A 72089-nucleotide genomic window follows, 5' to 3' on the forward strand; every position below is an offset into this window, starting at 1 on the left:
GGGTATAACCCCCCTTTGACGCTCAGGTGTATACTGGATAAAATGGGATTCAATCTTACTTTACACTGGATACAGCGGCAAACTATGGTTTAGCCCCTCCCTTGATTATATCCTAGATCCGCGGTTATATACAGGGTGTTTCAAAACAACGCCGACAACGTTTTTGGGAGATGATTCCTGACACCAAGATAAGACAAAAGGTATAGAGCAACCTGGGTGCACAAATGCTTTCTTTCGGAGTTATAGGCTGCCAAAACCACGAGAAAACGAAGTTTAAAGGCCCATAGCTCCAAAACTATGGGACCTACCGCAGTCGGGTCAACACTTCACTTAGGAACCAATGTGTGCCCTATCCAAATATCCATGTTTAGGAATCCTGCGGTACTTCCACAACAATTTTTACAGAGGTAGTTTGAGAGTACTTCGAATTATATTGTCGTAGCAAAACTCGCTCTATAAAAATTGCTTCGTGAGTGCCTTAGGATTCTGCAACATGCAATTTGGATAGGGCACATAGTAGTTTCTAAGTGAAGTCTTGACCCGACTACGGTAGGTCCCATAGTTTTGGAATTATGGACATTCTTCAAAATTCATTTTTCTCATGTTTTCGGCAGCCTATAACTCCGAAAGAAAGCATTTGTGCACCCAGGATGGTACATACTTTTTGTCTTATCTTGGTGTCAGGAAGATATATATACGAGGACAAGTCAATAGTTATCTACAGTTTATTTACATGAAGCTAGGGTTATACTATGCACATCATTTTTCTACGTAATCTCCCTCCATATCAATGCACTTGGCCCAACGGTCAACAAGCTTACGTATTCCTTCCAAATAAAATGTTTTCGGTTGGTCGTGAAACCACTTTTGCACCGCATTTTGCACGTCTAAATCTGAGGCAAATCGGCTACAACGCAAAGAAAATGTTCCAATCAGATGCTACCTCATCGATAGTGATTCGCCAGAACCATCTCTCGAGCTTTCTGAATGTTGTCATCTGTAGTGGAGGTTGATGGCCGTCATGCGTTACACTTGTTCGACCACTTGTAAACTTCTCTAGCCACAAAAACAGAGTTTTACGTGATAGTGCACTTCTCCAATATTGCGCTGATAGTCTGCGATGAATGTCTGACCCTTTCACACCCTCCGACCAGAGAAATTGGATCATTGCTCTTTGTTCCTTTTTGGTGCAAACTTCTAATGAAGCAACCATAATATATCTGCAACAGAAATAAGTAAAATGGAGAAATTAAGATCACACTTTCACAGCATTACCACAACAGTATAACAATAAAATATATGAGGACAGAAGACAAAGTGCGCAATGTAAGAAAAGTTATAACAAAAGTGTAGATATTTTTGACTCTCCCTGGTGTGTATATATATATTCAGATCCAAACAAATACCGAAAGATCAATGTAAAATGCCACTCACACTTCTTACATATTTTCCAGTTATGTTTTGAAAGGGACGGTAGCAAAGAAATTCTAATAATAAAATACGCTACACCTAATATCATTTATTTTTTTTTCTGGGGGAGGATATGAATCTAAACACTTGTTAGCGGTTATGCTAAGTTAATACAGTAGAATTTTAACTGTCATCGATTTGTTTTATCTTGTAATGCAGTTTATTGTTTTACTTTTACCCTGACATGTATTTTATGGTCATATTTTCTTTCTTAGGTTCATTTTCTTCCGTTTTAACGTAAATTTTCCTTTTCTCTTTTACATCTGTTTATAGTCAGTAAAATATCAATAACACCTGGCGATTAAATGGTACACCAGACTTCATAGGAGAGGGGGAAAAATCTTTAGACCGGAGATTGTGGAATGTTAAATAAATAAACTAACACACTTTTTTATGATCATCGGTATGGTACCACCGTAACTTAGTGGTAATAGAATAATAGATTTTAATGACTCAGATGAAACATAAGCCGGCTGAAAAGTCGTGAAAAAAACTATGGGCAACAATGTTTAAAGGAAGTTATTCTCTCGTAAAACAGTAAATGTACACTCTCACTCACTTTCAGGCTAAACACTTTCTATTATGAAGGATTGTTCATTTAGCTCGTTACAGAGCTAAAACTTGTAACTATAACCATAATTTATGTTGTTTTACTTCTACTACAAACAGTTCACCTAATTGCTTGATATCGGCTTATTTTCTTCCTGTTTACTTTATAGTCTAATCCTGAAGAATACCTAATTTTATATACTCTTGACAACAGCAAAGATCCTGATGTTACAGGCGGCGTTTTCTTCTTACTTTTACGTGGGAGAGATACAGTACGCTACTTGGAAACCAGGATTTACACAACTGTGATACGTTTTGTTTTTCAAATCATGTTTACATAGACATGAAAACATTGAGAATAAAGTAATGAATGAGACTTTTTTTTAATATGGTCATGTTTTACTTGCATTTGTCAGAATAGTTAGTTTTAGTTAACTTTAAGAGGACAGCATATCGCGGTATAACTATTTTTTTACCTGTTTATTTATTTATTACATAGACTTCAAAACGAGGAAATAAATCAGCATAATAACAAAGCTTAAACTGCTAAGATGTACGGATAAGAAATGTACACATTGCAAAAAAAAAAAAAAAAAAAAAAAAAGACAAACAACTGAATGTGCTAAAGATATGGGTATGGGGAATAGTGTAAAATAGTCTGATGGGAGAAGGGAAAACCATATAGTGTTTCCAGAATATACAACTACTGTTCAGCAATGTTATAAATGATTATATATTTCGAAATACACACTTAAAATTAACATCACACTAGCAACTAACAAGCCCTTTTTGCTGATCTATTGGCTAGGGCGCGTGCCTTTGGTGTATGTGGTTGCGGGTCCGATTCCCGGTGGGAGGTTCTTGAAATTTGAACACATTACGGTGGTTTGAATTTCACTTTAAATTGTAAGTTGGCGTCTCATATTGCCCCCGTTGAAAAGGGACGCTGAACTCAACTCAACCAGCCAAATCCAAGCATAGAGGGAATGCGGCAGTGTATTAGATGAAATAGTCAGAAAATTTCAGGAAGAGATGGTAGAATGAAGTGAAAGTTACTAAAAATTCAACACAAATATGCGTTTCACATACTAGAGCTGTACGCACTCTTATTATGTTTTTACGCCACATGCTTGGATGTCCATCCAGTTACAAGACAATTCACCAAAGTTAAGAATTGATTCGTACCAAACAAACCTAATAAGTTTCTGGAATGGAGGAAATAAAAAAAAGTATGTGACATACTAAAGCAAAAAAAGAAAATGTCAAAACGTTTTGCGTCTGTAAACTTTATATGAAACAATTATGCACGTAATAACTGAACAATGGCATGTTTTTCAGTTCACATCATTTTGGTCAGTCCATATACTTTATTGATGATAGATGATTCTCTTCGGAACCACTTTAGCCTATATCAATCAGCTTTCTTCATGCTTTATGTAATCTGTGGACCAGCAGCTGAGCAATTTGTAACATCATGTTTCTCTCAAAGCTTGCAATACTGTTTCGTGAAAGCAATGTATATTGTGTAGTCCGTTTTGCAGCATCTTGAACGTGCAGTAACTTAACCTAGATTTGATTGAATAACCCTACAAAAGTACCGAGTTGAGAAGACTGCGTTTCATATAGCATTGGTTATAACACTTGCAGTTATCCTATACATTATGTACTGTTGTCGACAACATCATATGTAGTGGGTTTTCTCGGCGTTTCCCTGCTTCCTCTCAAATTATGATCATACCAATCCGTCTTTCTCAGTCTGAAGAACATAATCTTGGGACGTAAAACTAGAAAATGCATTTCATTTCATTTCGTCACCAACATTTCTGGTTGATTGCTTAAGTGCATTGCAAATAGTTCAATTTATATAAAACTTTCATCATGAAGTAGATTCGCCGAGCCTTAAGTCCTTGTTGCGACATAACTTTGATATTTATATCAATTGGCAGCTACAATCTTGGAAAAAAGTAAAACCTTCAATAAGTCTTAAAAAGAAAAGAATACTTCTCAGACTTTTAAAACTGTTTTATATTTGAAAAGCATTATTTATGTAGTAGCAAATCCCCCGAACAAGTTCCAAAGTATGGAAATACAGCGACTAGTTGTTAGATCACGAAAATGAATTGTCGAAGTTCACCTGAATACATCTATTTTAAGCAACAAACAAAATCACAGTATTGTAATATTTTCAATTTGTCAGATATTTGTCTCTATATAGCAAACACAAACACTTTTTTTTACAGATTATAAGAAACACACTTCCAGTGGATGATTTATTCATGATGCTGTAAACTATGAGATTGATGCGTAACTGCAGAAGAGAATTATTTTAAATAAGACGAAAGCAGAATTTAAACTCGACATTTTTACATATATTCATCTGATTCACCTTATTTTTCATAAACCTGATAGTAGCGTACAGAAGTTCGTCAAGGGGAGGGGGTTCAAGTCTCCAAGCTTACTTTTAAGTGCTTGTATATATATATATATATTATCTGGATATGATAGACACTATCTTGTTCAAGAAGTGTTCAAATCCCGAGTCCCCCTTGTGTACACCACCGAACCAGGTAATATTAAACAATGTACGCTATATCCTGGTTACAATGAACTGGATAATGTTCAGTTCTGGCAATCAAACTATTGGTGAATGGATATATTTAGCATGAGATTAAATGAATTGATTCAGTGGTGGAGATAGGTATTTGAAAGCATAAGCATCGAAGGAGCATGGGCACAATTCAATCAAAATTCTCCTACGGTAGGGAAACCATGTTAGACATGGGGTTGGTGGACATGGATGTTGGCTTTGGAAAGGTCAGGATTTCCTGAGCACAGTGCTGATATCAGAAATCGGGTTCCGGCGTCTAGGCCTCAGAAATGAAGTTATGATTTTTTGGGGTTTGGGTTCGTTCTATTCAACTATTAAACTTGGAGTTATTAGACGTAGGTGGTGGCGTTGGAAGTGTTCAGGTCGTCTGAGCACAGCGATAATGTCAGAAATTGGGCCCTGGTCTTGTAGACCCGGAAATGGGATCCTGCAGTTTCAGGGGTGGATCCTTTCTCTTTCTCTTTTAAACATGAAGTTTTTGCATGCGGGTTGTGTCATAGCGAAGGTTCCGGTGCCCTGAGCACAGTTGTGATGTCAGAAATCGGGCTCTACCCCGGATGCACCAGAAATGGAGTCCCGAAATTTCGTATTTGGCTCCCTTTTATATACAAACAAATCATGAAGTTGTTGGACACGGGTGGTGCCGCTGGAGAGGTCCGGGTTCCCTGCGCACAGCGATGTTGTCAGAAATCAGGTCGGGGCCTCGAGGGGCAATAAATGAGATCTAGATTATTATTATTATTATTATTATTATTATTATTATTATTATTATTATTATTATTATTATTATTATTATTATTTAAGGCTGAAGTTCCTGATACTCGTCTATTAACCCTTAACTCCCGACGTCAGAATTTTCACGTAAACCCGGACGTTGATTCCCACGGAATCCGTATTGTAGTATATCTATCTATCTATCTATTTATCTATCTATCTATCTATCTATATCTATATCTATCTATATATATATATATATATATATATATATATATATATATATATATATATATATATATATATATATATATATATATATATAAATACTATGTTTAAAATTGTATTTATTTTTAATGCATAATATGTATATTATGTATATTATAATGCATTATTACATAATTGAGTTAAAAGAAAACAAATTATATACACTCCATAAACAAATCAACCAGGTTAGCAATTTGACAATATTACATTGGTCTCATTTTTCATAACAACAGAGATTATTTATTGTTTCTAACACAAAATGTTGTTTTTTTATTGGTAGAAAAGGATATAAGGATACACTGAAACCACATCTTTAACAAACACCATAGTTTACAAACCTGCAGGACACAAACATCAACAATGTTTTTGCACTGTACTCCTTGTCTGTTTCGTCCGCAAGAAAATTCACCAGTAGACTTTACATTTATAAGATGAACTGTCACTGTCATTGTCTGATATCTCCGACTTGCTTTCAAGGTCACTTTGACTGACGACCCTTTCGTCATCTACATCCGAAAACAACACATAAGACAAATCCCTACCCACATCGTTCATTATCCCTATGACTTTCCCTGTAATTTTGGATCAGAAGCCTTGATCTGCCTTAACTCCGATAGCAGAGACGTTTTCAAAGTGGATTATAACGAAAAAAAATCAATTTCGACAGATATCTCAATTCAAATTCACCTTCAAATTCAGTTGGAAACAGTAAATCAGGTATGACACAGAAATGTTACATAATGCCCGATATGGAGTCCCACGGACTCCGCACAAACACTCGAGCAGCTCTGAAATAAACTTTCAGCACTTCCGCCGCAGAGCAGCGTTCAAACTCAACTGACTAGAAGGTACTGAGAAGGGCGTGGAGGTAAACAAAAAATAAAAGTACATATATGTAGTTATTGCATTACTCGCGGAGTCCGTTGGACTCTACGTCGGGGGTTAAGGGTTAAACATTGAGTTGTTGGACGCGGGTGGTGTTGGAAAGGTCCGGGTCCCTTGAGCTGAAAGGCAATATTTGTAATCATGCCCGAGACAAAAGGCGCCAGAAATGATGTCCCGAAGATTTTTGCTTGGTGCAATGACAGCTAACGTCAATTGTGGACAAATCAATTCGACGTAGCAAATATGGGTAGTAGGGTCGAAATGAGCGAGTGAACACCTAACCACGAGAGCACTTGCTAAATCATTTATCAATTCTAAGATATTACTTGTGCTCCTTATCAATCGTGTTACTTCGTATCATGTGCAAACGCCCCAACAATAATAATAAAAGGGTCATTGTCTTTATTTTACCAAAAAAGGCCTTTGTCTTTTTTTTTCGCTCCGTACCCTGCAGTAGAATCAACAGCCAGCTCGTTTGACTTGCGACGATATATCCAACTATGTTGGATGATCGATCATGTACACAAAACAATTAATGGTCTAGCCTGAGGTCCTCAAAGGAACCGAACTAATCAAGGTGGCGAAACATCATATTAATGTAATGATTGCATGATCGATGTCGGAGTTTGATATCTTGGCACATATAATAATATCATGATGTGGGTATAGTCCTTGCACACTGTCATAATTACACTAACTACTCGACCACTATATCAATTGCAGCCATGACGATCTCCGAATTAAACAAACAAACAAACAAGCAAACAAAAACTTCCGTGGTTTGTTTTGACCAGAGTATCGCGAGTGCAGGATGTCCTTTACCAGAATGAAGTTGGGTTGATCGATTTACGGCGCAGTAATCGGTATTAATCTGACCCATGTACTTTTTCTAATCCATGGGAGCATCGCGGTCCTTATTATCATCAGCGTCAGCATTGATTACAGTCTCTAGATACGAGATTACATTGTCCAGTTGATTGGAGCCACTGTAATGAGACAGTGGTCGTCTTTAGTGAGACACGGGAAGGTTGTGGCAATATCGGCAACTGGGAAAGGCGTGTAGCCAAGTTCATTCTTCTGCGTTAAATTTAACGGGGTCAAGATCTCAAGAAATAATTTGCTTAACCCTTCCTTTTCATGTAATCCAGTAGGCGTTGGACCATAGATTGATTGTCTTGTTCGTGTTGTTCGTCTGAAAAAAAAAAAAAAATATTGAGCACTGCGCAAGCAATTTCGAGCGCCTCATGTGTCAGCGATACGGTGAGAACTGGGACAGGAAAGTAGCGAAACGTTGCTTTCCACCAACAAACAACTGTTCAATAATGAATTGTACCTTAGGGCAGTTGACTGTTCTAAGGCCAGTCTTGACTCGTTGGTTTGCTCAGTTGACTATTGGGCAAGATAAGATGCCTTGTTATGTGGAATATAAAAATGGATGCCAGTTACCTCTACATTTGTACTTGAATCTCAAAAGCCACGGTCTGCTATCAGTATATCACCCGTTTGCATGAAAGACATTTTTTTTCAGGAGACTAGTGTTGACAATTGAGACACCACCATGGGACCCCATTTCTGTAACTTCTAGACCAGATCCCAGTTTCTGACATTAACCTTTGCTCAGAAAACTATAACATTTCCAATGCCACCACCGCGTCCAACAACTCAATGTTTAATAGACAAATATAATGGACCTGCCGTAAACTTCGGGAGTCCATTTCTCAGGCCTCGGGTTCCATTTATGACATCGCCGATGTGCTAAAAGGACCCAGTCCTTCCAACGGCACCACCCACGCCCAAGAACTCAATTTTGAATAGTCGAATAGAAGTAACCCGAGCCCAAAATTTCAGAACCCCATTTGTGGGCCCTCATGGCCCAGGCCCGATTTGTGACATCACCACTGTGCTCAAACGACCCGGACCTTTCAAACGCCGATATCCGCATCCACCAACTCCATGTCTAACATGGTTTCCTTGATATAGCAGAATTGATTCTATGCTCTTACTCTCAAATTCAAATATATATTTTTCAGAAGATTAGGCAGAAAATGAATTCTTGTCTACGTAGAGATAAGATCAAACATGTGTTTAAAGTGTTAGAGGGTCATTAGGCAGAAAATGAATTACGTAGGACAGGAATACACCGTACCCTGTATATTATGAGAGGATTTGCGTTTGAATATTTTCCCTTTAAATGATTAAACACATTGCATATTTTATTTTGAAATACTCTGGTTAATTATATAATTGTTAAAAAAAGCATTTAATTGATTTTCAATTTAACAAAAGCAGATGATTTCGCACTGGCCATATTTCATATAATCTACATATATTACGTGTCGTATTTATTTCGTGTGGTGGAATTCGAAGCTAAATTGTTACCAACAGCGCAGTTACTAAAGTAAAACCCTGTTGCCATAGAAGCTTCAGTCGTGGAAAGAAGTTTGTACATCCTTCGAATGTTTACGATTCTTCCGCTGTAAAGATACTCAACCAAGTTCGATTCACAATCATAGATAGGAAGCCATAAAATACGAAGCTGGAGGATGTAAGCCGTATCCATAAGCAAAATGGTCGAAACCGTATATCTTTTAAAAATAAAATTTAAAAAAAGAAAGAAAGAAAGAAAAAAAAACTTTTTAAAGGGGAGGAAAAGCTTATGGTTTGATTTCAAGTGTAAGATAAAGGAAGGGAGAAAATCAGAAAAGGAATATCCATATATTTTATAATATAATGTACTCCTTGCATAGGACAAGTGACTTTAAAACATTATCTTACAACTTGGTTTATTGGGAAAATACATATTAAAGTGCACGTAAATATTTAACTCGACATGTTAAGGATAGCTGTGGGTAAGAGAAATAGAAAAGTTTCTTATTTGTTGATAAATTCATGACATAGAAGTTTGAATTTGATCCTGTGGGAAAGGGTATATTTATAATTATATTTTGCATGAATATTAGAAGAAACATTTTTACGAATAAATAAATTGTAATTCTTACCCATACTCGACAGAAAGCTTTATATATAATTTTATATATAAAAAAGTATTAATACAACTATATATCAACTAGCAACTTCAATCAACTACAACTAAAAATAAAATAAATTATAATAAATACAAATAAACATAATCGTAACATGACTGAATGAGCGTTGTGAAAGAAGAAAAAAAAATAACTCTTGATGATGAATATGCAACCTAGGACTTCAATATTTGTAAACATTTAAGTAACGTCGGTATATTAGGTGTTTAATAAGCACGTTAGGATCTACGTATATTATGTCCTCATTGCGATTGTAATTAATAGGTCTATAAATATGTAAGCTATGATGCTACTTCTATATAGGTTTAGTATTGCTCTTAAGAAAGAAAAAAAAATGGTTCCCACACTATTGGTCATCAAATTCGGAGTTCTGACTTAGTTTTACTTTATTTTATTTTTGAAGAAAAGGCTAATAGGTGTTAGAAGAAGAATTATATAAATATATTTAATATAAATGCTACACTTTAAGTAAGTAGAGTGTGCACTTATAGTAAAAAAAAAATGTCAAAACCAATCAATAGTTTTTTTTTTTTTTGCGCAATCGGAACATACTTAGCAATAGTGATCGCAAGGAATCGTGAAGGTTGGCCTATATCTATCAATTTCAGCATCCAATATAACGCGAAGGTGTGTGTTCTGGTCGCCAACCTCCTTTCATATAATTTGTCAATGTCGTCTTTCGCGCTTTATGAAGAACATCTTCTGAGGGCACAAGTGTTGCCAGGTTGCCACGAAGTTTCTTTTGGTTATTTTTGTTGTCGATATTTTATATTTCTGCTATTATCATTGTTAGCGTTTAATTTGAATAACTGTTAATGCTCTTGTTATAGTTCCTCAAGTGTTGTTTGTTTCTTGCACGCTCGTCATGTTTTCTAAGTTTGGCAACATTGTTGGTGCACTTACGCTGTTCCACGGTTTCTTAAGTGTGCTTTAGGAAGTCAGCTCCACGAATCATACCGAATTATTCCAATGCATCGCACGTGAGAAAAAGTCGTGCTATGATTGATGTAGACTTCACGATTGTCACGGTACTATAGTACTATTATGACTATACCAGCTTTCAGAAGCAATTTTGCCTTATATATTTATAGCACGCCATAATTTTCTAAAGTCAAGCTGAAAAAAAATATATATATATTGTAATTTTATCTTTTCACACACATAGGCGTCGGAACTTGCGGACGCAGACTCTTTTCGCTCCTCTAATATCCTTGTTGAGGGGGCTTATTTCCCCTCCAATATTTCGGTGTCGTTTTCTTGTTCTTATTTCTACAAAATATTTTGTTTCTGGATGATTTTCTTTCTCTTCCCCCTTTTTTTAAATACATATAATCTATTAAATATCATAAATTTTGAGAAATTAGCGGAAATTATGATGTGATAAAAAATTGCCGTAACTGACTTCTGAGCCAATACATTATATATGTTGTCGCTTATGCTCACTGTAAGCATTAAAATAAGTAGTAAATGTTTTGGTATTACTCGGCTTACGAGCAGTTATTGCACAACCTCTGTGTAGTTGTTTCAATACGAAGATAGCTCTTGTATCCGCTTTCAAACAAACTTCATATTTTTTTTTATTTTCTTTCCTTATCTCTTGTTTTTTCACAGCCGTAATCAAAAGCAATTATGAACGTCTGATTAATTGGAGGGAAGTAATATTTTTTTCTTGAGGTATAATGAAGACTGACACATTAATGATAAATGTCTTTGCACAGGAGCTACCAGTGTAGCGAGTGAAATTAGATTATTATTTTTAACATATTATTTTGAACATGAATCACAATACGAGAGACTGATCTATGTTTAAAATAGAACATTTTCTTTCCTAGAAGGCAGACGATAGTGTCTTTGTTTCGACAATGCAAATGAATTCAAAATTTTATTTTCTTCCTCCGAAATGCCAAATTAAAGAACAAAATACACTTGTTCTACCTTGACATTGCAAAATGAACAGCTCCAGATGGATTGAACTATTGGGTGATATATATATATATATATATATATATATATATATATATATATATATATATATATATATATATATATATATATATTTGTAATGAAAAAATGGCATGTTTCTTTTTTGTTTTAAATAATGTTAGTTTATCGTACATACGTGACACTTCCCTTTGGAGTCAAAGAGCATATTTTGATGAAAATGTAAAACAAATATTGAAAATAACCTAACGCAGGTTATGACGTGGTTATTTAATGTATCTTGTAGGGGACCCAGTGTTCTGTGATAAGGTAATATTTCATCATGGTTTATACATCCTTCTTGCAAGTGTACTACGTTAAAGTGTCAGTGTGTAGATTATCGTTAAATAGTATGTTATGTTCTTTATGACCTCGATTTTGCACAACGATACAAAAAAAAATGTATAAATCCTTAGACCTTTCAGAGGTGGTGGTCACATTGTGTCCATTTTTATGCTAATATTTCGGATAGAATCTGTAACTTATGGCAATTCAAGTTATTTGCATTTGATTGTGTTAACTGGCTTCAATAATGTTCAAAAAGCTAACGTATTTCTACTGGTTCCCGAATTATAAACTGTATTACATAGTTTATTCATGTGAAGTTGGCAGCTAGCAATGCTTGTATTTTACGTTCTCTTTCATATCTGTTGGTTACAATAGTGTATAGTAAATGTAAGTATAATTCGGCTAGTATGTCGTAAATTCATAAATGTCAAACTCTAGGTTTTCTACAATTTAGAATTTATACATTTTAGGACTTCCGCGTTATAGAACTAGTGCAGTAGGGGTATGGAATTTAGGACTAAGGGATATTTACATCGCAGCGTGTGCAGCTACTTTTGAGAAATTATGTCGTTTACACGGAGCGCACCAATTTGAATCTTTTTAGGATTTCTACTTTTTTGAACTCATACGTGTTGCATTCACTAGCTTTAGTTTTGAAATTGGTCATCACCGGACAGAACTGAAATAGTTCATTAGCAATGCACAATGTTGTTAACGGTAAAACATGCATTAGTAATACTATAATAATAATAATAATAATAATAATAATAATAATAATAATAATAATAATTATTATTATTATTATTATTATTATTATTATTATTATTATTATTATTATTATTATTATTATTATTATTATATACTCTGCGGTTATGCATTACTTATATAAACTAAGTTATTTCGTTTTAAAACTAAATCATGAGAGTTTTTTTTAAAATGTTATTTTTCCATGTACAGGTAGTCATTAAAAAATAAATTCCATCAGTAAATAAGCACTTGCTTCCAAAAGATATAATCAAAGCCTCACAAAGAAGGAATGGGATACCTTTTTCATAGATCAAATTTATTTATCAATCGACTGTGCTATCAGAAATACGCAGTAGTAGTTGAAGTTTTTGATTTTTACGTCCCACGCTTATGCCGGTTAGGCTAACGTAGACAGTGGTGATGAGAAACGAGTGAAATGGTTGAATGAAGAAAGTGGGAGGAAACGGGAGAACCACGAAGAACCAGTGACCCCAAACACCAGAGGTGATCAGAAACACGCATTTATTTATCAGCAAAATACAAATTTCGTCTTCTAATATAATTCATAACACACTCTGCAAGCCATTTAAATGCAATACCAAGAAGGAGACAATATAGAAGCGTCAAAGCTGAGGTGCGACGCCTGACAACGAGACAAAGCGGAGCGAAGTTTGTGAGGAGCAGAAAATAGCCTGTGGGTCCGCCATAAGCGGTTATAACTGTTCCAACATTTAAAGACATCGAGAGGATAAGCCCTTGAATGTCCCCTGAGGTATGAACAAGGCATCCGTTTTCGACACGATAGCTCATCAACTGTAGATGACAGAGTTTTTAGGTTTGAGAGGTCGTTGAGCAACTTTTGGTCAGCCGTGTTCAATCGACAGGGATCGGGAAAACGTGCCGACTAAGGAATGAAAGAAACATTGTGCCCAGTAGGAAAGTGTAGGATTATGAAGACGATCATTATTCTGCTAGAATGTAATCCCAGGCAGAATCTAAACTAAAGGAACCACAAAAATAGGTTCGTGTCAACTGACGTGAAAAATGTAAAAAAAAAAAAAAATAATAAAATAAAATAAAATAAAATAAAATAAAATCAACTGAGGTAAGTGAAATTTGGTGTACGACATAGCTACAGGGAACAAAACTTGGATTTATCCTCACCCGAAACTGAACAGCAATTCACTGTGTATCGAAATGAGTAGAATCCATCGACAGTTATCCTGCATATTTACTTGGAGACAATGTTCAGATAGTCTATTTCTATTAGAGAATACGCACATTGCTCTGTAATAGAAGTGAGGGAAAATAATTTCCCTTGCAAGGAGAACAAAGACAGTGAGGATCTAAGTTAAGTCTCTGGAAGGCAGTTCAGCTTTTTTGTGACCAGAACTGTACCAACGTTCTAAACAAAACACGTAAGCGATATGGAACACTAGATGTTGCTCGCAACTTCGTTTACTTGCATTTGACAATTTGATGCCGATAATCCTTTTTGAGTATTTAATTTATGCATTTCAGAAATAGGGTCAGATTGCAACAATAACAAAATTATGCAAAATAATAATAATAATAATAATAATAATAATAATAATAATAATAATAATAATAATAATAATAATAATAATAATAATAATAATAATAATATACTTAAGTATACAACTCAGATTATAAGCGAATAAAGTCAGGAACCGAACATTTTTGATATTTTCTAAGTGTCCCCGTGTTATTTCTTTATCTTGGAGAATATTCTAACTAAAGTTATCTAAATGAAAAGTCATATAATTACAATTTGAATAACTTAAAGTTTTAATTTAATTGGGGATGGAGTTTTATGTGTCTAGGTGAAAGTCTAGAAGAAGAAAATTTTACAGAGGGGGAAGCTTTAGATATATTTTTTTCTGTTTTACCAATGGCGGGCAAGTTGCAAAAAAATGAACTAGTTTTTCAATTTTGTCATTCTTAATACAATCAAGGAAGATGTATATATATATATATATATATATATATATATATATATATATATATATATATATATATATATATATATATATATATATATATATATATATATATTGTCCATCTGAACGTTTGCTTGCTAGTTGTACCATAACTTTGCTATTTATGATAATTGATATGTACCACTCGGCAGAAAGTTAAATCTTCAACGAATGTACTGAATCTACATCTACTATACCATTTACTAAACCCATTTTAAAGCTGGAAGGCGTTACTTGTAACTTAATTTTATCTATTCTTTTCAAGATATAGACGCCAAAAGTTAATTATCTTCCACGATGCCATGCACAGTAAAACATCCATACGTGACACGTAAGTTTTTATCATAACTCTTTCTCCAATGACTCGGAAAATAAGCAGAAAATTGAATAACGTATTTTTCATCTTAAATTATTCTACTGCCGTTCCTACTTTATGTATATATCAATTTTATATTTTAGAAATAATTTCATAAACCAAACGCATATTTCATTACTAATATAACTCTCTTCTTAGATAGTCACTCGTAACCACATTAACTAGTTTACATAAATTTCGTTACAGAATGCAAAGATTGTAAACTTGATATTTCACGAACAAGTTGCTACAATAGGAAGCATTCATAGAAAGGTTCTCGCAACCTTAGTTCACTTGATCCATCAAATTATCACAAGACCCACGGGCGCAAACACGCTTTCCAATGTAGTTCAAGTTTGCTCCAAAGTATTACACTATGGAAAGTAGTCGTTACAAGAGATACTAGAAACATTATGACAATGGGATGGGGAGTAAAGGAGATCCCTCAGAAGCCTTTCCCACCTCGCTAAATATCCAAAGCAAAGTTGTGCGAGAAGTTGCACTGGAATTGGAATGGATGCGGTCAGCCTGTATGTATGCCTGAGTGTACCCGCATAACTTCAATTGTGCTTCTCAAGAAGCAACTAAAATAGGGCACTCAAGCTTTCACTGGAATTCCAGAGAAACTCTACTGTCTTGTTCAAAAGTTGCGGATAAATTTTCACACGCTTGCAAGGCTTTCTTTTCTTTTCTAGCCAATTGTTCAAGTAGTTTCTTCAGTGTGTTGAGCTAAAGCTTGTGGCAAGATAAATGCGGGAAGAGTACACATCGAAAGACGAACACCAGAAACATAGTTTCAAGAGAATAAGTTACAGGAAACAAAGCAACTCCATAGGATACACAAAAATATCAAGAAGCAAGAAGATACAATTGCACGAAAAGAACAACGAAACAACAGATAATGGCTTGAGTCTGTGAGTAACATCCTTAATAAAGGGATGAGCAAGAAGTCCAAACTTCCCTTTTTTTCTTCACAAAGGGTTAAAATAGGAATAGAAAAGTCTGAAATTATTATTTATTGTAATCACATGCAATATAAACTTTTAATTGTAAGCTAGAAAAAAAATGTTAGGCGAAAATGAACTGAATTGGTAATTCCAACTTAACAAAATTAATTCAATGAATTTTAAGAGAGACAAATCAGCTGTACAGAACCATGCTTTTTAATCACTGATTTCTGATAGCACATTGCAAGATGGGAGCATGGTAGCTCAGTAGTAAAGCGCTCACCTGAGCTTTTAGTAGACAATGTCGTGTTTTCGGGTTTTCTCGTGGTTCTCTCGTTGCCTCCCACAAGCCCATTTCACGAAGTATATCATAATCATTCACGTTAATCATTCAACCGTTTACTTTATCCTAAATAGCACGGACTCGGGGCGTTAAACTAAATATTTCACTTATCGTTTCATAGTGCTTTACAAAGAGATATGAATTATATGAAATTACGATAACTTATATGTGATTAATTGTAAATGGGTCATATTTTTTGTGTATAAATCTGGATATTACATCGGGTTTCTTGGAGACATTGAAGATAGCTAATCCGAGCTTGACTGAATGCGAATCTGAATAAGCATGAGCTTTACTGAGATTAGTGAATGCGAGTCGCATTGACGATAGTGAGTTTGAGCCAGCACGAACTCAAGCGAGTCGCGATTAGTGCATGACCATATTCAATATAACTACAAAAATGTCCATTATTCTCTTGCGATACGCATTCTCGAAGGCAGCATCACATGTAAACCTACTCAATGGACTTGGTCTTCAACCTACCCGTTTGCTACTGGACTTCATTGATACATGTCTTCTTATTGTAGTTTATTTTATGCATTTTTAAGTAATAACTGATTAAAATGTTCCAAGTACCTTTTTATATCAACCCTCCAAAAATTTATGAGATACCATGAAAAATGACTTTTTTTTAGTCACATGTCATACATATGAGAATTTGCGCAAAATTTCGTGTCCCGGCTCAAAAATAGTGGTCTATGGACGATCCTTTGAATGCTGTTGGCTGTTATTTTGTATATTCGCGTTCCAAGGTGCAATTATATGTTTTATTGTGTTTTACTTTGTTCTTTATTTTTTTTATATATATAATGTATGCTACAAATCAAGATCCACTGTGAACAGTAAAACATGGAGGAATGAGAGTAAAGACAATAACTAAAAACATCTCCAATTAATTAAAAACAAATGTTACCAATGAAAATTTGCTTAATATATTTGAAAGTCTGTGCCAGCATACTGTACATAAAGAAATAGTGCCATTAAACGAAGTTAGGTAGCCAATGATTTCTAATCAGGTCACCAAAACAGTGTCATAACATAGAAAATTATGAGTGAGGTAGAGATGGCGAAAAGTAATCGGAGACAAATCATACATTAGCTACTAAAAATTACAAGTGTTCTGTATCATTGGCAACGAACGATGACATTATGATCAAAGATAGAAGCGAATCATGTGTTTGCTGCAAATTTGAACAAGACTAGAGTATGATCCTAAGCATTTTTTTCACGCAGTATGGCATAGTGTTATCCCTTTGATCCGAAGATGGAGTAGCAAATAAACAATACATGCATCACACCTACCAGCAATGAATTTCTAATACAAAGCACTGAAACAAGGCTTTGGTTTTGTCTTCTGGATTACTGATGAAATATTGTTGAATATTATTGATTGATGACCTAGATTATGGAGATAATATTACATGCTCTTACTACGCTAATGCAACTTGAAAAGCGAAAGGGAAAAAGCAAATGGAAAATGCGAGATGCTGTCTCAAACAGTGCTGTACAGTCATCCACAGAAATATATCCCGCCCCCTTGACTGTTATAACTACATTGGGTCATATCCAATACATTTACGTATGTCACAAACGTCTGAGCAGATGCAATCCAACTTACATGTAGCAATTGTAACCCCCGAAGACAGCATATAGACCTGGGTAGCACTGAAACAGGCTTTTTGCTATAGAGTTGATGATGCACGAAAAAGGAGTCTCCATTTTAGGATAAATACCTGATGTTTGGAGTGTGTTGCCCAACGTGCATCATATGCTAATGACAATTATGTGTGCATATAATGCACTGTTTCTCTACGTACTGCATGTAAAAATAAATAGATAAACACTCTTCATACAAATGTTAGAAAATGATTAAAATAAACTAAAAATGTCAAATCTGGAACAAATAAAGGAAACATATGTGTAAATCTTTGTCTCCAACCATTGACCTACTCCAAATTGTCATCATTATCGTATCTCCTTCACGAGTATGGATTAACATTGAAATTGAAACATATAAGAAAATATCAACTAGTAAAACCTGGGCCTTCTGGGTAGAAATTCAACCGCTTATATACTGCAATCAGGTACTTGATAATGCACCCCTCAAAAAAAAATATATTAGCTAGTTAAATCCTAGCATAAAAATCCTGCCAAACCCAGTATGAAGAGAGGAACATTAGTTGGATTAATTTATTGTCTTCATCAAATGTTATTTTTATAATTGCTATTGTCATGCTATTATTGTTTAATTATTATTATTATTATTATTATTATTATTAGTAGTAGTAGTAGTAGTAGTATTAACAATCATTCCAACCAGAATTTAATTTTACAGATTCAATCTGTTTTACCTCAATTATTGTGACGCAGACTTAAATATGCCTTTATCAATTGCTGGAGATGTAACGTCCAAGTATTCGCCGCAAACTAAGTCGTAATCGATTATAAGCAAAACTTATTGTGGAACAAGAAATCACTTTACTCAAAGTCAAAAGCAGATTTGAGGTAGCGTAATAATTCATCGAGTGTACTGGGTGAGTAATATGTTAATCATGCATTCGTATGTCAAACCCTGAAATAGGCAGAGTTCGTTTCCAATTGCGTGATCCTAACTTAACCTGGAGAACAAGAGCATGTCTATTTTTCTTTCAAATTCGAATAAGAAACAATATTATACGAACTGTAGACGTAATATGTTGTTGATATAGATAATTAATTATGTTCACTGTTCTATTATGATCCTCTCGAGGCTAGGAGACCAGGGTCCTACTCTCAGTAGAAACTCATGTGGTTCGGATCTCAATTAGATAGTTGTGGGTTCAAATATTATGTAGGTTCGCTGTTGAAAGGAACACTACATTTTAATTAACTAACTATTATCGTCTGATTCGTAACGTAAAATAACTCCGTAATATTTCAACAAATAAAATACATAATTTGTTTCATGTAATATATTTTGATACGGCAGGATCTTTACTTTTGTGCAAATGACTGACTGAAGAAATGTTTACAATGTTCGTTTTTTTTTTTTTTTTTTTTTTTAAATCACCGTATATGATACCGATCCACATGTCGGGAAAGATTTTTAACTCGAATTAAAACTCCTGTTGGTTCTTGTAATATATATGAGTGCATTATTGTACCTGGAATTCCATTTAGGCACATTTTTTTTATTAATTTAATCGTGAGGATCGCGATGACTAATGGGAATCACCCACTCTGGATTGCGAGGTCCCTTGTTCGATCCCAGCTTCTGCTAATATACATAAGCTAAGAGAATTAGTTGGCGTAAAATGAAATGTCCTAGCACAAGAATTCAAATACCTCATTTTAACAAATTAATGCGTATCGGAGTAGCATGAAACGTAACGATTGCTAAGCATTTCAACAGTTCAAATTATATATTGGAAAATAGAATATATAATTTTCGTCTTACACCTTTACAATCGAGCTTACTTTTGTAGTTGTTCTCCTTGTTACGGAAAACTGTCAGATGTAATTGTTCTTGACATTAAAGAACCTAAAACAAAGGTACCTTTCAGTGATCACCTAACAGAGGTTATTGCGTTTTTTTTTCTTTTTTTTTTTTTTTAGCTTAGCGTCCTACATTTATGCGCCGAGTCTAAAGAAGACAGTGATGTTGAGATGAGCAATAATGGTGAAATGACGAATTTGGGAACGAACTGGACAGACCCAACAAATCCCAGACATACGATGTTTGTTCACTTCAAAGTTCACTTAGCGACAACATGAATCGAACCGGAGACACCACATACCAGAAATGACCACTTTACGACTGAGCTACAACAATTTATTTTTCCATGTACTTTTCCAACGGGTACTTTGCAACGGTTTCGATTTGCTATCAACCGGAATAGATGCAAAACTAGCTTAGTGACCACATGTAAACAAGTTGATGTGTTTTTAAAGTAGACGACAGCCTTCTAGGTGGTTTACATGAATTTTGCTAAGAAACTGCTGTATTTATAACCAATAAAACTTTGTCTTCTTAAAGTAATCTTGTTTCGAGGAATACAACATCGCTCATAAAATATATTAGGTTATATGAGACGTAGATCTACAGCTTAACGTGGAACACGACCAACATAAGGTCCCACTGGGAATCGAACCCAGGTCAAAGGTGAGAACGCTAACCACTTAGTTCGAATCCCGGCGGGAGCTCATGTGGTTCGGATTCCACATTAATCAGTAGGTCCACGTCTCATATAGCCTCGCTGCTGAACGGGACGTTAAACTCAAAATTAACTCAACTCAGCTAACCACTTAGTCACGAGGGAGCTAGCGTTGATTTTTATAAAAAAGGCACGATGCAAGTAACATTGAAAACCTGCACTGATGTAGTGAATTGAGTAACTTATATTTCTCATAAATAAATAAATAAGCTCTTCCAAGTCGTTGACAGTAAAAATAAAAAGAAATGCCCATACACAAGGTTGTAGCGCAATCCTTTTTAACTTCATTTTCATCGATCTCGTTCTAATATATATAATATATTCTAATATTATAGTATACTGTACATTAGAATAGCTAATCTATCCTACTATTGAAATAAACCATTTCCACATGCATATACAGGTTAAAATAAATCAATAACGCAGAGAAAAACAAAATGATCACACTATTCTAAATAACTTGAACATTGGCTCGGACTCGGAATATCCTTAAACGTGGTGGCGAAAGAAATAATAGGTCTACAATGTGCGTTCACACACGCTATAGATAATCTACACCTAGAACTCGAGTATAGTGGCAATAAGCTGCACATCCCGCTTACTTCTGTTCTCCATTTGAGGAGAGTATATATAGTACGCCGTGCATACATGAAGTCGTGAATCTTGTTCTTCGATCTTAACTGGAAACTTTGGAAAACCGTATGTTCAGCATGATAACACGCCTGTCCATACTTCCAGAGCAATTTAGTATGTTCTACTCAGTATACGCCTCCTACCGTGGCCTACTAGGTCTTCAGTCCTAAGTCATCACGTAGGACATAATTAGAGGAGTCTGACCACTAGCCGGTCTCCGACAATTCTCATGACCCAGCTACACCGAAGTGTGTAGTGAGCGGAGGTTTCCATACCCAGACATGTATTCAACATCGGCTTGACAAGCCACGTCCTGGAAACAGTTTGTTCGTCTGTTTGCTGCCGCTATACATGTTGTTAATGCGACTAATGTGCACTTTTGGACAATGTTCAAGATGAACCATAGGCACTGTGGTTGGAACACTGTAATTTGACATGACTTAACATAACCATATCACTATACATCAATTTTCAGCCGGATCTATGAATTCCTACTGTATGTTCTTAATAGATTTGCACGAATCAAATAATCAGATTTAAGCTATCTAGATTTTCGAATTTATGAACTGAGGAATGCATACAAATGTTCATCACTAATAGCAATGTGCATTATTCCCAACTTATAGCTGCATTGAGGGAAAAGAAGAACGAACTATTTGTTAGCATTATTATAATTATTATGATCTGATCTCTGAAATACTATGTACTGTTTTTTCAAACATTTGAAGATTTATATCACAATTGTTTAGCTATGAGTCAGCAACATCAGCGACAAACATTGATTTGCTGGCATGCATATCCTTGAGTAGTAAACACAACTTTAATATATATGTGCGTTTCATCATAGTCTTTTGTAGTTATAAATTTAAAAATGTAAATGTGTTCCAATTCTTTGGAAAACTTGAAACATTAGTAAGGAGACTAACAGACACCTTTAGTTGACCATAACATGTTTGGTAGTTTAAAGTAACTAAATCTCATATACTACAAAACAGGTTGCTAAAAATAAAAAAGAGACATGTACAAGAATATAGCGTACAACAAGGAACACACGCAAAATTAACAGTTAACTATTATTATTATTATTATTATTATTATTATTATTATTATTATTATTATTATTATTATTATTATTATTATTATTATTATTATTTCTTTTTTGACTAACGAAATAATAGCCATAAAATGTACGGTGTCGTAGACGACAAATAAAAGACAACACGGTTTTATGCACTGGCGTCTCTGGCATGTAAAATTGGGGGGAGGACACCAAAGAAAGTGATTTAAATGGTACTCTCTAGCCCAACCTATTTATTATCTTCGATTCCGTTTGTTACCTTTCTGCTTATCTTAACGGACCCCCTAAGTTATATCAAGAACTCTGTTATACTAATCCTTTCACAGCCTTAATGTTATATTCCAAACAAATTTAATTATTATTATTATTCGTAAGTTACTCTGTCGTTAGTAAATGAATTAAATTGGAATAAAATATTGAATATTTTGTTCTTCAAAATATTGGGGGGACGCTTCCCCTTCGACAGAGATGCCCATGGTTTTATGAAGCAACTGACACACCGAAGAGGCGTGCTATTTCACGTATCAGATATAAAATCCACTTCGTTGTTTTGGGAGTTATTTTTACGCCAATGTCTCTGGCAAATTATACAATTGAAGTGAGGTGTGTCCAGGCTCGGATTTAGGACGTTGCAAGTGCGAAGAAGAATCGTTTACAAAATTAATGAGAATCACAATCCAGTATGCACGATATGTTACTTACAGTGATTTCTACATCTCTACCCGATTGCATTTCTTCTTCTTCTCTCTCTTTAATTAAATACGGAACATTAGTACTTATGATAATTGTGGCGAAGAGTCTGTTTACGTCTTCAGAGAAGAGATCCGCAATATTTAACGCTGGTTCCACAAAACTATATGAGCAGCGTCAGTGGTGTGTGAGGCTGTACACGTGGCGACCTGATATATGATTTCCGTTAGGTTGGTTTTGTTAGATTAGGATTAGGATTTAAATTTATGGGCTTTCGGCATTTACGGCCATGTAAGCCCGTCACGTAAGAGGGATGACGTCTCTTAAAAATCACACTATCCGGGGAAAGAGAAGGAATAAAGGAATGGGAAAGGAAGGAGGAGTCATGGGATCTGTATGTTCGGTACCATCCCTACATTTGTTTGACGTGAATGAGGAATTAGTTTCACTAGAGTTTAGCATCCCTCTCAGAACTAATATTGCTTAAGGCGTGGACCTATATTTTCAGGTGGAACCCGAAGCATCATAAGACGTTCAAAATAGACTCTTCCACTAGGAATCATACCCGGAACCTCTAGCTAAACAGATCTACGAGCTATACACTAGAGTAACGGGAAGGGCATAATTTTGGTAACGAAATTTCCAGAGGAGGCAGAGCTATTCCAATTGAAAATATTTTCTTTCGATGCAATGCATTCTTTCTGGACACTTTTTTTTTTTTTTTTTTTTTTTTTAGACAAGGCAGCCTCAACACTTATCCCATGTACATCTTTAATGTTGGCAGGTGAAATAAACTGGCAGCATTCTCTCTGAGTACATGTACAAAATAACTGGAAGAAAAGTCATATATATATATACAATATATATATATATATATATATATATATATATATATATATATATATATTGAATTCCAACTCAAAATTGTGTGCATTTCGAAACATTTGCGAATATCAAGTGATCAAAACTGGCACTTGCTCCCTACTTTCGCCGTAAATATGTTTATGAGTGCAGTCATCGCATCGAAGTTGAATCGTTCCGCTATATTGCATACAACTTTACAACGCCACGAATTTTAATAACGTTTGTCAATATTCGTGAGGAGACCGATGCTAGGCTTGATCACGTCTCGGCCTCGTCACTAATCACAAGTGTATGTCCCGACCTCGGTCTCGTCTTGAACAAGGCTCGAAAAGTTATATCTCGGTCTCTTCTTGACTTATAAACGCAAATTTTGATAGCGGTCTCGTCCAGAAGTTTCGGGACGATACCGAGACTAGTTTCAGTCTCAGTACCAACACTGTTCTTATGAAAGAGATCCCCCTTGGTTCAATTCCAGGCTAAGTGAGTTTTTGATGGGCGACATTCTTTCAGTAAGTTTCCTTGAAGTTCTCTACCATTTTCTCCCACGTTCCTATCCCACCCTGATTACTCACTTGCATTAAGCGTCTGCCATCTTTAGTCTAAAGGAAATAATCACTTTTTAAGCAATTGATCTGAACGAGAACTACTTATTAGGACACATAACAAGCTTCCCGTTTTAATGAATAGTTAACATTGAGCTGTAATACCCTCTGCAAGCCGAAATGAATCATCTTATACATCTACGTATCCATACCTGTATTGACACAATGATCAAAATAAAACAATAAGTTAGAAGAAAAAGTTAGGCGTGCAAAAGTTCAATGATTTTCTAAATTATTTCCTGCCAAAAAATAAAATAAAACTTTTGCAACTTCTTGTCTTTAATTCGTTTTTTCTTTCTCTCTCCCCATTCTTTAAAAGGTAAAGGAGGTGCTTTTCATATTCCTAAGTGAATAATCTATTTTCCAGAAAACAGAAGAAAAAAGAAAGTGAAAATAGAAAAGGAAACGAAAGTTTGTTTTATGTGCAAACTGAGAAAAAGAAAACTTAAAAAAAATGAAAGAATGTGAAGAAGCGACAAAGACAATCACAGTAAGCAAATTTACTTTAGTGGCTACAAACAAAATGTTCGCAGTTTTCTTTGTGAAGTATTTCTAGTTGTACTTTCTCTTTTTTTTCTACTAAAATAATATTTTAATGCAATGATTTTTATTCATGAGACTCCCAATTTTGATGTTAGGTTCCCACTAGGTCTGTTTTATGGAAATAAATACATGTTGCTTTCTACAAGATAGATAAGTAAAACAATGTTTCATGTGCATTGAAAAAAGTCATTGTGCGTTATTCATCAGCGTAGTATAAAGCGGTACTGCTAGAATTACTCAAATAAGCTGTTTTCCAGTAATATATTATATATATTCCATAAACTAAACTTTATTTCTGTGTTTTGTGTGCTTAGGTATAACGTATCACATTTTACTGTACTACCTTAACAGTTTGGTTACAAGTGGGCTTTCTTCACTTCAAGTATTCTGTATATGGAAATTACGCAAGATAGTTGAATTTCACATGATGTAGCAATGCATCTTTTCATAATATAAATTTCCTTATGTACAGCACACTCACATTATTCATGGATACAATATGATCTAATCCCCTAAATCATGTATATACAACACCTACATACTCAAATTCACAACTGAAATATATATACATCTATATGAATTCGATACACTTATAATTGAAGAAGATTTCAAATTAACGAAAAAAAAGTCTAGGAACGAAATTTGGATAAATAAATGGAAAAATAAGTGAAGTCAACTTTTTTTTGTGGAAAATTGACAGTTCAAACATCAATCTTCAAACTTTATATTACTACGTTTCGAAATATCTACCATGTCCACCATCATCATCGCAGCATATCTATCATGTCACATGTATCACATCGCATCACATCACATTACATTGCTTTACGTTACATTGCGTTACTTTACTTTACATTACATTGCATTACATCAAATCAAATGACATCACAACACATCACATGATATGATATGATATGATATTATATGATATGACATGATATGACATTACATTGCATTACATTACATTACATCTACCATGTTTATCACATTTCTACAATGCTATTAGCGTTTAACGCAAAACATTTGTGCAAAGATGAGACACAATATCAAACTAAAACCCCATTGATCTAAACAAGATAATAGCGGTGAATCTTAAAGTATCATACTTTTATTTTCTTTAAGTAGAGATAAACCTTTCTTTCTAAACCTAAAACTTTACATATATCAGTTGGTAGATCACTTCGAACTGAATAAAGTATGCTTAAGGGTTAATTAAAAAGAAACGAATTGTACAGCGCAAAAAAAGTTCATTGCTAATCTGACGAGGTCTCTGATGGAATTAATAGCTTACTTATTTAGTATTGTACGTGAAATATATGCACTATTCAGTCTTATAGCTACTGTTGTTTTATTTATTCTAGCTGTGATGCGCATATTTCTTAGCAAGTTGTTTTAAAAATGATTATGCAGCATTAGAAATGTATATACTGTAGATACATCAAGACAAACTAAATGTATAATATAAGGCCTACTGTATCTTTTTAAACAACTGCTAAAAGTTTGGAACAGAAAATACCTCAATGTGAACACATTTTCAAAATAAAAAAAAAAAAGGTTGTTTAATGATTTTGAAAAGACATATCGGATCAAATTGTACAATGAGAAAGAGTCTGTTGAAAAAGTACTAAATCACATCAATGCATTCAGAACTTTTGAAATGAAATAGTTACACTAGCTCTTGCCTGTGATATTTATAATATATTGCTTTCGTGGGAAACTTTATTTTTATTGTCTTCGTCTCAAACCTACCAACAAACAATCACAATAAAATGAGATGTGGTGGTGTAGTCAATACCACTAACCGAATAGTCCGGATTTGAACTTCGGTGGGGGTGGTTCATTTCCCCGATTTATTCTCGTTCCAAAGCGGCTCGTAGATTCAATCAATCCCTGTGAAAAAGATACATCGGGTAATATGGCGGGAAATGACGCCCAGAGATTCAATGTCGAATATATAAATCATTTACTGCATGTACCAAAGACAAGAAAGCATGGATTGTTAAATGGTGTCGTCCTACTTGTGACAGTCCTATTAGCCGAAGGAACTGTTAACTGTCCTATGAGCGACCGATTCGATCTATTAACTGCCCTATGAGTCACCGATTCGTTCATACCAAGATAATGGAATATGATAAGATTCTCTCTTCTTTAACCTGTTTCATGCTAATGTGATTTTGAACCTAACAAAATGTAGTATGAAAAATTTCGCTCCACCTGAATTTAATACTTGAGCACAATCTTTACATTACATTAACTATCTTTTTTTTTCCTTTTTTCTTAATATTATAACGGACTAAATATTTAGAGTAGCTCCGCGTCCGGCTATGATTCTAATAATATTAAAAATTTCATGTTAAAATGATATGGAGCATAAGTTTAGCTTGAATATGCTTATGGCATAAGAAAGCAATCAGAAAGTGGTAGGGGCGCCCGAAGAAAATTTTCTAGGGGGGCATCTCCATGGTTGCTATACCACGTCTGGTATTTCTGGTATTTAATATACGTGGTTTGTTCTACTACGTATACATTTTCGTGAGTTAGGGGCGTCACCCCTGCTTTCCTTCGGGCTTCTATGGAAAGAAGGTATTCACCCAGGGGCGTCATTTAGGGGGGAAGGGAGGGGCAATTGCTTCCCCCCTGAGTTTAAGATCTATATAATTTGTATCAATAGAATAGTAGAAAGTCAGTGAAAACCGCGAAATTTTACTTATATGAAAGGGTCTTGCCCCCCCCCAAGCAAAATCTGAAATGACGATCCTGTATTCACCACTTGAGGGTATCAAATAAATCTAAAAGTACGGCGTATCCGAAGAAATTATTACACAAGTTGCATATCTCTCGCAGGACTTAACAGTTCATCTGGTATAGAGGATTATATCAGATTGCTATACGACAAGCTTTTATATATAAGTCAAAACAAGGGAGGAAGGCAAATTAAGCAATTAGTTTACGTTTCGGTATATTACAAGGGGAAAGGTAATTTAAAGAGTTTATTTACCTTTTGGATTGTTTAGAGTGAACTGCATTGCAATTGGTGACAGGGTGGAAAAAATCATGATTTTTTTTAAATATATTTTTTGTTGATTTGTTTTTATTTAAATCGATCTTTTTTTATTTAAATCAAATATTTCTCCTCCTTTAATACAAGTCACGAACTGAAGAAAACGAAGCATTAGGAATTAAGATTAAATGTTAATTATGCAATTTAAGTGAAAATATTGGCGTTCAATTTTGAATTAATCCCCAATCGTGAACCTATTTTAATCCCAAACAATGTTCCTTAAACACTCACGAAAAAGTACGGCAACGCTTACCAACATGACACTTTTTTCACAAAAGTTACTGATATTCAGCAGGGGAGTATTTTTTTTTATTTGGTCTAGGAATTAATTCGTGCGGTTGGTACGCACACATTGAAGCTGTAGTACAAACACAAAATACATAAATACCTTAAGAAAAATATTGTCCATCGCTAGCCACCACTTTCGCCCATCTGTCAGGCAATGTACGGATTCCGTGGCGAAAGAAGTCCTCATCTTTGGAAGCGATCCAGTCAGAGACCCATGTTTCGATATCTTCTGAAGAAGTAAACCGCTGTCCAATCAAATCGTTGTTCATGCAATCGAACAAGTAGTAGTCCGAAGGAGCAACGTCTGGTGAATACGGCGGGTGGGGTAAACTTCCCATCCGACATTTTCTAAATACGTTTTGACCGGTTTTGCGACATGTGGGCGAGCGTTATCATGTTGAACAATAAGTTTATCATGTCTGTTCTCCCATTCTGGTCGTGTTCTGGCCAGAGCTTGCTTCAAACGCATTAATTGTCGTCGATAACGTTCTCCATTCATAGTTTCACCCGGTTGCAGCAGCTCATAGTACACCACACCTTTCATATCCCACCATATGCACAGCATAACCTTTGCACAGTGAATATCTCGTTTTGGTTGTGATGGACCTGGTTCACCTGGTTTCACCCAGGCCTTTTTTCGTTTAGGGTTCTCGTAATGGATCAACTTCTCATCACCTGTAATAATTCGATGCAGAAACCCCTTTCTGCTCTGTCGTTGAAGCAGCAATTCGCAAATGTTTTTTCGTCTTTCAACGTCTCTGTCTTTCATTTCATGTGGAACCCAATGTGACATCTTTTGAATCATTCCCATGGCTTTCAAGCGTTTGGAGACTGTTGTTTGATCAACGCCTAATGCTGCTGCAAGTTGTTCCTGCGTTTGACACGAATCCTGCTCGAGCAATGCTGTCAATTCTTCGTCTTGAAATTTTTTTGGCTGTCCAGCTCGCTCTTGGTCTGCCAAGCCGAAATCACCACTTCTAAACCGTGCAAACCACTTCTGACACGTTCGCTCAGCTAGAGCATGGTCACCATACACTTCCACCAAAATACGATGACTTTAAGTCGCACTTTTCTGCATGTTAAAGTAATGCAGCAGGACACCCCGCAAAAACACTTTATCAGGCACAAATTGCGCCATGTTCACTTAACTACAAACTGGTGTTGTTGACGCTTTAATCCACTGCCCTATACTACGAACGATACGCGATGACAGGGGTTTGCAACACATGTGTGGATACACGGAACTGTGGGACGCTCCGTTCGTTGCGCCATCTCTTGTCCACCCGCACGAATTAATTCCTAGACCAAATAATCGGAACTAGCATCGCGGCACGAGATATATGAAAATTTTGCCTAAAGTTATGCAATTTAAAAAAATAAAATAAAATAAAATAAAATAAAATAAAATAATAATAATAATAAAATAAAATAAAAAAAAGTTTCCAAGAGGGGATCGGACCCCTCTAAATACACCTCTATTATATGGGAACAAACAAACAGACGCACACACAAAAGAACTTTCGTCTTAAATGTCCATGGTGATTTTCCCGTTGGAATAGTTGACGATTTAAAAAGCCTAGGTCACGAAGAAAAGGCAGGACTTCCCAGTTACCCGTTGAAAACTGGATTTTCCCAAATCATTCTCTGCATGGCACTCGTTTTCATACTGTGCTGTACATACATTTCAGTCTCAATGTATTATGGTTATTATCTTCCATAATCGAAATAACAGAACAGAAAGTTTTTTTTTTTTTTTTTTTTTTTACTTATTTTCACTTTAAATTAATTTATTTCAGAAAATGTTTTTAAATCAACGATTATTTTTTTTTTTAATCAAGTGGTCTAAATCTTAAATCAAATCGTGATTTAAATCAGACTAATTGGTGGGATTGGTTGAGAATAGCCAATCAGGTGTAAGGGATCTCAAAAGCTGTCTCTTATTATTTAAATGATTTTTCATTTTATTCATAGAGTCTTAGGAAAACTAAAAAGTAGATAATTGACGGAACTGTTAGACGTTTAATCTTTCTAAAATAAAATATATTGTTTTGTTTAATAAGCAATTAGATTTGGATTAAATTACGTACAGAAAGCAGAGCTTTTGAAGAAAAGGAATATCACAATTGGATTTTCAATAATAAATTGCATACGAATATACTTTTCATGGAAATATATCTGTTGCCTCGTTAAGTTATTTGATATGTTTTATGTCAAATCTAACTCAAAATTAAAATAAGTTTGACTTGTAGTCACAGTAGAGGGAAACTATATTTGACGAACAGTATCATTGGCACGTACATTTTTCATAACAATGTTGTTCGGACGCTAAGAACGCCAGAGGCAAGCATATTTTACGAGAGGGAATCATATCACCTTTTATCATCTCAATGTAAATGATTCGGTCGCTCATAGGACAGATAACAGTTCCTTTCGCTAATAGAACTGTCGCTTCTAGGACTAATTCTTGTTAAATGGTAATAATATTAAGAGCATAAAAACATAAGCAGTGTGTGTGATTATCCGCAAATACTTTAGAAAACTTATAAATGAAAATATAGGCTCGTGTTACACTCTTGTAACTAATTTCTATATACATTTTTATTACACTATTTGCAATAGTAACGCATTAAGTTGCTAAATTAAATAAGGAGAAAAGTAACAATTTATTGAAAACATTCACACACACAGAAATATTACACGCAGTTTATGTATAAACAGCAAACCTTTCATTTTGTTGGATCATTTGAAGAATGAAATTAAAATCTTTCATGAAGAAAATTATGTGATGAACGTTCTTAATCTCTACGAAATTAGCATCCTTTTAACATGGTACATTTATATTTGAGCGGAATGCAGAAAATTTCTTCTGAAAAGGTATCCAATATTTGACTTTCACGGGCTATTAGTTTCTGTTAGGTACCCCTTACTTACATCTTTATAGCTTTTAATAGTGCTTCGCCGACGAGGTTGTATTGTAATTGTTAGTCACACTTCGATCCGACAAGAAAGAATATCCTCTTCGCTCGTTGAGGGATTCTGAAAACTTCATGTTCTTCGCTGATATGCATGAAGAGCAAAACGTAATGTATATTAAGGATGTTTCTGAACCTAGATGTGTGCACATATATAAGGTGTTTTAAAACAACAACAATGACGTTTGGGAAGGGATTCCTGACACCAAGATACGACAAAATGTAGATACCAGGCTTGGTGCACAAATTCTTCCTTTCGGAATTATAGACTGCCGAAAATATGAAAATAAATGAACTTTAAAGGTCCATAGCTCCAAAACTGTGGGATCTACCGTAGTCGGTTCAAGACTTCACTTAGGAACTAGTATGTGACCTATCCAAATATCTAAGTGTCATAATCCTGCGGTACTTCCGCAACATTTTTTAGAGGTAGTTCGTGAGTACTTCAAATTATATACCCGTAGCCAAACTCCCTCCATAAAACATTGCCGCTTGAGTACCTTAGGATTCTGAAATATCTATTTTTGGATAGAACACATATTAATTCCTAAGTGAAGTATTGATGTGACTACGGCAAGTCTTATAGTTTTAGATCTAATGACCTTTACATTTAATTTTATCATGTTTTCGGCAGCCTATAACTCCGAAAGGAAACATTTGTGCACCCAGGTTGGTCTAAGTTTTCTGTCTATTCTTGGTGTCAGGAATCACCTCTGAAACTTTGTTAGTTTTGTATTGAAACATCCTGTATAACGTAGAGAATGTTTCTGAACTCAAATCATAATACAATAAATTCATCTTGAGTTATGATATGGCAAAATTAGATTCAAAGTATATTCAATAGTCATGCTATTGTTTCAAGTTTCGCACTTCTGTGTATGTGCTATAAGAAGAGTGATATCCCTTCATATTAAATGCAATCCGTCTTCCATTTGTAGATCTGTAGATAAAGTATGACTTAAATTATCTTGTTAAAGAAGGGTAATTTTATGGTACGTGCAGAAAATAAGTAGCATAAGTTACAATTTATCGATTAATTCAATGCCGTTAAAATCCCTTTGAACACCGAGGCTATCTATATATTAAAGTAGCAAAAGAATCACTACTGTACTTAGTATATCGTACCGAGGATCTAATACAGCATCACACACATTATCCACTTGGTAATGAAAGTTTAAAAGGTAGGTAGAATAACAACATATTTGGAATCTAACATTGTTTTGATTACCCAATTATATACTCTAGTGGAAATGATCCCTTATTTTCACATGGGATAAAAAACGCAAGAAGTGACACCGGAAATCGAACAAAAGTCATCTGAACCAAAGAAGAAAATGTATCGATCCAAAGCTCTTAGCAGAATATTAGACATTAGAATAGCATAATAAATAATGTAGAAACTAACTTGTGATAACAATCAAAATTGTCTCAGTTGGTCTGCAAAATTACTTCTTGCAATATCTGGAGATTCACTAGCAAGTATTGTGTTCTTAAGTTTCTACAATGCACATTTAAGTTGAATTTTCAACCTCTGCAGAAGTAGTTACTATTGTCGTATTTTGATTAATATTTTAAATTCAATTTAATTGTAAGTACAATAATAGTTAACAGTCACGAATGTGAAGCATGGTGACCTTAACCCTTTGGGGATCTTATCGTACATTTTGACGATACGCATTTTTCATGGTACATTGCGTTATTTCTCTTCTATTTGAGCTTTTTCGTCCGTTTTTTTTTTTGTTTTCTTTTTTAAGTCCAGATACATTGTAGAAGACATTACCTATGGTTTCAGACCGTCCTGCGTCCAGACATAGGAGGTGATGACGCCATAATTTTGAAATAGAAATTTTCCCTTATGAAGCCTATGTTCATTATTTTTTGGCGGGCTTATTTCTTCACGTAGAAGATTGAAATTTTGCACAAACATTCAGTCTACCGAGTAGTATTTACCAGATTTTTTGTTCCGATGTCAGTGCTAAAACAGGGGGGGAACCAGAGTGGCAAAGGGGTGAAAAAAAAGGAATATTTTTACCCCCAAAATCCGGTTTCTCGTCATTTTCCCGCCTCATATACATGATGGGGACACGTGAGTCATACCGTCTTAAAGGCAGTTCCATTCTGAAGAGAATGACGGTCAAATCATTATCCTAGGGTAACTAGGGACGTCTCAGGGATTTTTTGAAAAATATACTTCTATATAGGGAAAAATGGGACATGGTGGGTATTTTTTTTTTTTGGCGGGCTTACTTTTGCACCTAGAAGATTGAAATTGTGCACAAACATACAGCCCACCTAGTAGTATTTCACATATTTTTTTCAGATCTCTGCATTAAAACAGGTGGGGGTCCAGAAGGGGAAAAAATGAAAAAAGGGATTTTTAGACAAAAGATCCCATTTTTCATGATTTTCCCGCCTCACATACATGATGGAGACACGTGGGTCATACCGTCTAAAAGGCAGTTCCATTTTGAAGAGAACGACTGTCGAATTATTATTCTAGGGTAATTAGGGACATCTCAGTGATTGTTTTTTCAAAATATACTTCTGTATAGGGTAACATGGGGAATTTTCTGATTTTTTTTGGCGGGCTTATTTTTGCACCTAGAAGATTGAAATTGTGCACAAACATTCAGTCCACCAAGTAGCATTTAACATATTTTTTTTCAGATTTCTGCGTTAAAACAGAGGGGGTCCAGAGGAGCTAAATGTTGAAAAAAGGGAAATTTAGACCAAAAAATCATTTTTTCTGCAATTTCCCGCCTTAGATACATGATGGAGACATGTGAATGGTACCGCCTGAAAGGCAGTTCCATTCAGAAGAGAATATGTGCGACACATGTCCCTAGGGTAATTAGGGATGTCTCAGGAATTTTTTTCCTGATATCATAGTGTTTTGTGGTAATTTGGGGCATTGTGGGAATTTTTGATAAAATTTCTCCCGCCCTTACTATTTAAGATAGAAACTTGAAATTTGGCACACAAATTCAGTATACCAAGTACTATTTACAGATTTTTTTAGATGGCTACGTTCACACAGGGGGGGTCCAGGGGGGCCAAAGTTCGAGGAAAAAAAAATTCCCTCCGAAATTTTCCCTTTGACATTTTTTCCCGGTTCTGGTATATGGTATGAGCATGCAAGTGGTACCACTTGAAAGCCAGCTCTATTCTGAAGAGAATGAGGTATGAACCATGATCCTAGGGTAAATAGTGACGATGCAGTAGCTGCTTGACTGAAAATCTAAAAAATAGCCCAAAAAGCCAGCATCCCAAAAGGGTTAATATAGCATACTGGTGCACTGTTCATGCAAAGCTCGAGCATTTTGTTTTACTAGAATCCCTAAACAACCTACTCAAACCGTTTAACAATTTGCATGCATTTTAACTTCGTCAATATCAATTTTTATGTTAAATAATTACCGAAAAACATAAGACTTCATTGAAAACCCATGTCTATTATTATTACTGGTCAAAATAATATATACTGTACAATCCAAATTGAGAATAAAACTTTGGTGTTGAGGTTTTAAAGCTGTCGCTGGACTGTGTAGAAACAAGTCGATCCAAATGCTGATTGTGTTCTGGAGTCAGTTGCACCACACTGAATCTAGAGCTATCTTTTGCAATTCTCTTCGTTGTTCGGCGATTCCTCTTACCTAGACTTGGTTTCTGTTCACTATTTTACTTCTCTGATGATGTATTGTCACGAGTTCTTCAAGTTGTATCACACTGATTACTACTGCTCTCGATGTATTTAACACATTGACAGTCATAGGCGGAGCTAGTGATGGGTAAATTCCCGGGAAGATATTTTTCGGGAATACTCCCTGGGAATATATGGGAATTTTCCGGGAATTTATGTACAATCACAAGGAAAATTGTATTCTATTACTATATTATGATTTCAAAGATAAATTCGTTTTTATATTGAACAGTCAGAAGCAATATAAAGTATAGGTTGAAGGTATAAGAAATTGTATCTCCAACCTATACTGAATATTGTTCCTGACTGTACATATTAATTTCTATTACAGCGCTAAGCGTATTTATGTCATCCAACATAGCACAAAAATAAGACATTCGTAGTACGCGAGCGCTCATTGTTACTAACTCAGCAGAGATGGAGAGGGTCAGTGGGTCAGTGGGTCAAGTGGGTCAAGTTTTCTGAATGGGTCAGTGGGTCGTGGGTCAACAGCATGTGACCCACTGTGACCCACCACCCACCGTGACCCACTTCGACCCACCACCCACCATGACCCACTGTGACCCACCACCACCGTGACCCACTGTGACCCACCACCCAACATGACCCACTGCGACCCACCACCACCGTGACCCACTGTGACCCACCACCCACCATGACCCACTGCGACCCACCGACTCAGTATGATCTACCGACCCTCTCTGTTCACTGCATTGCAGACAGTATCATCTGAAGACTGGTAAATTTGTCTCCGTTTTACTTTCAAGACCTCCATTTCCCTTTCTTTTCCACTTGTTTCTGTCTACTTACCAGAGGTGAGTATATTTAACCAGTGAAAAAAGAACTTCAGGACTTTTCGATATTGCTATTTTTAATAGTAATAATAGCAATAGGAGTTACACTACAACTTAGCTTTCGAGACCTGTGGGTTTTTAGAGCTAACTACTGGTAAAAATACATTTTTGAAATCACTGTAATATATAAATTATTTATAAAAAAAATGAATGTAACTATGTGTGCTTGATCATTACGGTCAAATTGCAAAGTCAAATAAAATTACTTTTGGTATATAGTTAGGCCTTAATCTAAATTGGGATGATTGCTTTTATTACAATGCATAATATCCTGAGGAGGTAGTGAGGATCCGATTTTTTGCGGGAAAAAAAAATGAGTAGCTCGCAAGGCGTTAAACTTACGGAGCTGAAATTCAGTGTATTAACTCTTTATTGAAAATAAACAGAATGTGTCCTAGCATTTTTTAAAATACTCCTTTATGTGTGTGTGGGGGGGAGGGGGGCACTTTCTATATATGGAAAATTGGTAGTGAGTTGGTTTGTAAAAATGATCGAAAATGATCGATTCTATTTAAGAACAAAAAATCAGAAACAAAAATACAGTGTTTGGCTTCATATATCCATTAATTTCTGCTATAATAATTGTTGAAGCTTATGCTTATTATATGGAGCCCTCACAGCACAGGGCAATCAACCCATAAAGTTGTGAGAAAAATAGGCATAAAATTTGTAGCATAATTGTATGGAAAATTTTACACTTTTTTCCCCTTTACGTTGGTCTACTTACTTTGATTTGGAACTTTGAAATTTCATCCTTTTTTCCACTGCAAAGTATTGATAATTCAACAAGGAAATAATTATACTACGATAATTTAATTGAAATTCATCGTAATTTGGCACATGGCAAACAGCAGTGTGGTAATTGAAGGGGAAGAAGGAGAAAAATTCCCATTCACCTCTGAACACTTTCCAAGAACCTCGTTTCCTTTCGCTTTCTAGACGGGGGAGGGAACTTGTTAATGGTATCAAACCTTCATGTGTAATTACAAAAATTAAATTTATAAACAAATAAGAAATCATCAGCTTATCAGGCTTTAATTGATAATTTATTCACAAGATTACCTATCAAAGGCGTAGTAGATGAAGTTTCTGTTCTACATGGGTCGACATTGCCAACTGAAATATGTCGATATGGAAAAGATGTTGCATGGTGATAGAGAAATGGCACTTCTTGCTGAGTATTTTAAACCTGACCAAGAAAAATCGTTATCAGACTTAAGTCTGACAAGTAGATTGTCGATGAGGAGTTGCAGAAATCGGGTAGAAGTATTATCAATTTCCACGACAGAGTGCGAACGGGGATTTCCCCTTATGAATTTACAGATGACTAATATTAGAAATAGATTAAGTGCTCAAACATTGTCTAACTTGTTGCTCATCAATGTTAATGGCCCACCGTTAGACAAGCTCAAAATAGACGAGCTAGTTATTTCTTGGCTGAAGGATGAACATCATTCCACTGCGGATGATTTACCGCCAAAAAGTTACCAACAGGAAATAAATCCGATTTCAAATTTGTTTTAAGGTGGAAAATTACGAGTTACGGAAAATGTATACTTGTATTACTAATGGCTTATTTGTGTTATTCAACTTTGTACCTATTTTTAATAAGTCTCTTCTTTGCTTTAGGTAAACTACTTTTGAATAAATATTCATAATAATTGCAATTATGCATATTTGTAACTTAAATTTAACGTGATGTTTTAGTGATTACACAAATTACAATTATGAGCATATTTTATGGAGATACTCTCACATAGGGTACCAAAGCACCTTTATACACTATGAAAACCTGATTTTTCAAGTCTTTTGTGAGAAAAATACTGTGAACTGAGAAACCATAACCTTTTCCATATTGTACAGGGGTATTTTCCTGCGAATAGGAGTTTCTTGTGGAATGCGTTCAGAAATTAACACTTGCAAGAATACCCTCTTAGTACAATTATATTTTAGACACACGCACTAATTTCTCCCACCTCGAACTGTTTCAATTTCCTCACTGACAAACACTTTACCATTTTATATCGTAAAAGTCAGATCCACCGTTATTGTAACAGAGTGGTGCTTGAGCGATTGACTAGAAATTCAAACTCCGATTAGTGACAATTTCACACTCTTGTTTTATTACAAATGTAAACTCTTTAGTCAGTTCAGAAGAGGCCGTGGATCGTGTTCAGAGTTGATGACGATAGATTTTGGTCAGTCAGTGTAGGTCAAAATGGATGAGAGTGGTTCATGGTGGGTGGTGGGTCACGGTGGGTCAGAGTGGGTCACGGTGGGTGGTGGGTCAGAGTGGGTCACGGTGGGTGTGAGTCAGAGTGGGTCACGGTAGGTGGTGGGTCAGAGTGGGTCATGGTGGGTCAGTGGGTCGTGGGTCAAGTTTTCATTGACCCACGCCAAGGGTGCACAAACGTGGGGAGGGGACACCAGTCAGGACTCCTCAAAAGCTTTGTAACTCGATATGCATTTATTCACTTTCTTAATAAGTATATACTTGTAGGTATTCATTACATATAATTTTCTCGGATACATTTATAATGCAATAAATAAGTATGTTACTATAGTGTCCGTGTTTATTTTATTTTAGTAACGTTTCAAACGCACTGAATATTTTTCTTTAGAGTCGTACTGATTCGGGGACCTACTCTACTATTAGTGTGGCATAATTTTATTTTATTTAATTTTATTTCTTACGTTGCAAGTTTTATATTTCAATATTTAATAATTAAATATTGAATCAAATACACATTACCTATTTTCTTAATATTATTATTGATTTCGTTTCATTCAAATTTTCACTTAATTTCAACCCTTCCCTATTCAGTGTGTTATTGTGTAATTTTGTTTCGGTTGTTTCTTTGCCAATAATATAGTTTTTTTTGGGGGGGGGATATCTCCAGCGGTTACACACATGCAAAACATATATGTCCGTTCTCCGGACAGCGCTATATTGTACAAATATACGGAATCCTGTTGCTTACTACAGAAATCAGTACGAAGCATAAATTATCCGTATGCTACATAGACACTGTCCTTAGATGTTACACTATGCCGTTGTACGATGTCTGATATCTAACAGTCTTTCTTATATTACATGCATGTCTGTATGTTACCTTCGTTAGCTATATGTTATATACGTCCATTTGTATTTGAGATGGGTCCATTTGTATTTGTATTGAATCATATGCATCCTGCCATTATTGCAGTGTGTTGCAACTGAGAAGCTTTCATGCTCAATGGTCTTCCGCTAGCTTCGTTGTCTTCAAGGAACGATCTTTCCGTTTTGATATCGTCCATTAATTGTAGTATTCTTCGCCCTCTCCCTCTCTTTCTTGCCACCGTAACCTCTAAGACGTCCTTCATAAGTTCCTTCTTACCCAATGTCCCAACGAGTTTCTCTTCCTCTTCTTATCTAAATGAAAGTCACTATATTTGTGACCCCACACCTCTTGAACCACCCTATCAATCTCGATCAAATTTTCAACATAGATGAAGTTCGGCTCTGGGATGCTTTTTGTTATTTCACTTTCACGTGGGAACTTAAGGAATGGCGAAGGGAACATAATAGAAACACATAAAGTGACTACATTTGCGACTTGATAACTCTTGAATCATAATAATGATTTCGATCAAGTTTCCAACATAGATGAGGTTTGGGCCTGGGATGGTTTCTATCATTTCGCTTTGATGGTGAAACTTACGAGAGTGATATATATTTAAAAATGATCTTAAAGAAGCATTATTTGCGTCAAATCCATAGTTTCCGGTGTCGCTGATGAGATGATCATTGACGCTTCCCATGTCGTTTAAATCCAAATACAGTCCCGCAACTTGGGAAAAAAGAGGAAGGATTTTAAAAATGATCAAAAATAACCAATATTAGTATTTAATCCATGGCATTTGGAGTCGCTGAGATAAAAAGCGACACTTCCGATGCTGTCTCGATCCCAATTCAGCCCCGTAACTGGTGTCGTCCTACTTGCGACAGTATGCGACATAAACTGTTATAATTATAATGTTTTTTTTTTTTTTTTAATATTATTTATCTGTTTGTACGTTAAGAGTATTGATGAAGAAATTCAGAATATAATTCATTGTTAGTACGGCAGTGAATTTACTGATTCAATAATCCATAAAATTAGTTTTTTCATCTAAAAGAAAACAGCTATAAGCGTAAACAAAATAATATTCTGGAATATGGCGTTCGTTCTTTTTTAAACTTACACACAGAAAGCAATTGTTACCAGTCAAGACATAATAATAATAATAATAATAATAATAATAATAATAATAATAATAATAATAATAATAATAATAATAATAATAATAATAGTAGTAGTAGTAGTAGTATTGATAAAGTCGACTGTGTTTACTATAGCTACTGTTGATTTTATTGCTACAGCGTTAACAGAGTTTTCTCATTATACAATTTAGCAAGATATAACAATTTGTCTAGTTTTAGAAAGAAAAAAAATAAAACCGTTGAAAATTGGTTTGAAAATTAACAATCAATTAAAGCATTATAAACTTGAATTTAAACATAAAATTAAATATTTCTTCTAATAAAAACGATATATATTATATACGAGACCGAATTATAAACGGGAAAACACAGTAATTTACTCTACACTCTACATTCTTTTCTAAATAAAACAAATCGTTATTTTAAAAACAACAACGAAATGCACATTTTTTAATTAAGCATTATACCAGCGTAATATATTTGGATTGTATTATCTGGAATATGAGACGAGTTATTACATATTTAACTGTTTTCGCTCTACGTAAGTATTTGTCTATCTATCTTTATTTTTACTTTTCTCGTTCTTCTTCTTTTTGAAAGTGAGGTTAGTGAGATGTGACCCTTCATCTAATCATCGACGAATTATTCTAACGTCTATCGTCAAGAATAGGGATGGGCAGAACCGTTTATATTTTGTATGAAAACCGGAAACAGGTTTCTAGAAAAAACGAAATCCGAATAAAAACGACATTTCGATTTTCTCCAAAGCCGGTTCGGTTTTTCACCGAAACTTGTTGCAGTTCTCTCCAAAAACAGGCTTGTTTTTCACCGAAAACAGTTTTGGTTTTCTCCGAAACCGGTTCGATTTTCACCTAAACTGGCTTCGGTGAAAAGTTTTAGAAAACACATAAAACTATTTCTGTGTAAACGGAATCGGTTTCCGGAGAAAAACGAAACATTATTCTGGTCAGAAATATAACCCATTTTGTAAGAAAAGAAGAACCGTTTTGAAGAAAACAGAAACCGAATCCGCTGAAAAACCAAAGGTTTTGGAGAAAACCGATAACCGTTTTCTGTGAAAATCGAGCCGGTTTCGTGCAAAGCCGGTTTCGGTGAAAAACTGTTTTTAAAATGAAAAACCGGTTTCGATTTTCCTTAAAAAAACTGAAAAAAAAGCGTTTTTTGTGCTCACCATTGGTCAAGACACCACCATGATCGCTCATCCTTAATTTAATTGAGAGTGCATGATGAAAGCTGAAGTTAACTCTAAGGAATATTCTTATCACATGAAAGCTGAAAGTGGGTCTTAATTGGATGAATAGTAATATGTTTTTTCATTAGCACGGCCGTATGTGATGTTCGCCTACAATTTAACGTGGAATCCGAGCCACATGAGGTTCTACCGAGAATCTTACCAGGATGATTTTAGAAATATAATTCCATAGTAATTATGTGGCTAAATATTCTTGAGAGTAAATATATAATCAAATATATTATTAACAAAAAAAAAGCAGGTTCATTACAAGCATGTACGGTATATCATATTTATTCCCTTCTTAGCAATGTAATAGTCAATAGTATACTAATAATCCATTGACTGTAAATCTGAAAATCCACCAATATTTATACTTAATTGATTACTTCCTCCGCCCTTGAGAGTTCCTTACTTGAAATCAATACATTGACTTCCGAAGTACATAATAGAAGGAACACGCTGATAAAAATAACTTGCAAACGACAGATGAGAAGAATCTTCGATCAATATCTAATTAAATTAATGCATATATGTAACACTACCAAAGATAAGAAGGAGGATGAAAAGGAGGGTAGTTAAGGTGGAATTTAGTAATAAACGTTCTTCTTCATGCTTCCTTGAACGGCCTTCAGTTGGAACATGCCTAAGAAGATGCTTGTCTTTGCAATTACTACATATATAAGTGTGTGCGTGCTGTTGAAATTACACAATATTTAAACATTATTATTACTTGTTTTTATAATTTCTCGCTGGAATAACACTTACATTCTGCTGAGAGAAAAAAATACTTCTTCAGTTATTGTATAACAATACGTATTTTGCTATTCTTCAAAAGAAGAAGTACTTACGTTTAATTGGAATATTACATAAACACAAACGACTATCAAAATAATGGAAACACCTAAAGAAAATGTTACTTGCCTGAGTAATACGCCGTACAGTGGTCGGAAACTTGAAAAAAAAAGCGGACTAAATAGTTTATTTCAAAACTCTCGAAGCTGATGGACGTCTCCGTATCGTTCTATACGTAATTGTCCTTCCTAAATCGATTGCAACTACTGCGAAAGTGATTCGAAGTACCCCTGCTGCAATACGTGCAGTTATATATACAGAGTGGTCCAAAAGTGTGGAAACTCCTCGCATAAATGTCAAATACTGCAAAATATAACCAAAAGAACAATGTAAGGGAGCAGTAAAAGTAAGGAGAAATTGGGGAGGACACAGAACAATGAAAGCCGCATCTTGAAATCCACCATTGTGTATCTACATACACTTTATAAATTGAGAACGTAACATGTTGACGCCTTATGCGAATTGGACGTCGCTAGCAAGTACGAAGTTATGACAGGTGTTAATATGGATCCAAGAAGCGGTTACAGGTTCAATGTGCTTTCCCCCTGATTGTATGTGCAGCTAATAAATAGACGGTGTAAAGCAAACGTGAGTTTGACCTTAGAATACAAAGTAAAGTTCCCGGTTTTTTCACTCGCACCATATTCGAAAAAAAAAACAACAACAACAACAATACTTACTGAAATGTAATATAGTTCATGATTACATTGTTTTGGTAATATTAAGATTCTGCATAGAATCTTGTATACTACTGCAATGACGTGTAATATACAGCAACTCCATATGACTGATATTTTATCACTGCAATATGTATGATTGCAGTGGCTTTCATGGCATGGGTTTCATTACAACTTTGATTCAGGGATGAAGGGCAATCCAAATTTCGTACCAGACAATATGCCTTTTCGCTTTGTAAGGCTCAGATATTAGATGTCGATTGCGACCAAAACAACATTGCTAATCACGCATTTCCAGTTAGATAGGGCTGAGCCCTCCAGGTGCACTTGGGAGCAGCTATTTCCAATGCTGAAACTTTGTACTACTCATGGAGAACTCAATAAACCCTATTTTACAGATAAGCAAGGATAGGCCTAAACTGCAAAGCTAAACTTTTGTAGTAACATCAGCGTATATGTAACGTGTAGGTAACACTAACAAATCTATCATATTAATGATATGAGAATAGATAACAAGTAAAACTCTTCACTAAACACAAGTATTTGAGTCCAATGTACTTTCCAACCGCTTTCGTCGACCTCAGAAATGATATAAACGATTAAAATATACCATATTGTTTGGTTAATATTTTGCTGATTTTTCGGCACTTTTATTTGTTCATGTTTACATGCATTTTATAGACAACAAAAATATACCTAAGTCCTGAAACTCCGTATTTGGAGGCAGAATATATGTTTATAATCAAATATAATTACCGATTTCATAGGGGGCGAAATTGACAAAATTAATTTTGGACCGCTTTTTCTGTGTTTCCGACCAGTGTGCGCCGTGGGACTACCGTAACCTTGCAGAAAAAAAGAATGATTCGCCGCGGAATGGAGGCAAACAAATAATACTATTGTATCATTTATCATGCAATGCAGCACTCAATCCCGGATGAATGAAATTTGTTCTGAGTTCGAGAACTGACCACATGAATTCAATAGCGTTGAGATATGAAGAACGGGTAGGTCGGAAAAGGTCCATCGTGATGTTCACCAATCCAAGCTTCAACAGTTTTGTGGTTCCTTTATCAGTATGAATTGATACACTGTCGTCTTCTAAATTGCTTCATTCGCTAGAAAGAACATATGGACTACAGAATGCACAATTGATTGCATAAAATGTCCACATTATCGCTGACCAGGGACTTGTGAACCACAGTATCACAGAGCCACAGCCAAGGTTTGCAGTAGGAAGTAGACGGTTCGCAGTATCAGCTTATTCGGTTGTCCACCACATAACATGAGCTGTTGTTGGGCACGAAGTAAAGGACTTATTGGGCCAACTTTTACACGTTTCCAAATACCGGGGACCCATTTTGTCATTTTCTCTCAGCGTTTTTCGTCGTACTTAAGCGGTGGTCACTAGTTTAGAAATTGTAACCTAGCTGGAATGTTGTGGATATAACTCGCGGCGGATAGGAATTCCAACACTAGACTACTCTAGCTGACAATTAATTTCCAGACACTTCTGCCTCATTATGTCTACAGTACTTCTGTGACAATCCTCTTCAATACTCTGCAATAGCTGTCACTCACGCTCCATTTCCGTCCATGTTTAGTATTCGTCAATATTCCACAGTTATGTAGGCTTTAGTCATCTTGGCACTGTTCCTCGCGACACATCTAATCGGTTGGCAACCTTAGATACACTTCCGACAATTAACTGCGCATTCACAATTTGACCCCTTTCAAAGAATGATGTCCGCCATTTCGAGTCACAACCACTTCGTTTCTTGAATACGCGTTAACAAAATAATGGAAACATGTAAAATATCTTAGGTGCTAACACTGAAAATGCAAGTGCAGCGACAACTTTTTTTCTTCTCTTAGAAAGCACTATAGGGACCGCGACGACTCGTGAAGTCTGGGCTCTACATCAATCATAGAACTGCTTTGCCTCACGTGCAATGCACCAGAAGAATTCGGTACAATTCGTGAAGTTGCCTTCCGAACACGCACTTAAGAAAACCTGAAACAGCAGAAGTGCACCAACAATACTGCCTAACTTAGGAGAAATGGCAAACGAGCGACAAAGAAATAACACTTAAATAACTATAACACAACCCTAATATGTATTCGAATTAAACGGTAACAATAATAGCAAATATATAAAAGAATGACCAAAAACTAAACGAAAATTAGCGGCAATTCTCCAAAACTACACATTGAGGAGATATTCTCCGCATAGCGCTAGAGACAACACGGGTAAAATTTCAGGGATAACTGTTGACGACTAAGACACACCCTCACATTATATTGGGCATTGAAATTGATAGATCTAGGTCGAGCTTCACGACTCCGTGCGAACACTATATTTTCAATATGCATTTTTTTTCCTGCACATAAGTGTGTTGGAGGTTGAAGTTTCATCTATTCAAGATTTGATTAATGTTTCCTAGCTATGAAAATGTCAATAAAAATGACAAGTGTTACTGTTCTCATTACACGAAAGTTGATTAAAAGTAAACTTAGATTAGCTCGCGCATCTTGGTATTTCTGCTCACGGACATCTCTGGCTAAAGAGGTTAGCCTCCCAAATGTATTGTGTAGACTAACTTTGAATATGCTTTCGCAAAATAACAAGTACCGCATTGACTTGCGTGTGAGACCTGTTTCATTTCCTGTAATATTCATTTTTGAAGTTAAAGTATTTTCGCTGCATAGATATATGAAAATATAAAATATTCTCGGGAAGAAAGTAATATCATTCGAGGAGATACGTTGATATTTACAGTCAGTAAAGTGTGCATAAAATAATGATGTTGCACGCCATCAAAGAGCAAAGGAGATATCAAATAGCACACACACACACACAAAAAAAAAAGACATTCGGGCAAGGAATGTGCCTAAGTCTCTGAATAGGTGTAGCGTCTATTTTTAATTTATTTGGTTTCAGAGAAGAGGAAATATAATATGATACGCTGGAAAATGCCGTATATATAAGAAACCAACTACTGATATATCTGTTCTAAAGTAATATAGCATATGACATTTTGCACCTACATCAAGGAGGATGTATTTTAAGGATTGCAGTAGTTAATAATCATAATTACAGTAGTCTAATAATAATAATAATAATAATAATAATAATAATAATAATAATAATAATAATAATAATAATAATAATAATAATAATTATTATTATTATTATTATTATTATTATTATTATTATTATTATTATTATTATTTCACTAATATTAAACTTCACTTAGAAAGAAGGAAATGGCATTGCAATTTATGAAACATAACATTTTTATGTAGCTTGTATCAACAATGCATCATGCACTACTCGTACTTAACAACGTGCATAGCATTCACTTGCACTTTATGTATTGTATACATTTAGCTATTCTGTGTTGTATAAGTACTTTTAATTTACAATGAATGTTTAACCTCATACTTTGGATCGAATAATTTATTTAGTTCTATTGAAAGAAATTTTACAAAAAAGAAAATAAAAGAAAAAAGAAGGAAAGAAAGAAACAAAGAAAGAAACAAAGAAAGAAAAAAATGTAGGTAGAGAGCATTCGTATCTTAAAAGTGATATGAGCGTTTCTGAGGAGAAAGAACAGGAAGGTGATAGAGCACGGATACGAGATTGAAAGGAAATAAAAGAGAGAAATGTGAGAACTTTGGTCGAAAGAATTCGCTAGTAATTTGAAATATAATACCAAAGCAATAAATATATGTGGGAGATATACTAAATAGATTAAAATAAACAATCTAAATTGCAGTGTTATAATTTCCAACGTAATTAGTGTGTCACGTAAAGACACATTATCGTCAAAGAAACATAGCTGAAAGGCTGCTTGTAGAAGAAATAAATGAAACGAATTTAACAAAAGTATGGAGACAAAATTACACTGGATAAGTATACAAATTTTTAAAGAAAATTATGATCAGAAGAAAAAAGGAACGACAAAGTGGAGCCTACAATAGGGGTGATAAAATATTAAAAAAAAAGAAAACATAGAAATTATGTAGGAATGTTAGTAGTGTGTAGAGAAATAACTTTAATGAAAATTAAAATTTAAGAAAAAAAAAACGATCGAGAAAGTAGACACTAAGGATGAAAAATTGTTTAGGATAACACTAGAGGCACGATGACAAATCGAGTTGAAACATGAAATATCAAAATTCACAAGAAAGCAAGAAATGCAAATCTGAACATATAGAGATTTATAGATATTTTGTAGTAGAAAATAAAATGTCATTATATCAAATTCCAATGGCCACGTCGCTAAATAATAATAAAAAAACGCGAAGTGGTGTTGTTAAACTCATAAGAACGTTAGAATCGAAAAAAATACATAATGCAATGTATGAATGGAATGTCTCATTGCATTTCATTTAGATGTGATTAGTGATTTATTTATTTTATGAGTTATAGGAACTTCATAAGCAGTAGTCCTATGTGGGTAAGGAACCATTAGGAAAATACAAATAACAACAGATGCAATTTGCTAGTTAATAGTTTATTTTGCTACTTATACAGTACGGAAATTAATGTTTTGTTTTATTAAGCAAAGTTTAAAGTTTAACTATTATTGCCAACGAGGTTTTATTTCGACTTTTTTTTTTCGAAAGCTATGGATGAGAATTTACCCATAACACGATTCTTAGTTGAGCTTGAGATGGTATATGAACTTATGCATGTCTTATATTTGGACAATATTTTAGTTAAACAAATTAGGACTTGAAAGTTTATGAAAATGTTGGGCTATATCATATTTCTTTAAGAGATTGTGTTGTAACAATATGCAAACTACTGCTACACATAATTACATATTTACACAGAACTATGTTAAAGCAGAAACCACCAAACACGTCTTGAGTGACAAATGAGGATAAATAAAACGTAAATATGATACCAAGGGTAAAATGGCATACCTTCCCTCCGGACAAACTGGCATAATATGCCATTTTGTTTGGCTACTTTAGAGATTCCCAAAGCTTTATATAACGTATTTTCACTTCAGAATAAACAATGCAATCGTTAAGTATACGTTTATCTATTGATATAACAAAGTGATTTACGTTTATCATTTGCATATAATAATCTATCTTCTAACTACGTAATGTTTGAAGTCTAAATTAGACACGAGATTTGTGGCAAGAATCGAATTTGTAATCTGCATTGTCAGTGTAAAATGCATGCTAACATGTTGTTCATCTGATTAAGAAGATTTAATTTGTAACAGCCTAAACACATCTATTTAAAAACTGTGGTAAAACTATGGCTTCTGATATACAGCAGATACAATACAAGAATGTGTACATAGTGGACAGGGTTCCTCTTCAGAAACATCTACTTCCCTACAGCCTCAGCGCGTTACTACAGAACAGATCCCTCCAATTCAAAGTGTTTCTTACCAGACAACGAAACAGAGAAGAAAGAGAACCGAACAATTCACTCTTTTTTACCGCAAGCCCCTATTTAAATTATAGAAAAAAAGCCGAAGAAACAAAGTTAAGAAAACATTAACTTTTGATGTGGAAGATGAATGTAAAGGAATGATGTTAAGCGGCGATGATGATGATTTTCCTTGTATATATTGTATTTCTCGCCCAGAAGAAGACTGGCTTCAGTGCATGATCTGTTAGAAGTGGGTTCATGCAGACTGTGATAGACTGTAAAAAATAACAAAATAAAAATACTACTGATACATTGTAGCAAAATGCTGAACTTACTGATTTGTATGATCACAGAGATTACAACCAATATACTACAAACGAGACAACTTTACGGCTAACTTTTGTTAACAATGTGACACATCTTTAAAATAATGGCTCTTTGTTTGTCGTCATCTCGAAAATCGTGCAAATGTTGTTAAAAGTTTCTTTAAATATCCTGAATGTACCGAAAAATAAAGTTGATCCTAAAGACGTTTGCTTCGTTAGCTGAAAATTATCTTCAATGTGTTGTTTGCAAAGCTTCGAATTATCGCTCAAAGTGAAAATATGTAAAACGTAACTACATTTCTTTGTCACTACAAAGTAGTATTACCTACAATTCTAGCTCAGAAAAGGAGGACACTTTCAAAGTATAGAATATATAAAATAATCTCCGTTCGCCTATCAAAGCTCTTCTATGTATGTTATCCACTTCCAAGGTACAGTATATAAAAAAATAGAAGATCGAAGTACTATTCCGATATTCAATTCTAACTGAAAATCAGTTAAAAAATCCCGAACTTGGATTCAAACCCAGAAGCAAATCATGATATCATGCTATTCTACTACGCCCTAATAGCACTGTTATTTCTCTTTGCCTTCTTCACTTCGATAAGCGTAACAAGAACTAAAGGCCTGCTTGTTGTATATGTGGGATGCCTAGCGCATGCATAATAATAGGTGTTAAGAACTTCCATAAGATATGATGATATCATGTTATATATATTGTAACAGATATACATATAAACTGAATATCAGCATAGAAATAAGTTTGTATGGGGAAAATACGTACATAAAACCCAGAGACCAAGGCCGTAATATTAGCAAGGTGTAAATTCTAGCAAAAAGAAAAACAAAACAAAAAATCAGTGGTGTTTCTTATGAAGTGAAGATGTAAATGAAGAATTGTAAGTTGAAAAGAATAGAAGTAGTAAAAAAATAAAAATAAAAATAAAAGTAGCTGAAGATAAGTCTCTTTTCCTCCAGCGCATCCCAAAATTTATTATCCTCAAGATTCTGGAGTTTCCCCTGAATCCTAAGCATTGTTGAGTTCAGTCTCTCTCTCTCTCAGCCTATCTCTTTTCCCCTCCTTGCCTAAGTCTCGTCTTGCATCCCAACTCTAACTCCCCCCAATGTCCCTGCCCTCCACCAATCTCTCCTACTGCGAGAGAGCCTTCTTCCAGTTTCGCGAGCTTTGGCGCTGCGACGAGAGCACCCACCAGGAGGAGATGGGGCTTTTATTAGCCGTGTATGAATGAACTTGAGATGCTCCCATAAGGCACCGCGAGAAATACGCTTTTTAATGTGTCGTTAAAGATGACGGGATAGCGTCGTAACTCAAGGGGAGGACTGCGTTTGTTGCTCGAGGAAATGCTAATGAAGGGGAAATAAGAAAAAGAAAACCATTGAGGAAGAACACACATACACACACACACACTTAAGCACAAACAGAGAGAGGAAGGGAGAGATTGAGAGAGAGAGAGAGAGAGGAAGAGAGAGATTGAGAGAGAAGGCTGGAAAAAGATGAACATGAAGTTCGACGCTAAATGCAAGCAATTTCCTGATTATGTAGGAAGCAAGCGTCACTTTCGAGTGAATTGCTGTTGGCCAGATAATCCTGTCCTGTCCAATGAAGACATTATGCATACCTGCAACATATCTAATAATAATAATAATAATAATAATAATAATAATAATAATAATAATAATAATAATAATAATAATAATAATAATAAATAGTAATAATAATAAACTACGAAACGCAAAGTGAAAATCTCGATACGTTCAAACGATCTGTTGTGTATTATCAAGAAAAGCATATTTGAATATAATTTGGAATACAGCCATACAGAATTGTAAATAAAAGTTGGAAAATATACAACAACAAACAATATATATATATATATATATATATATATATATATATATATATATATATATATATATATATATATATATATATATAGGGGAAGGCGTTGTACCTTTGAACACTTGTGCTTTTCTCGAATTCATACCTATCTAGGTGCAGTGATTAAAATTCGTTTGAAAGAGTAAATAAAAAAGCACTACAAATGTGTTTGGCTGTTGTTGAATGAGTATTGTGGCGAGTAATGACCCTTTTAATTTTATCACCCTCAAAACGAAGATTTTTTGTAGTTACCTTTTAAGTATTTTGCTCTTCGGTTTTCACGACTTGTGATATTTATTTGTCCAAACTTGGGGTTGAATCATTGGTGAATACAGTAATATTTTTAGTTTTAACTTCTGTTCAATATTTAAGCTAATGGAGAACTTTTTCTCGTAATGGTGACCCTCTTGTACCTATGAACATTAAGGCATATTGTACATTTGAACGATAAATAATACTATTTAAAGCTACACAATGTAAGTAGTTAAAACAATTTATATATTTTATGTAGGTTAGGTTAGGTAATAAAGTTATTAATCATGATTTTAAGTAGTTTCTAAATATTCGCTTATCGTATAACATATAAGGTCATGTTGTATATGCTCAACATTATTGTTCACAAGTTTATGTTAGAACTTCTCTTCAATTTTTAATCTAATTAATAAAATTTCAATTCTGGGGAGCTTTTTATAGCTAAACCTTTTATTGCAATTTATAACTAGTAAAATTTGTGACTTCTTTTTATATTATTCCCACGGAAACGTTGTAATTATCACTTTGTTCAAAGGTACAAAAGGATTTGTTCAATGGTAGATGACCATAATGTACCTGTGAACAAAACGGATATATTATTACATCCTATAAAAGCTACTGTAATTATGTAACATGTTTAAAAATCATCATATATGGTAGCAAAGAGATGACACTTGAAATATACGACAAAAATTGGGAGAAAAATGCTGAATATTAGCACCAAAATTTCGAAAACTCTAAAAGTGTTCACAGGTGCAACGCCTTCCCCAATATATATATATATATATATATATATATTAGACATACTTGCCCTTATGCACAATCGTTTTGACGTATGATTAGCGTCACACTAAAGACTGACTACTGCAGGAAACATATGCTAATCGAACTCTTTAGTATGACACTAATCATGCGTCAGAACGACCCTGCATAAGGCCCACTACATCTAAGATTAAAAGAGCAAATAAAATACGACGCAGTATTTCTATGCAAAATTACCAATAACTCCAAAGATGTGCGATATAAGTTTATAATCTACGTTAAAAATACAAGTGTCATCCAAATAAAGAACGCTATTATATCCAACACCCCTTCCCCCAAACATATGTTAAACTATATTAAAATCGTGGCTCATTTGCACAAGCAATGATCCCTATAATTAATTAGTAGATGAAAACGCAAATATTATGTCCTTCATTTATCATTTTCTTTTAACGTAAAGCAATATTTATCAAAAGAACCAGTGGTCGAAGTGGGACGGTTTGCAGTGGTATGCCATACCGCCTCAGGATTTTCAGTGATGAAGGCATACCCTCTCTGGTTTTTCAATGATTAAAACATACCGTCACTGGAAAGTAGATGCTAAATACCTTTAATAAATCGATTTTTATATCCAGTAATTGAGCTTTGCATGTAAAAAAAAAATCTTATGTAGAAATAATTTCTAAGTTGACAGCACCATTTTTCTTAAATTGCCCTTCCTTTTGTTTTTAAAATGATATGTCTTCAAATAAGTTCACCTAGTTTATATTTCGATGTGTCATATTGAGTTGTTTCTTTGTTATACATGTGTGTTGTGAGTGTCTTTTTTTTTTTGTTTCCTTAATGATATAAATTCTGTTTTGAGCATGGGCAGATTTAGGGGACCTTCCGACGGGTTGGAATACCCCACAATCGAGTAAGGAGCCGGGAGTTTTCTCGCATGAAATTGTTAATATCATCATTCGTTTTTTGAGCATTTTCGGTATAATTCTCTATAATACAAAATAAGGGGATATTTTTAGATAGTTGTTCAAGGGGATGAAAGTGTCTCTATGCCCCCCCCCCGCCCCCCGTTACTACAGAGAAGCTCTAGAATGGTTTTGAGTCATTATGTAAATAGTAATGCAATCGTTTAGGCAACATACCCTCACTGCGTTTCAACATTTAGATAACCGGCATATCGTGTCAAAATCGTAATAGAACATACCGCCTCCTGCTTTTTTTCCACTTCAAACATTGAAAATAACTCTATCTGGGCTGCACGTGCACACCTTTTAAGTAATAATAATAATAATAATAATAATAATAATAATAATAATAATAATAATAATAATAATAATAATAATAATAATATAATACTAATAATGTAATCATCAGTAGCAACGAATAGTATCATTAGTATATCGAAAGCGACATCAGTATATGCATTACCGTATTGTATGCTAAGACTGTTGCTAGAACGAAACTGTGCCTTTTTCCACTATTATTTTATTCTTCAGGGGGATGGTAGTTGTGGGCGTAATTCTTGATTTTTTTCGGGGTTTGGCATTTCGTCTTGAGCACCGTGACGCTATAACTCTTGGATGTAGGTGGGGGCGTTTCCCCTAAGGACTCAAAACCTGATCTTGGCAAGTTTCTTTCGGCGTGGCGGGTCGGGACGGAAGGGGCAAGATTAAGGAAAAAAAAAAGAAGCTGAGATGCTTGTGAGGACGTTAATCTCATATTCGCCTCACGTGGACAAGTACCCCACGTAAAAATCCTTGCCACCATCTCAACATCAAGATTATATAGTATTGTAATAAGAAAGAATTAATTCAGATTGTTCCCCTCCTTTTCTCATAATATTTACCCTGACATCCAAAGCACCGCAGCTACTTAACGTGGATCAAAGGAGAGAAGGGGTAAAAATGACGCAACGGAAGACCAACGAAGGTGCTTGATTTCATCTGCACACTGAAGCCAAATACTTCCTGTACAATTAACTTTTAAAACATTGATACATTTCAACACACGGACATTTAGAGCAAACAACACGATATGTTATTAGTTATTCATCATTTACTGAAGCAGAAGTAATGCCACACAACAAGAACAAGAATGAAAATGATTCTCTGTCGTAAGTTGGAATAGATTAAGAAGTCAGTGTGGACTCCGTAGAGCTTAAGAACGAACTAAAGGCGTTGTGTTTGTTTCGATTATGGTGCATTTCTCCCTTCGTTTTCTTCTTCTGGGATAATGACGCACTACATGCATATTAAACTATTTTGCTTCTGGTGTTGAAAGCTGGTAAATAGATTGTCGTTTATGCCAGAATCAATTATATGGAATAGCGCACTACATAAGCATATATTATTATTATTATTATTATTATTATTATTATTATTATTATTATTATTATTATTATTATTATTATTATTATTATTATTATTATTTTAAATTTAGAATTTTATTTCAAAAGGTGCGGAGGTATTTTTAAAACATTTTGAATATATTTTCGTACTTCGTAAATAAATTACGTTACGTTTCAGTTTAAAAGTATCTCGTTACTTTTTCTTTTCTTCGGAGAATGAAATTTGGGATTAATTCAATAATTAAACTCAGTCATTTATGTTTGAGGACAAGTCCTTCGGACATACATATTATAGTACTGCAAAATGCACCATGGCAAAGAGTATATATATACTGGTGTCCAAAAAGAAAAATGGGAAAACGTGGGAACACACAATGGGAACAGCGGCATACAGCCATCATAGGACAGTGCGATCAGAACTGACCATGCCACACAGAAGAAAGCGTGCTGAAGGTATTACAAGGGCTGCTGGACGGAGGGAAGAGAAATGCCCGAAGAAGAGCTGATAACAGCACACCACAAAACAGTCAATTGCTTAGTCGTGTGCAAAGCAGACGTGTTAGCAATAGTGTTAGTATATCGTGAAGGCCTCAACATGCCACGAGGGCTCACATTAGACTCCGTCTTGCGGGGCAAGATAATCGGACGGTTGGAAGCTGGGCAAACACAAACGGAGGTGTCCAGAACACTGCATGTACCACAAAGTGTGATCTCACTGCTGTGGCACAGGTTTCAAACCCCGGCAACATCGCACGTGCACGAATTCCGGGTCGCCCAAGAGTCACAAACCCTCGGCAGGACCGGTATCTGTCGGTAAGAGCACGTCGGACTTACTCGATTTCAGCACAGCAACTGTCATCAGAACTTGCAGCTGCTACTGGTGCACGTGTTTCAAGACAAACGGTGTGCCGGCAACCGCATGAGGTTGGCCTTTACGCAAGACGCCCCGTCATGTGTGTCCCTCTCTCTTGTGTGCAGCGCAGAACCCTCTTGAGGTGGAGCCAAAAACACAGGCACTGGACCATGGAACAGTGGGGTCACGTTCTGTTCTCGGATGAGTCGCGATTTAGCTTGCAGTCAGATTGGGACACTGATATGGGGAGAACAGGGGACGCGCTACAACTCGCAGATTATCATTGAAAGGGACAAATTTGGTAGTGAGGGTGTGACGGTTTGGGCGGGCATCATGCTGAATGGCAGTACTGACCTACGAGTCTTTCAGGGCGGTACTTTGACTGGCCAGAGGTACCGTGATGAGGTGTTGGAACCGTATGTGAGACTGTTTCGGGGTACACTTGGACCATCATTCATATTCATGGATGACAACTTACGTTTTCACCAGGCGGGTGTAGTGGATGGTTTTTTGGACGAGGAAGATATTAGACGCGTGCCGTGGCCTACACGGCCCCAAGACATGAATCCAATAAAATATGTCTAGGATGCATTGGGAAGGCGGATTACAGCCCAACAGCCACCACCACGAACGATTCCGGACCTGTGTACTGCCCTTCGGGCGGAGTGGCCAAGGATACTGACGAACCTCATCAACGAAGTGATCAGAAGCATGGAACGATGTTGTGCAGCCTGTGTAGCCGCGCGGGGTGACCACACGCCTTACTGATGCTCTTGATTCACCACAAACTCATTTGTCTTCTCGCCACGCACATTGGGTCATTTTCAACTATGGTGAGTTTTGTCAAATAAAGGAGTTGGGACTGTGTGCTGTTTGTTTTCTTCTTCCCTTGAAAACTTTTTTTCACGCAGGTGTCCACGTTTTGGATGCCTAGGATCAGTCAAGCATGTTTGGTCCATTTGTACTAGGATTCTGCTATCTTTTGGACACCAATATATATATATATATATATATATATATATATATATATATATATATATATATATAGATAGATAGATAGATAGATAGATAGATAGATAGATAGATATATAGATAGATAGATATAGATAGATATCAGTGGTGCCCACCCCCCTCATGTCCATGACGCACTCCCCCTTCAATTGTCTATCCGTAGGTGTTCTTCCATGAAAAAAATCTTATCTATTATTTTTACACCCCCTCAAACATATTTAGATAGATTTTTACCCCCAAAATATTTCAATGACGCAGTTTGTGTCATAGCCCCCTTTGTGGGCACCCCTGTATTCGAGGGTCACTACGAAAATTTTGAGATGTGAAATAACTTACATACTTAAAATCAATTTAACACTTACATTTTCTCAAAGTATTCACAATTGCACTGTACACACTTTTGCATCCTCGAAAACCACTTTTGGAAGCAGTGTTGCCAGTCTTTTTCTTCAAGTGTTGAAAGTTCATAGTTGTAAGCCACTATAGCTTCTTCAGGGCTGCAAAATCTCTTTCCAGCTGCGACGCTTTGCAGGCGCTTTATGTTCATGAAAGAGGTATGATGCCAAATTATGCCATCTGCATAAAACATTTGCGAACTACAATGATGACCGTTCTCCTTTGCTTATAAACGACATTAAAAAAATAAATAAAAATCGTGACACACTGATGGAGACTAGATCCACTGTCGATTTTTTGGTACATTATGTACATTCTTGGTTACTGATTCCAACGCATTAGGTACCCTAATATCTTCTTCAAATAATATTTACAAACCAGAATAGTTACCGTTCTCATTTGAGCACAAATAGCATTGAAAGAAGTGTTCTTGCATGAAGTTCCCATGTTACGTCTGTACGTCGGTGTTTAGCGCTTGACAGGTACACGCCATTTTTTTTTCCTATTGCTTACTTAAACTATCTTTAACTTGACACTAACGAAATCAGTGACGGTAACGAACGTGCTCTTTGTTGGGATATTAGGACCAATTCTGAAATGACACTATAATTTCGTCAGTTCTATCATTATTTTTTTTTATTATTTTGCATATAATTTATGACTTGTTATTAATTACACAATTTAATATCAGGCAAATGAAATAAGTTTCGAGTAAGGGTGCTGAAGCAGCGCTCAATTATAGGATTTCAAGTTGAAATCATAAATTTAATATTAAATTCTGTCCTGTTTTTTGACAATAGTACATATAGGCACATTAAGGAAAGTCCTCCTGTACTTCTGACGCTTCTCGCCCTCATCTATACTTTCATTCTCCATACCGGATTATTCCCAACGGATTGGAAAACTTCTAAAACACTTATGTTCCTGAAACCAAACAAGCCCCCTACCGCCACATCTTCTTATAGGCCTATTCAACTGACATCCACATTTAGCAAAATTCTCGAACGCATCATCGTTAAAAGATTGCACCCATACTTAGAATCTAAAACTATCCTTCCTATTCATCAAGCAGGTTTTCGCCCTGGTTTCTCTATCAATGATCAACTCCTTCGCCTCACCAGTCTCATCACAAATCATTATAATTCTGTCAAACCTTCTTGCTTACTTTTATTCGACCTCGAAAAAGCCTTTGATAAAGTCTGGCACCTGGAACTTCTTCATAAGCTTCTCCATTTTGCATTTCCCATTACATATGTTCGCTTTATCTATCACTTTCTTGTATGCCGTCTCTCTTACATCAGCATCAATAATCATCTTTATCATCCCATCTTCCTTCTGTCAGGAGTACCACAAGGTTCTGCTCTATCTCCGCTGTTATATATCATTTTTGTAGCCGATTTCCCTCCATTTCCTCCTGATGTGTACTTATTTCAGTATGCTGATGATACTGCTTTTCTAGCCTTAGGTAATTCTATCCGTCAGATCACTCGAGATCTCCAAGAAGCCATCAACCAGTTCACCCATGTGCCGGAAGTGGAGTCTTTCAATCAATGCAGCAAAAACTCAGGCCATTACCTTTATACCCCCACGAAAGCGCACCAGAGTACATCGTAACCCATCGCTACTTTCACTCACAGTTAATGATACTCCAATCATTCAAACTCGATCCGTTACTTACCTGGGCATTCTTTATGACTCTCACCTCACAAGCTGCCGTGTCGTGACAAAACGCTGTAACTTTGGCGGAGAAGTTTTGCGAAAATGAACCGTAAAGTTTTCATCCGAAAATGTGATCTGTATCGTGTAGAACCAGCTTATCTTGACTTTGGAAACACGTGGTTACATGTAATGTTACGTAAATGCATGTTGTGTGATTAAATTTGGTGAAAATTGATTGGTTGACCATTATTGCCTAGTTACACTGGTTCTACACGATTCAGATCACATTTTCGAATGAAAACTGTACGGCTCATTTTCGCAAAACTTCTCCGCCAAAGTTACAGCGTTTTGTCACGACACGGCAGCAAGGAAACCACACCTCAAGAAAGTAGCTGCCGAAGCTTATCAGCGCCTGAACCTTCTAAAGCGCCTGACTGGCACAACCTGGGGCCTACAACCTAAAACAGTTCTGAATACATATAAAGCATGCGACCAGTGCTTACGTATGGGTTTATTGCGTGGATTTTCGCCCTTCCAACCTACTATGAAAAATTACGCATCCTAGAGCGACATGCACATCGTATTCAATTACCAAGCCCAACCCGTGAGCTGTATAATCTCGTCAACTTCCCCGACATCTCGCATCATCTTGAAGCTCTTAGGCAGAAGTTCATCACTGTCAGATACATTTCCCATCAGCCATTACTCCTCGATACGATGCACTATCATGCTCTTCATCCTGTCCGTCCCCGCTATGCCTACTCCCCACTTAGTCTGTTCTTCACTCTCTACTGCTATACGCTGCCACCTGCTCACCCCGATTTACTCTTACTCGAAGACTATCAAATTCATGCCCACCTACCGCACGTATTTCCATCATTTTCTGCACAGTAAGACCTTCTGTCTCTAACAGGGCTCCCTAAGTCTTCATCAGCCTAGAGCAGCCCCTAGGCAGAAGATAACCTCATTTGTCATACTAATTCTCCTTGTGTTTGTCCCGTGTATCGCACCTCATCCCATTATTCACCATCACTTCTAATTATTAGTCGTTTAACCTATAAGGATTTCTCAATCATCAAATCATATATAAAGTTGTGTTTGGAGTTTAAGTATTTATGCATAAGTTTTCTTCATATTAAGTTCCTTATATGTTTATGGTCACTTTGTATTTTCACTCATTCTCAGTGTTATTTCACTTTTCACTCACTCTATGTGTATATAAAATGTGTAACATCAATTTATACTTATATAGTTAAGTAGTTTCACCTCCCCTTAATTTATGATTATGATCGCAAAGGTCATAATGTCCAGATATTCGATGATAAATAAATAAATAAATAAAATCGCTTAGCCCATCTGCCTATTAGTCCTCTATCCATTCATCCTCCATACCTCCCCCCCTCAAAGAGAGTGTAGCCCTCTAATAGGGTGCTAGCCTCCGGCTAGCAAAAAAAAAAAAAAATGTCCTGTTGTGTCTTCCGAGCTTCCTTGATCGGAATTACATTATTTTGGTTCAGGGCAGTCATATAATAGTTTCCCTTTTTACATTCATAATTTATACTTTGCACGTGTTCATGTTCAATGGCCCGTGAGCTCTCAGATAATGAATACAGATCCTTTGTTTAATAAACATTCTGAGTCAAAAAAAGAAAAAAGAAAAAAGAAAATAAAAGAAAAGAAAAAATATCCTGTTGTGAAATGCAACTTTATTATTTGCTGCCTTACCGTTTCAGTTTTTCCATTTCACAAAAATAGTTAGGTTTACATTTTTCCAGCTAATTCTAAAAAAGCTATATAAACAATTAAACCGTATAACTGAAATAACCTCCAACCGACTACCTTTTGTTTCTTTCAAAATTAACACCACCAAGTGCCAGTTAGCACTATTATATGCTATACGTAGTAGGTAGATTCCTGGCATGAACGGAAAGTTACTGGTAAAAGTCGCCAGTCTGTGATCTAATGCATTGATAAATGCAACTATTTCCACTATTCTTTTCTTTTCTTTATTTCGCAAACTTGCATAAGTGCAATCGAGAAGTCACCATTCTTGGTTTACAACTACTATTTGCAGAGAACGTTATTATGCATCATACGTCAGAATCAGTCATATGATATGAACATAAGTTACCTACCACAAAAAATAAATAAAATAAAATAAATAAATAAATAAAAAAGCAATGAGTGACGGCTTCCCATATCTCCCTTTATAAAATTTCCAAAGTTTTTATAGCGTTCATCGTGGTGTTGTGTTTTTCAATCCAGATATGTTTCGTTTTCCTTTCTTTCTTTCTTTTTTTATTTTTCATTTTCTTTTACTTTTTTCTAATGAGTTGTCTGCAAACCTAAGTGACTGCACCCAACTTTGGAGTTAATTGCAAATTTAACTTTCCAGCGAAAACCGTCACGGGGTCCTTCAAAAACAAATCAATACTAATAAATGATCATATCTAGGAAAGGAACTACTATGATGTAATATTACACGAAGTGCTATACTAACTAATATACATTAATATTACACTTAAACTTTTAGGACCATCCCAGAGCGTATCATGTCATGTCAACTTACCGCCTTTCGTGATTGGGCATCCATTTCAGACCTACATAGACTGAACACTCCAACAGAAAATGAAATAGGGGAAAAGCATGTTTTAATTCAATATTATATTTCCATATTTTGAAAGCTGAATTTAAGTAAAACCACCTAATTTGAGAATGATTCATTATAACACATGTATGCCAAGTAAAAACAGCTTTCAAGTGAAATTTGTATTATTAAAAGTTGCCAATATAGACCTATAATCAGTTAAGAATTGTCAAAAGTAAAAAGATGGATCTTATTGGTTTCTAGATATGACCTCTCATTTTCTAAGATATATGAGCTATGGTCTTAGAAATTGTTTCATAATGCTTCTGATAAAGGCAAATTCATTTTGTCGAAACGTAACTCTATTATTTATTAGATAGTATATCCGTTGATCAGAATTTGCCTTTTATTTTATACAAGAAGTTCCAAGGGTAGAATGAGTGCTATTCAGACAAGACTTAGAAATGTGTGTCTTTTCAGCTATGAACAGTGGTGGCTCTTGGATGAATCGTGCCAGTAAAAAAAATTATTATTCATTTTTACCGTTAGACGCTAAGGGAAAATAAACTTTTCCAATGCCGTGTTTGTTATATGAAAGAATTAAATCACTATATAAGTGTTACATACTTAACTTGAATCACTTTTTTTTTTAACAATTTAACTTCCCTCAAGGGAGGGCAGTGGGTATAAATAGTTGAATGAAAGGACATTAGTTTACAAATGATCACGACCGTATTTTGAGTGTGCAATTAATATATACTTCTGCAGCCTTATATTTGAATGCGCAAGTTACACACAAAAGTTTTTACAGTAAAACCTCTAAATAACAGACACCGGTGAGACATGATTATTTGCTCGTAAAGGAGGAGCGTTTGATAAAGGTATTTATAGGTTACACAAATTTATTACTAACATATCATGTAGTAATGGTATGCAGATACAGCAAATACGTTGGTCATAAATGTAATATAGACCAATATCCAAATGCTGTACTTAGCTTCGGAATTCCGGGGAGGGCGAAAACGTAATTCTCTCTATAAATAAACAAATGCATCAATTTTGGATATATTTATATGTGAGTGCACTGCAAATTGTACTATATTATTCAAGTATAAGTCATTCCCCGCTGTACTAAATGCAAATTCAACTCATTGAAGAATTTCTAGAACGCTCACCAGAAAGCAATGTGCATATTGTGCGCAAAGCAAATAACAACTTTAAGTTTAGTTTTCAATTGTTCTATGTGGTATTCACCAGGGGTCTGTTTCTCAAAGCAACACGTCCTGTAACCAGTGGTGGTATTATATTTTTTTTACCAATATCCGAGGGTAAACAGTATATATCTATATCTATATCTATATCTATATCTATATCTATATCTATATCTATCTATCTATCTATCTATCTATCTATATATATATATATATATATATATATATATAGAGAGAGAGAGAGAGAGAGAGAGAGAGAGAGAGAGAGAATGTGGATGATAGATAGATACATGTAACTCTCTTAGGAACCAAGCCATACAAAGTAGACTAAAGCACAATTTTATTGGATACCGTAAGTGACAAGTAGTGTCCAACACAGCATCATAATACAAGGTGGTGTGACGAAACAAGGTAGCAGTGCGAATATCTTGGAAACGTATTACCCAAGATAGATGCTTGCCAAAAAGTATTGGAAAGACCTTAACCTCCAATGGATCGACAATTTCTTGATAGTGGTGTATATGGGTTTCAAATATGAATAGCTCTCACCACTAAACTCATGTGAACCCAGTTTTTATTGTTGATATCTGAGCATTTGAGATTAATAAATAAGCGCTTACACCTTGTTCTGAGAGATCATATGTTCAACCATATAGCTTTAAGAATTTCTAATGGCAAATATAGTTACTCTAAAATTTACTGTTCCTTAGTATAACTGGGTAAAATTTACTGTTATATCTGAGTATAACAAACGGTTCTTCAAACTCGAAATATTTTACCGGCTGAATAGCACCACTGCCTGTGGCATGTCTTTACAAGTCGTAAAATATCATTAAGTATAAATTATATTAAGAATAACAGTAAAAATAATTTCTAAATACTAATGCTGATACTTCTAGTATGTCATAATTTCGTAGTATATACAATATTGTACAATATTTGGTTTTGAAAACTAATACAGAGTGTTTCAAAATGAATATCGGGGTTTTAAGATTTTATAGTATGTATTGCACATAACGTACAATTATAAATAATACGTCAAATGAATGTGCAACTCAAACAGTTTTTGCTACAAGTGTTCAATGTAAGCACCATTCGTCACACGGCACACATCGAGTCGATAGGCAGGAAAGTTCTTCCCAAACCTTGGTCATTGTGTTTGTAGTAAGTGTTGCAACAACTGCTTCAATCCTCTTTCTTAAATTTCTCAATCTCCTTAACATTCTCCACACAGATGTCACTGGAATTGCTAATTCACGACTAGCTTCCGAATCGATTTCTTGGAGCTACGCGTGAAATACTGTGTTACTAGTTCAACACGTTCTTCAGTCACTCTTGGTTGTCCAGTATTCTTCCCTTTGCACAGACAGCTGGTGTTTTCAAAGTGATGATACCATCTACAGGTGTTATTATCACTTGGTGCATTGCAATTGAACTTAATACGGAGTGCACTGCAACTACAGATTCAGCCTTTGCAAAATCTAAAACACAAAACGCTTTTTGTTCACTAGTCGCCATCTGTATTACTAGTGTTTTCTAACGCAGACAGAGGAAACAGTGCACGCGCAGGATTGCTTACAAAACTATTTGACTTGCCCTTTTATTTGATGTATTATTTATCAGGGGCGGATCTAGGACGGACTTCTGGGGGGGGGGGGCGGCGGGTTATAATACTGCTACTTAGAGCTACTTTTAAGAGCTCCAAACTCTGGGATCGGTTTTATTTATATATATAAAATAAGAAAGTTTCATCTTCTGGGGGGGGCGATCACCCCTGGATCCGCCACTGTTATTTATAATTGTAAGTTAATTGCAATAAATACTACAAATCCTTAAAACTCCAATATTTATTTTGGAACACCCTCACATATCAATGAATTGGCCAAAGGAATGTGGAACAGAACAAAAAACATTTCTTACTAAAGCCATTCACATTCAACAGCATTTCTGTATTCAAGCAGTCTAATATTAAACGCCACACTAATTAAATTTTGAAAATACGATGTTGCTATATCAAGATCATAGTCTGACTTTTGCCAAACCTATTGTATAACATAGGCTTGTACTTCGGAGCAGAAAGTTGGTTGTTTAGTACAAAGGGAAGTCCGGAGATGAAATGACGATCGTGTAACTTCGCTTGTGGATTTTTGCATTGTAGTCTTACACATTCAACAATTATTCTCGCATATTATTTATATTGTCTAAAGTATAATAGTACGTATCAGGAGTTTGATAAAATTTTGTTGTCTTTGGTGGCAATATCTTGAGCGTAACATCCTTCCTCGGAAAACTTTCATTACGGCCTGACTAATAACCACACAAGAATAGGCTCATCGTATCGTCATGTACGATATCGTCATCAAGGACGATAGTTAAAAAACTTTTTATATGCTCTTTCGTCATTTTGCCACTTTTGCTTTCTCGATATTAAAATTTCGGGGCATTGCTACTACAAGTTTCTTTGAAACATTAGACAAAAAAAAAGCGTATTGTGGCTCTTGAAAACATATATAGAGCTTATTTGTTAATTTGTCACTCATTGATAAAACCACATCAATTGTATAGCTATGTGTAGAACTATGAACAGATTTCAACACACCAGGTACAGTTTGGTCACCTCTGTGACATTAGTGTTGACAATGAAGACATTTTATAATTAAATTGACTTTTGTCGCTGTTCCGAACATCTTCTTTATCAACACTCCCGTCTGTTGCATGTGTGTTTACTTCCTCCACAAACCAGTGAGCTTTGTGACGAATACCATGATTGTCTAGTATGTCCTTACTTGCCACGAACGTACAGGGTGGTTCGAAAGTGGGCGTACCCCCTTTAGTTTCAACAGTATAGTGTTAGTTAAGGTAGAATGTGTGTACACAGTTATCTTGAAGTCTTAAGAGTCATAAAGATCGGTGTGATAAGTCCATGTCGTAACAGCTGAGTTCTGCGCCAAGTTCTCGCAGATGTTTTGCGGATAAACTCCGGAGTCACGGGGGTGAAGGCGTGTTTTACAGCTGCTCGTAATTCCTGCGTTGTGTGATATCGAGTGTTTCTTACTTGTTGCTTTAAAAATCCCAGAGAGCGTTGTCTGGTGTCGTCAGATCGGGACTTCTTGGATTTCAGGCAAGGGGAGCTGCTGAAGATGCACAACCTCTTCCAATCCAACGGCAAGGAAACGTCTGATTTGGGTAATTGCGCACGTGAATCGCAAAGTGCACTGGTGCTCCATCCTGCTGTATCACAACAGTGTTTTTGATACCATTTTCTTCCAGTTGAGGCACCATCCACTCATTAAGCATCTCCAGGTACGAATGTCCATTAACATTGTCTTCGAAAAAGTAAGGCCCAAAAATCTGTGTTGCACTCATTCCAGATCACACCATCACGTGTGGTTGGTTTCTCTCCATCTCTTTGTAAAACCAGGGGTTTTCCTTACACCACATTACAACGTTCCGAGAATGCATACTCCGGTAGATAGCACACTCGTCTGTGAAGAGGACTGCACCACGGGATCGTTTGGAAGGGAACGCCTTAAGGAGAGTTCTGCATGCTTCTTTCCACTCATCCATATCCACGCATCCACGCGTCACTCAGTTCATTCACATGCATTGCACGGTAAACCTTCAATATTAGGTCTTCTTTCATATGCCTGACCATGGTGGTCCGAGGAATACCAAGCTCCGAAGATATTTTACGTATTGAGTTTGAAGGCGACTGCTGCACTGATGCTTCCACTTCACGGCACGTTTTCCTCCGTTTTATCTTTCGACCGCCTCGGGGAAGGTCTTTCACACTGCGCGTAGCAAATGCACGTTTTTCCCACCCCAACATTGTTGCTTTTCTTGGTGGATTAATACCAAAGCGGTCTGTAAATTTCGCTTTAAAACTTTTCATGGTGTCACCTGTGTAACGCCTTTCGTGAAGTCAAACCGCAACAACTAATATTTGTTCAATGCTATATGGACTTTGATCACACACTGGTGATTACTCCAAATTCACTGCAAATAACTGTTACCAAGCAGGAAACAAATGAACGCATATAGCAATGTTGCCAGACAATGCCAAGTAATGTCACCAAACAAATATGGGTACAACCTAAAACCGTCAGAAAACACCAATTAGGGGTAGGCTCACTTCTGGGCCACGCTGTAGAAATATGCCCAGAAGAAATGTCACATTCAATATTAAGTTTGTTGATAAACATAATCGAAGCTGTGAAATTGCCTAGGCGAACATTTTCAGACACTTACAGATGCAAATAGTGAACAACAGATCAATACACTCTTGCACTGCCAAATTGTGACATGATATACTTCTTCATTCGAAAGCCCTGGCGGAAATCCTGACAATCGCTATGGCCAAAATTGTCAAACTACACACTGCTGCATTATCAATATTATTCTCCAGATTTGTTTCTCTTCGACCTTTTCTCTTCAGGGACTTGAAAATATGGTTTGGTGGAAGAGATTAGACCTATGCTTGGCACGAATCCTGTATTTTATATCATTTGACAAATCTCATAAAGAAACGTTGGACAAAGTGTACCGAGCTAAGAGGAGGATATGTCGGAAAATAAATTAAGTTTCAGGGCCAAACACAACTTCTTAATGCGAAGTCAGACTTACCAATATCCCGGAAATTCTCAGTTGAAATTCTGGTAATATGGGCTGCGCAAGTAGCAACCAACCACGTTATGCTAATATCGAGAAAGGGTGGCGCTGTTGTCGCTTTGTTTGGCTGCTTTTCAGATTTAATAGGTTTAGATGAAATCAATGTAAATATTAAATTAGAAAAGTGTAATAAATAGAGTTAAATTAACGAACTATTACTCTATATCGAAAATGTACAACTTTTTTCATGTAATATAACTCAAAACTCTAATGTATATGTTTGTCTGCGTTTTACGCTACTGTTTTTCCATGTGATTTCAAGTTTGTTGTTTATATATCAATTTATTTTATTTGTATATACAAAACACATCATAAAATGATATGGCTCTTTCACCAAAAGAAAATTGCAAACAAACTGGATAAACCACAGTAACATGGTAGTTGGATTTTTCTTTCAGTTCTCTTGAACGAGAAACGAAAAGACTTGTTTTATAACGCACGAGCAAATTTGATAGTAAAGTTCCATCACGATAGGCGAGAAATAAGAAGAAAAAAAGAGTTATGGCAGAATAAATGAATTGTTTGCTTGATAATACCACAAATTTAATCTTAGTTTGATCCGTATTTACATTGACTGATAAATTTGCATACATAAATTATTTGTCAAATGTAGTTGACAAGGAGAAATGAATATGGGGGCACATAGCCATTACCCTTAAATTCGCCTTCGAAAACAAATGTTGGAACTCAAGGGTGCATATGAGATATTTAAGTTTTGAAAATAAGGCCAACTGGAAATTTGATCAAGATAAAGCATCTTCCTGCAAGATGATGATCCGATCAAAAGGAATATCTGAATCATTTACTCACGCCAATATGTGATATAGGGGTAGTTTTGTAGATCTTATGCAGATAGGGACTAATTATTAAATATCCAATTATGTAAGTTTAGTGTCATAGCATTAACTGTTTACGACAATAAAGCACGTTTCCTGGCTTTGTTCAATCTGTACATAAGTAGTTCATTACATCATCAGAAGGTACGTTTACAATATAACGACTCATGATTCGAACTTAATTAGACATAACATTAATTAATTAATCCTTTAAACATGAATATAATATAATCATAGCACGTATAAGAAAAAAAAGTAATCAAAACGATATTGTCTATACAGGATTCTGGTTTAGTAAAAGTTAGTCACATAAAGCTAATGATATATGGAAAATATATTTTGTCGCATGCAGCATTGTTTGAACGAACTCAGCACGGAAGAAGTGTTTTCAATGTGCGGTAGACCGCTGGGCTCTCCGTGGTCTCACGATTTTACCAGTTTTGTTGACATAGTGAGCTTTTATTAAAGATGGCGTACCTCGCACTTCGCATATTCATCACTCCGCCTAATCCCAAACCACAATCTAGCAAGTCTCCCTTGTAAAGGACGACTCTAAAATGGAAGAGGTTCGTTTCTAACACTTTTTTAATTCTAGAGCTGGGAAGTAGGTGAAAAAAAAGAGGAGGAGAGATGGTTTTGGTTGATCCCCCAAACAGCTATGAAGATCCTTCTAATCTTTTCCTACTCATAACTCAGCTATTATTTCTATTTCTCCAAGCCTGTTGTCACGTGAAATATCCTTTTCTTAAGGTAAACACATTTTGAGGTAGACAAAAAAAAGTTAATATCAACACCTCAAGTTTCTTGAAAGCTGATTCTGAAATTTTGACGTTACAGTAAATTATTGCTACTCATTTTGGGCCACTAAAAGTGTTGGTTTTGCTGTTTACTACTGAAAAAAGAAACACTACATTGCCAACTCAGTAACAAATTAATATCAATGTCCTAGTAAAAATTGCCCAACAAGAGTTTTCTAAAATTTTTTTTTTTTGCCTTAAATATCACGTTATGTTTTAATAAATACGTTTCTTTAAAATTTGTTTGCAAACTCTCATTACATTTCACCATCATTACACGAAAAAAGCATATGGCATTACTTTGTGCTAACCGAATCCAATCATAGTTGTTATTATGCCCAGCCACTCTTTATATGACGTACTTTCTTTCTACACCCAAAGGTATCTTTGCACGCATCCAAACAAAAATGCATACGAGGTTTGTTCAAGAAGTAATTGAAATATTTTAGCGTAAATAGTGTAGTTAGGGAAGCATTGTTTAATATACATTAGCAGGTGATCATAATGCTCATTTTTTTCTGGCAGACCACAGATGATTTAGGATATGTAAGTGAGGGGCGTCGGAATTTCGTTTTCGACAAAACGACTGAGAAAAACTTGAATAACGCTATTGCGTTAAAACTTGTGTCAAGCTTGAATAATCCCAAGTATCAAGTTACTTGGAACCATTCTTTATGTCCACAAGATTCAACTGTCCTTAGGGAACAAAACAATGGGCACGCATAATCAGTAATGAAATGAGTCATGGATCATTAGGTCACTTGGTTCATGCCTTTGGTCCGGATCTGGGTCTCACTTTTCATACCTGGTCGGATCCAGTGACCCAGACAGATCTAGAGACCCACAAGCAGCTGGAATATCAGCTGTGCAGCATTACAACATAATGTTATAGTTGATTAGTAATGTTCACTGCTTGAGCTCGAACATTAATTTGATTGATTCTTGGTGTGACATTTCTTAATCAATATACTATACCTTGCATATTTCAAATATAATTTCTTGTTTATTCACCTTGTCTCGTCGTACGTGTGTTTTTGAATGTAGCGTATACAAGAACTAACAAAACACTGTTTGAGCTTATAGGTATTTTATACCTTCTGGATGACCAGTTTTACAGGTCGATTAAACTTTGACGATTCATCATAAAGAAATAAAAAAGAACAGGCATCTTACATTTTCTGTGATTATGAAATGTTAGCAGTCTGATAAACCTTGCAGTTACCTTTCAGTGCAATACTTGCGACATCAAAGGGGAAACGTATTTAGTGAAAAGGCAAAAAAAGAGAGAAAAAATATTTATGTTAGAATTGCATTCTAGGCTCACTGATACCTCCTCATGTGCATGACGATGTTCCAACTCCAGACCCTACTGCGTCACTCTGAATGATGAGTCTGTCTGGGTACACTGTAATACACAGAATTTCTATTTAGTAAAAAAATACCTACTTTCGTCCATGTGACAGACAAAAAGTTTATTTTCATTACTTATAAGTGGTTACGAGAAACGAACTATAGTCGGAGAGGTAGTACGTAGTTAAATTTCAGATATGTACCTTCAGATTGCAGGAAAATCTTGTTTGCTATGTGTGTGCAATTGCATTGAATTGCATAGGGATACTGACTATTATTTTCCAGTTTACTCGACAATTAGAAAATATGACATACCAATGACATGTCTCCCCGAGTCGCTCAATTACTGGCTGCAATAAAATAATAAAATTAAAAGTAGAACCTGCTTTTCAGATGCTAAATCCACAACTAAAAGACATTACTTGCTATATCTTATTTTATGCTCTCTGGAGGTTAATGCTGAAACTGTAAATACTATCAATGTGTCTATATCTATTACTATCACCTACAGTTGCTCTGGAGAAATACAATCAGAGGTGGAACATATTCTTGTGGACTTCATCCATATAAGAAAGCTCCTTATCATTATTTACATTTTATACATTATGTATTTTATCCATTTTATCCATGAGGATTTGTGTTGTAATCGAGATATCGTAAATTTTCACTACCTCTGGTCTGAATAAATACACAAAAATCTAGACAAAATCGTTCTTGTGACGATGAATTTGTCAAGAAACAGCTTTTCAATATCTCTCACCGTTTTTGCTTTATGGAAACAAGTACTGAAACCAGAAGTATTAGTAAATTACAACCACTTTTGATTTAAGTAGAATATTACAGATGGCGATGGTGTTTCTCCTTGAGGCGCGGAATTGATTGCTGAAAAAACAGTGTTACTATTTATTACCGTTTTTGTTCCATGACAATCAATGTTGAAACACGAAATGGTTTATTTCTACCACTTCCGGTTTGAATAGAGGGTTAAATAAGGAGATTGAATATATTATCGGTATGATGACTTGATTGAGAACAAAATATCTCGACATGCTTTACCTTTTTTGCTCTATGCAAATCAATATTGAAATCGTAAATACTAGTAAGTTTCAACTACTTCCTGTTTCAGGTGAGTGCTGTAGATAGTGATGGTGTCCTCTCTTAAGACGCTGAATCAATTGCAAATAATAATAATAATAATAATAATAATAATAATAATAATAATAATAATAATAATAATAATAATAATAATAATAACAATAATAATATGGTCAATGCCAAGTTTCATTGCATCTCTCGGAGAGTATTCGTTGAGGAAGTTGTGTGGAAAACGTTGAAATAATCTACTTTCAAGGCACTATTAGAGTATTCGGGCTGATGTGTTTAAGAAAATAATGAAACATACTTACGCAATATGTAACTAGGTGCAGAACTCGGACCCATTTGATATTTTTATGATTTGGCACGCTAGTACCAGCACAAGCAGCTAAGCAAGTTAAATAAATAATGTATTAAATGTTTTGAGAAATTTGTCTTCAATATACGCTTTATGTGACCAAATGAAAAGACTAAATGACTACAGATGAAATTACTTAAATAAATAAAAGCTAAGAAGTTCGTACAATGCAAGCAATTACTTTTTTTTTTTTTTTTGCAAGTAACTAGAGCGTGAGAAAATGTTATAAAATTGACTGTGTCTGTACCCAAGAGTCTAATAGAGATGCTTTCGTTGGAACAGAACAGTAAAATTGTTTGTTTCTCTTTTACGCTCGTCATAAACTGTCTAAATCTTGATATAAAAAGCTACCGTATCCCTCAGAACAGTAAATACAACAGTAATGCCGTCAATTCAAGAATAGCACCTCATTCGCGGAGAGTTCTCGCAACTGTGGCTTGTTAATACTGAATTCCAGGTATTCTTTGGGGTTTAACTTGATTTTTTTCTCTCTCTCTATTTTTTTTAATAATTTTATCTTTATGTGTATACGATCGTCCGTGCAACAACTTATTTCCTTTTGTTCCAGCTTGGTAACGATTTATTCTCCATTCCCAGTGCCCTAAGTTTATACTCTCAAATATCTCGGTGAACTGTGTGACCATATTAGTGGTCTAGCCCATTAGAGTGATGGTGAACTTCACTGAGGCTCAGGTTCGAATTGGGTAAAGTGTTAGCGGGCTATCAGGGTGACTAGTTGGTCACTTACCTGTTTTGAATTATTTATTCCTCTTACACGTAAATGGTAAGAACAAATTGGCGAAGCGAGTGAGTTTTCCAAACAACGCTGAGTTTACTATAGCACATATTAGCCTCAACGGGAACATTTAATTTCCTAATGCATTGTTTACAATTTGGTAAATTTCATATTTGCAACGTGCTTCTGAAAGAACGAAACCAACACACCTGGGTTCAACTGTTTTCTTTACGGCGTAAAACGCAGTACGTAATTGCTTTTGTAAGCTTCAAATGTTTTTACGATACTTTAACTCAAGCTGTTCGACGCATCATCTTCTCAAGTTAACTGTATGAAAGATATATTCCATATATATTTGTGATGCGATAAGTTAAAAAGCGTATATAGCTAATTTATATAAATAAGGTGCACCATTTAAATTGATGCGAACTTGTAAGTTTATCCTAATAAACCCGCAAAAAAAAAAATAAATAAATAAATAAAATAAAAATAAAAATAAAAATAAAAAACGCTGAAATTTTGTACCGAGCAAATATCGGTAGGGAATGTCGTTTGGCACACTGTCATACCACAAACTTAACAATGTTGCCAGCCCAACATAAAATTTATTATTACTAGGAATGCAATGGATATACCCGATTGCAATGAAATGAGCTGAGTGAGCTTATACTACGTAATCAGGAAGCGTTTTTCGGTGATTATTCCTCGATGGTACATTGAATTTTTGATTTCGACCTATGTTGTCACTCAGCACGACTTACTCTATCAGCGTGCTAAGTTTGGTTGAGATCGGCCAAACGGTCTAGGAGGAAGCGTTTTTCGGTGATTATTCCTCGATG

Source organism: Thermobia domestica, chromosome 6 (genome assembly GCF_964235325.1).
Source record: "Thermobia domestica chromosome 6, izTheDome1.hap1.1, whole genome shotgun sequence".
NCBI classification, from domain to species: Eukaryota; Metazoa; Arthropoda; class Insecta; order Zygentoma; family Lepismatidae; genus Thermobia; species Thermobia domestica.